The sequence below is a fragment of the Miniopterus schreibersii genome (genome assembly GCF_964146895.1).
Source record: "Miniopterus schreibersii genome assembly, chromosome: 6".
In the NCBI taxonomy this organism is placed as follows: Eukaryota; Metazoa; Chordata; class Mammalia; order Chiroptera; family Miniopteridae; genus Miniopterus; species Miniopterus schreibersii.
In genome coordinates this window covers 42,192,551-42,252,503 of record NC_138107.1, presented here as the reverse complement: position 1 = coordinate 42,252,503, position 59,953 = coordinate 42,192,551, and the positions used below count along the sequence as shown (strand labels likewise).

General features: G+C 41.8%; 2 protein-coding genes across 2 annotated transcripts; both read left to right on the top strand.

The window, feature by feature from the left end:
* Positions 1 to 10,535: 10,535 nt before the first annotated feature.
* On the top strand, positions 10,536 to 33,757 carry UBE2J1 (ubiquitin conjugating enzyme E2 J1). The gene is made up of 8 exons (XM_081141093.1): positions 10,536 to 10,884; positions 18,141 to 18,214; positions 19,710 to 19,841; positions 22,315 to 22,399; positions 22,682 to 22,787; positions 24,987 to 25,116; positions 26,530 to 26,649; positions 30,474 to 33,757. The coding sequence occupies exons 1-8, from the start codon at positions 10,854 to 10,856 to the stop codon at positions 30,750 to 30,752; spliced, it is 957 nt and encodes a 318-aa protein (XP_080997219.1). The 5' UTR covers positions 10,536 to 10,853; the 3' UTR covers positions 30,753 to 33,757.
* A 2,767-nt stretch (positions 33,758 to 36,524) lies between these two features.
* Positions 36,525 to 59,504, top strand: GABRR2 (gamma-aminobutyric acid type A receptor subunit rho2). Its single transcript, XM_081140639.1, has 9 exons — positions 36,525 to 36,711; positions 38,854 to 38,960; positions 44,258 to 44,325; positions 44,759 to 44,982; positions 45,743 to 45,825; positions 46,031 to 46,171; positions 50,517 to 50,669; positions 52,525 to 52,721; positions 55,929 to 59,504. Exons 1-9 carry the CDS (start codon positions 36,599 to 36,601, stop codon positions 56,238 to 56,240), a joined length of 1,398 nt encoding a protein of 465 aa, XP_080996765.1. The 5' UTR covers positions 36,525 to 36,598; the 3' UTR covers positions 56,241 to 59,504.
* Positions 59,505 to 59,953: the final 449 nt, after the last annotated feature.

Here is a 59,953-nt window from a genome sequence, read left to right as displayed (position 1 = left end):
GCTAGAAACTTTTCAGTTCTGCCTTCCAAACCTCCATGGAATCTCTCTTCACCATTTCTTCTGCCACTATCCTGGTTTAGACCACCATCTCCTCTTATTTGGGTCTCGATAGCCCCCTAACAGTGTCTCTCTCTGTCTCATCCATCCATCCATCCATCCATCCATCCATCCATCCATCCATCCATCCATCCATCCATCCATTTTCTACACAAGATGCAGAATGACTTCCTAAACCACCACAATTCTGACCATATCAGTTGCTTGCTTAACACCCTTCTTAGTTCCCCATTACAGCTATCAGTCAAAGTCCTTAGAGTTTACAAGACTGTCTCCCCGGTCCTTACCTCCCTCTCCAGCCTTGGTTCACCCTCCCTTGACAGAGCTGGACTAGCATGCCCACACAGTGTGTGGTAAGTAAAAAGAACTGAGAATTTTGGTTCCTTTGTCAGTCATTTTCTGAGGGAAACTATAATTTTCTTTCATTCAACAGTTATTGGTAGAACAGCTATTATATGCCAGACATTGTGCTTAGTAAAATAGCTAAAAGACAGATACTGGAGATGGAAGGATTTTAATATCTAAAAATAAGAGAAAATAAATTACTCTAATTTTAGATAGGCCCTTATAGGCGTCAGTTTTCACAACAGTTCTATAGGACTTTACCTCTCCAGCGAAGACCATGGATAGTCATAAATAGCGTCTAAGAAGTTAAGTTGTTCAACCAGTAGCAGATCAATAGCTATATTATTAATTTACACTAAGTATACTATAAGAAGTAGGTTGAGAAAGTCTAATTGTTTATTGTAGTGCCTTCCCTTATCATTAAGAAAAGAGGTGAATTATGTTAAAAGTGTGAGTTTAAAAAAAATGTATACAGATAGCACATGGTGCCCATTTTATTTGCAGATATTATAGTACTTCAACTCAAGTTCACAAGTTACACCTTTTACCACAGCCTTGTCTAGAAAGTGTGAGTTTAAAATGTTAGTTATTTTAATGTTTATACTTTTTTAACTTAATACATATCATTTCTAGAATTAGATTTAATAAAAAGTATATTTTACTATTACACCTCTTTGTTTTTTAATATGTTTTTATTCACTTCAGAGAGAGGAAGGGAGAGGGAGATAGAAACATCAATGATGAAAGTCATTGATCAGCTGCCTCCTGCACGCCCCCTACTGGGGATCGAACACACAACCCGGGCATGTGCCCTGACCGGGAATCCAACTGTGACCTCCTGGTTCATGGGTGGATGCTCAAACACTGAGCCATGCTGGCTACTGTTACTCCTCTTTTCAATCTTGTTTTGTCCCAGACAAGTATGAATGCTGCTTAAGGTAGATATTTATGTTCTCTTAATATGTTGACATGAGGCATAGCAGAAGATGTGAGAAGAATCAGATTTAATTACCTTTCATAGCTATTTGGTTTTCTAAGAATATAGAATATAGGGTTAATGCAGAGCTTCTTTTTAGGTCATTTAGGCTTTTGAAAAGTTGAATGATATTTTAAAATGTACCAAACTTGGCCTAGAACATCCTCAGGAATATCTACTTTTATCATAAATTCAAGTAAAGTTCAGGCAGTGATCTTATTTCAGTATCTGCAGTGTTTTGTTTTTTTAATAATAGTCATGATAAAGTGAAAATAAGGCTTTAATGGTCCCTATCAGAATTTTAAAGATACTTCAGATTGTGTCATGTTATTCCAACAATTCAATTCCATAAGTACAAATTTAAATTATATTTAATATTAATAAGATTATTAAAAATAAGTAAGTAAATAAAAACAAAATCCAGCCCTGGCTGGTATGGCTTAGTTAGTTGAGCGTTGTCCCCAAGCACTGAAAGGTTGCAGGTTCAATTCCCCATCAGGGCACATGGCCAGGTTGCAGGTTCAGTCCCTGGTTGTGATGCATACAGGAAGCAACCGATCAATGTTTCTCTCTCACATCGATGTTTCTCTCTCTCTCCCTCTCCCTTCCTCTGTAAAAAAAAAAAAAAAAAAATCGATAAGGACATATTAAAAACAAAACCTTGTTAAAAAATTTTCAAAATAAGACCTTTAATACTAGCCCAGTAAATACCCATCAGTGGTCTTTTCTTTGTAGAATATTATGGGTTTTTTTAATTTCAGTGAGTGATTTAGCAGTTAAAGCTAAGCTGGAGTCTGGTCTTCAGTATTTAATCTTGAAAACATAAATTATCTTAAAAAACAGAATGACTGTGTGAACTTATACTCAAAGCAATGTTTGAATAGTATGAGTGTAACTGCCCTGGGACAGAACTGTAGGAGCTAACCCTTTATGAAGTACATTTTAAACTTTTTGTTGATGTGAGCCACAATAACTACAATAACTGCAAACTATCATACACTCATATTTGCAAATATTATTTTTTAAAAACCTCTACATGCAATGCATTCTAGTATTTGTCTCTCATTTCTTTTTTAAATCTCATGATTCACTAATGGGTCGTGACCTGCTATTTGTAAAGCACTGCTAGAGTGAACCCATTGGCTAAATCAGAGATACCTGTGGATTTTCTTTCTAGCCTAAAATATTTTCCTTCTCTCTCTTAATTTTAAGGTCTTAAGAAACACAGGGGAATTTCTGACCAAGTTCTTGAATTTTTCTTTCATTCAGTAAGGGCTTTCTGTTGTGTTTACTGGGACAGCTTTACTTTCCATTGCCATCCCTTGGATGTTTTTGTATGCTGGGTTGTATTAAAAGTGGGGTGCATCCAGGGGGCTGCAGTCCTGAAAGGATCATCTATTGCTATAGACTCTATCCTTGAATATAATAATTGGCTTTACTTGGAATTTAGTGACTCATGAGTCCATATCTAACTTCTCTGAGTAGGTCCTTTGTTAATACAGATGGTACTGGTCTTATCCAGTACCAAGAATCATAAGTTTGCCGGTGCATGCTATTCTGACACTCCCACTAACCAGCTGGCCAGGCCGCTTACCCAGGAAAGGGAGCTGATCTGGCCTCTAAACTCAGGGTGGAGCGAGGTGCCTCCTAGCGTCTCGCTGCCTCAGGTCTTGACCACCCTGCTTCCTCAGTCTGTACTAATAAGCTGCTGAGGTGAGGGGGATTTTTCTAGTCCTCCAAAATGGAAAGTCAAAAAACTAAGGCCCTTCCTGGGATGGCCAACTACAGTAGAGCAATTTCAAGGGTGCTTAAAAACGCAAATTTTTATCTCTACCCCAGTCTTCTTGAATCAGAATCTGTGGGCAGAAGAAGTCTGGGAATCTGGATTTAAATAAGCACCCTCGGCAATTCTTATAATTTGGGAGACAATGTTCAGCCTGCAGTTGTTAAAAGCTACGGGTGAGGACAGATGGTGTAGGACTAGGATTGGAGGCACCTGGGGGAACTTCCTCCATAAACACAACACACACCCTCAAGTGTTAGTGTCCTTTTCCAACTTGATTATGCAGCTTCTAAAATCGACAGTATTTATTCTACAAGTTTATGGATGTAAAGTAAATAATTACAAAGTCTATTTAAACCACTTATTAATTTAGATATTTACTTATTCACATTTAATATCACAAATTATACAAAATGGTATTAACTTAGAAAAATTGCTTTTTCCTCAAGTCATTCAGATTCTTCTCAGGCATCTTCTGTAGCGGGATCTTTATCATCACTGGAACAACATTGTGAATCATCTAACAGTTCCTTTCTAGTTATTTAAGAGAGAATATGTTTTAAATTGAGTAGGATGCTGTCAGTGGAGATTTCACTGAGTCTCAAGATCCGCTTGTTAAACATTAGGACAGGTGCCCCCCCCCCCGCATATTCATAATCTCCACAAATAAGTACTTCCTGCATTCCTCTTTTCAGTGACTTTTTTAAAAAGCCAACTAATAATAATCTCCAATGCTTTTTCTCCAAGGTCATACCCTTTGGGATAATTAATAAATAGTTCTTCACCATTCCCCCTGATTTTGTTATGTGACCCTTATAAGACAGAAAGCTTCCATTGCTTGAGGTCCCTTCAAGACATTGTCTTCTTGGGAAGTATTTTGTTCAAACAGCTCAAAATAAAGACAAAAATATAAGGCAACCCTTTTTTTCCTGAAGAATGATATATTTGGGAAAAGTTTGCTCTCTATTCTGGCATATAAGGTATATATTTCCATTTAATAACATCTACACCGAAACCCAACTTCAACTTCCGGGGAAGTCAGATTGCCTCAGGTATTTTTCTCACAAATGCTAGAAGGCAAATGGAGTGTGGTGTATCTCCACCTCTTGGTTATTTTGTGCTAAAAGAATACATTGGAGGGAAGTTCAAGACTGCTTTCTAGAAGTTGATGAGTTGGTTATTTTAACTCTCACCTGAGGATATGTTTGTACTGGTTTTAGAGAGAGAGGAAGGGAGAGGGAGAGAGAAACATTGGTGTGAGAGAGAAACATTCATCTGTTGTCTCCTATGGGCACCCGGACTGGGGATTGAACCCACAGCCTGGGTATGTGCCCTAACCTGGAATCGAACCCTTCGTGCCCGGGACAACGCTTCAACCAACGAGCCACACTGGCCAAAGCAATGCATTGGTTATTATTCAAAGTTTGCCTGAATTGTAAAGTGAATTTTAAGGGGAAGCAGCAGTAGGGCTGTCTGTTCTAAAGACATTAATAATAGTATTGCCGAAATGTCCTGTGGCTGCAGAATTACTCTAAGAAGTTCTATAATTTATGTGTGCACAGAGCATTCTCTGTACACTGAAGAATGTTTCACATATCTATGAACTATTGGGTTTTTTTGTAAGTCTGTGGATGCTATAGTGGTAAATAAAATCCAAATTTGTTTAAAAGTATTGAATTCATAGAAGTTTTTTGTCATTTTGCATTTTCCTTCCCAATGAATAGAAGCTGAAACTGCTTTGAAGGTAGGGAACAGCTCTAAGCTATCCAGGATAGGTTGTAGGTGACCAAGTTTCATCCATCAACAAGTAGACTAAAAGGATCCAGAGAATGACAAATTGGGGTGACAGGATATGGAGACACGAAAAAGGCATAAACAGAGTGACAGAGGCACAGTGCCCAGAAGAGCTATTAGGAGAGTACTCAGAAGGAGAGAGACAGAAGATACAGCTGTGCCCCAGCTGCCTGCTGGCACATCATGAAGAACCTGTTCTTTCACTGATGAGCAACCCAGTTACATCTGAGTTGCAGGTGTTTCCTTTAGGGCTAAATTTAGAAATTGAAATATCTCTTGCCAAACTCATCAGTTCATCCGAACTAAGGAGTAAGAAATATGAGTTGTAAATTTTGTTGCTAATTTTAAAACACATTTAATATGGGGGGGAAAACACACCAAAGAAATGTGATCCATGCAAATAAAGCAAAAACACAATACAAAGTAGGTTTTTGTTCTTTATCCTTAATACCAACAGCTGTAATTCTGGGGGAAATGTCAGGTAATTCAAAGCTACGGTAGCAAATTGGGCTACAAGACAAGACACAATTTTTAAGAAACCACAGTAAAAATGATTTTAATAATGTTACAAACAACCATTTACAACTGCACTTAGAAAATGCTTCTTTGCTTATTAATGGGGGAAAAACTTTTAAAATGAGGTACAAGTCATCTGGTGCAAGACACCTACTAAACTAGTATTGTAAGCACTTCACTGGGTTTCAAATATACTCACTTGATATATCTCAATAATATTTTATTCTGGATTACAGTTTTAGAAAAGTGTTAACACAGAATGAGCAGGTAAGACATATCTTGAACATCAAAACTGAGAAGGAAAAAATGAAGTCATTTTCTCTACCTGCTCTCTCAGCCGGCCACTGGATGGTAGGCAAAAGCATAGCTGTTAGACCTGCAATGCTGCAAGGTGGGGCACACCAAACAAAAATCTCCTTCTTGTCTGATATTTTTGTTAAGGTAACCAGAGTTAAAACTTGTGTTGCTGATAATGACCAACATGTCTTGACATTAATACCAGCTACATCCCCATGGGAAAAATCAGTCCCGTTTTTCTTAACCCATCAAAGGAGAAATCCTGGGGGGGGAAATAGAAAAAAGCTATGGCTGGTAGGTGGGGGTTTTTTTGTTTTGTTTTGTTTTTTTTTAAATGAAAAATAGAAAAGGCTCTATTATAAATACTCAAAGGAATTAATAAATGTTTATGATAAAGTCCACCTATGGCTTTCCAGGCTGTTTTTGGTTTTTAATTATACACTAGGAAGACATTGGTGTAAAATTAGTTACTTCACGCTATCAGTCTAAGTGGTAATAACACTGCTACTTGCAGAACAAGTCCTCCAGTGTGAACAGAGATTGCCAAGGCGGAGTCACTGACGTCAGGGGAAATTAATGGCGCCAGAGGCCTTGAAGAAGTTTGTTTTACGCACGTTCCACCCACCATGTTTCTCCATAAACTTTCCTCCCCACTTTTATTTACTTTTCAACATTTATATCCTTATAACACGGATACGGCATTACACGGATTTTGTGTCTAATGGCCTTAGCAGGAAGGTCGCTTCAGAATTTGGCATAAGCCAGGCCACTGTTCCTATGAGCATGAGTTACCTTTCCCAGATGGCTCTGGTTTTGTTTGGTTTGCCACCAGGAGTCACTGTGTTCTTTGCTTTGTACACATAAACACATCTCTTGCCTAGATGGAATTCTGTTTCATCTGGAGCATAAGCACTTTCAGTTAGAAAGAAGAGCTGTGTGCTCCCTCTGGTTCCAGAGACTCGCTTGTAGCCAGAAAAATGGTCTTGGACCACAGCCTTCCACACATACATGTCCTTATATGAATCCTGTCCCCAGCAGGCTTCTACAGGCTCTAAGACGGCAAAAAGAGCTCTCCTTAAACTTTTAAACTCAGCCGTGCCTGGACTTTATCTCTTATTCACCATCACAAACAGATCATCTATGTTCTTCACTTTGAAAAGAGCCAACTATCTTGCCAACCAGTATCCTTTGTTTGCATGTTAAAGTCAACCAATCCCAATTAGCCTAACCATAATCCTTCACTTACATAAAGAGGGCCAGATTCAGAAGGAGGCCATAAGCCCAGCCTTCCTTTTCTTTTAGCTTAAGCCTCTTTCTTGGTTTACACCAGTTTGCTGATGGCAGATATTTTTAGTATAAAAAAGTATATGCAATGGAATTTTAACTCTGTTAAAATACTTATGCTTTATAAATAAAGGCTCAAGGTGAATATACTAAAATGTTCATCATGGCCATTTCTGAGTAGGAGGATTATGGGAGATTTGCATTTTGTTCATATTCCAAATATTGAACAATAATCATATTACTTTTGTGATCAAGGAAAAAAATTTGAAAAATAGAAAAGTTTTAAATAATGAAGAATAAATATCTTAAAGCTTGTGGTCCAAGAATAGCTCTAAGGTTCTAAAAAACATATCCCTGTTTTCAAATAGTCGTTTTAAAAAAAGGCCTTGCATGACACAGACAGCCTGATTCCTTTTTAGCATAGTGAAGACAATTCAGATTTCAGAGTTAGAAGACCTGGACTTCTTCCACTTTCTAGGTAAGCAGGCTTGAACAAGTCAATGAAACTTTAAGAATTTCTGTAAAATAAATTTCAAAGTATTACAATTAAATCAAGACATAAGTGAGAATCTAGACAATGTTCCTTTCATCAATATGATAAAATAATATGCCCGAAGGATAAGAACTTGTAGTTGAAAAAACTGAGATTTAAGTAAGTTACTTGATTTTTCTGAGAAGTCAATTGTCTTCATCTGTCAAATGGGTATAATTAATGAAGACTTACAAGAACTTTAATATCATAACCTATGGCCCAACATTTGGATTTTCGAAGCTTGAATTCTGAAGCTGCGTATGAGGCATAACTTTGCCCTTTTGGGCTCTGAAACTGCCTGCAGAGCAAGCAGCCCCCTGTGCTGATTCCACTATTTGATAATTGTACCCCCTGTGTGGTTGATAAGCAACACCCCCTGTACTGAAACTGCTTGATCAAAAGCCTTTGTTTTGGGAGCCAGAACTAAAAGTAGGACATTGATAAATGCTTAATCATGTGATACCCATTGTTTTCATCATCGAAAGTTCAGTTGCCCCCACCAATCAGAAAATGAATGATGTAAGTTTATAACCTTGTTTTCCTAGCAACCCTCTCCTTTAAAAAACCCTGTTCTCCCCCAGACCCCAACTCTGAACGAATCTTTGGTTCATACCAAGGGCTCCGTTCTCTGATTTGCATATCATATATGAATAAAACTAACCACTGAGCCAAACCAGCCAGGGCCATATCATCTAATTTCATTTTAGCTGTCCTCTACTCCCTGCCCCTGCCTCCAATTTAACTCTTACAAAGGGTTGCTGGTACAATTCAGATACCAAAAACTCAATTCACTTTAGATTTAGGTTAATTTTTTTAAAATTTATCTTTATTGTTGAAAGTAATACAGATGTCCCCTCCCCCCCCTTAACTCCCTCCATCCCACTCCCACCCTCTCCCCAGGCCTTTCCCCAATTACTATCTGTCCATGGTGAGTTCTTAATTTTAACAATAGAAAATGTAGGGGAGAAAAAATTATCCCCCTACCTTTCTGAGTTCTTGGCTGAAGAGAAAAAAACGAACAGAAGTCTATTAACATGTATATATGAGAGATACCCAGGGAAACTGAGTAATTCCCTGGGATGGCCCAAACCACCACCTTAAATATAGTATTATTTTCAGCTAAAGACAAAAAAAAAAAAAAAAAGATGAGGATGGGGACTACCCACTTATGGGAGGTTATAGGAAAAGTGACTAAGGAAGGGTACAGTTTGTTAATGCTTTCCCCATTAAGATTCCCTTGTTGCCCTAGCTGGCTTGGCTCCGTGGTTAGTGTCAGCCTGCAGACACTCTAGGATCCCAGGTTCCATTCCAGCCAAGGACTCTTACCTCAGTTGCAGGCTCAGTCCCCACCCAGAGAGGGCATGTGGGAGGCAACCAATCAATGTGTCTCTCTCATATTGATGTTTCTCCCACTTCCTCTGAAAAAGTAATGGAAAAACATATCCTTAGGTAAGGATTAAAAAAAAAAAAAGGTTGCCTTGTGACTGTAGAATATAAAGACAAATATCAGTCCAGCCTAATAGGGGACTGTCCTTTGGCCCCATTATTGTAGCTTGCTAATGGAGTCTATCTCCAACAGAATTCAACTCCTTGTGGCAGTAATTGTGTATTTAAAGACCCAGTTGCTCTTCTGAAGCTTGTATGTTCAAGAATGATTACTCTGTGAAATAAACTGATTACCACAGTCATTTAAAAAATAAAATAAATTAAAAAAAGACTGCTGAGAGGCGTGGCTCAGTCCGATTCCACTCGGGGCACGGGGTACACGCCGGGGTTGCAGCTCCACCCCCGGCAGGGGGCGTGAGGAGGTCGCTGATCACTGACTCATCATTGCTGTTTCTCTTTCTCTTTCCCTCTCCCTCTCTGAAATAAATAAAAACATATGTATATATATAAAGACTAGTGATTGAGAGTCAACTTTCTCTTCCAGGGACACAGAGGGAGACAGACAAATAGAGATTTCCTTTACAAATGTGAATTTCCCTTACAAAAGGGTAACTTCTGTTTTCAGAGATTCTCCTGTGCTTGTTTCTCAAAATAATCCTTAGGCCAAAAACGCATATGTTGGTGTGTTTGCTGTTACCCTTCACAAACAGTGTTTTCTGTCTTTGTACAATAAGACTTGCCAGCTGGATTACCCTCTTCATCCCGCCTAGAGCCCCCCGCCCCGCATCCTCTCCTCCCCAGTCCCCCTCCTTTTCTGAATGCTGGCTCCTTTTTCTCCACCCCACTTTCCACAGTGAACCATGAAGTGTGTCCTTTGAGGCTGAGCCTTTCAGATTTGTATGCATTCCCCCAAATTCAATGTAATTCCCTTAGTTTTATTTTTTGGCAGGTTTTAATTTTTTCTAAAATGTATCTTTATTGTTGAGAGTCCCCCTCCCCCCCCCCATTTACCCACTCCCGCCTCCCTCCCCTTTTTAAAAATCCCCAACAATGCTTAAAAATGTTTGGCACGAAAGCACATTATCTGAAAATAAATTGTTCTAAAAATTCTACCCAATTCCCTCATCACTGGAATTCCCTAATTCACGGTTTCGACCCCAAACAGCGACTGGATCTAAAAGCACTTGGCAGACACCGCGGGGCAGCGCGCGGGCCGCGGCTGCGGGAACTCTGCAGCCCGAGCCCGGGCCACCCTCTGGCCTCCGGAGGGCCCGGGTCCGGGTCCGGGACCCCGCGCGCCGTGGGTACGGCCGGGGCCGCTTCCGGCCGCGCGGTTCCTCGCTAAAGCCCGCGAGCGCCTGGGGTCCCCGGATGGGCCCGGCGGAAAGTCGGCCTCCGGGGAGCAGAGGCGACAGGAAGACGAGGGCGCCACCTGCCCTTGCAGATCCCGGAGCGGCCTTCGGGGAGCCGGCGGCAGCAGCAGAGTGACCGACGGCTGCGCTGACCCGCCGCCACGAAGCGACTGCCACGTCAGGGCAACTTCACAAAACCCGGAGAGGGCGGGTGACGCAGCCGGGCAGCCCGGCGGGGTCGGGCCCGCCGCCAATCCCGGGCGCTGACCTCCAGCCCGGCGCCCGCTTCAGCGACGCCTCGGCCGGCGCCGGCGCCCGCCCGGCCCACGGGGAGGCGGGGGAACCGCGGAGAAGGCGGCGCCATCGCGGAGCCCGCGCCTCGCCCGCACCCTCACCACCCCGCCTGCAGTCCCGCCGGGCGCTGGGCCGTGTCTGCGGAATCCCTGGGGCTGGCCCGAGCGGCCCGAGCCGCGCAGAGACCCGGGCACCAGCGGCGCGGAGAGGAGGCCGCAGCCGGGCCGGCGGCTCGCCATGGAGACCCGCTACAACCTGAAGAGCCCGGGTGAGCAGGGCGGGGCGGTGGGCAGCGCTGGCAGGGGGGACCGGAGTGACCCCGGACTCCGGGGTCGGCACTGCGGCCCCCTCGCGTCCGCCGCCACTCGCGGCTCCACTCCCGGTGTCGCGCTGTACGCGAGACCGCCGCCCGCCGCGCCGGTGCAGGCCGCAGGGCAGGGAGGCCGGCGGGCACCGGCTGCCCAGCCTGGGGACTGGCCGGCGCCCCCGGCACCCGGACTCTCCCTGCCCTCACTCCTGTCGCGGGGAGCCGGGTTATAAACTCATCCCTAAGAACAGGTGTAAGCGTGATGTCCGTGGGTAATAGTTAACAGCCCCTTGCCAGGCTGCTTCCTCTACACCGTCGTCGTCCCTCCTCCGTCGCTGCTGTTTGACTCACTCACATTTGAGAATTTAGTTTAAATATACTATTTGCAGCATTTGGAGTGCATAGAATTACAGACATTGAAGCAAATGTTCTGTTCTAAACCGGTTAGCCAAAGAGCTAAGAAAACTAGTTGAGTCGCGTACTTTAGAGCTAACTATGGTTTTTTGCCAAACTAACATATATGTGTGTGTGTGTGTGTATATATATATTCAGTCATAAAGACTTCCTTTTCCTCTACAGAAGGATCCCAAACAATCCTAGCTTCAAATTCTTTTCTGGTGCATTATAAAGATGCAAGAAAAGTAATCAGCTCTCTCAGATTAAGGCAGACTTGAAACGAGTCACACTGTAAATGGTATTTATTCTGTTTGTACCGTGATACATTTGTCAGGAGGGAGAAACTCCACAATTCAGCTCTAAATGATAATCCTAAAATATCAGTAATGATTGGACCAATTCTTAATGCTTCTTACTCTTTTTCTTTCAAAAAAGTAGCTTCTCAGTAGGAATCAGCAATATAAGCATTCTTATGAAAAGAGTTGACATTTTCAATCTTTGATTTATTTTTTTTTAATTCTTAGAATATGAAAGAGTAGAAAAGTGTGAGGATATTGATTGAACAGAGCTTTGGTAACTTGAGTGCTGTTAAGCTAAGAAATGTTCTTAGGTGACCAAATATGTAGAATGGGTCATAACATTTGGGGGTGGGCATAGACTCCTTTAAAAATCTGGTGAGGGCTGTGGTCTCTCCAAGAAATAATTTATACAGTTCAGTTTCAGTGGGTTCACAAGTTCCTTCCTCCAACCCATCTCTTAAGAATGTCAGTTGGGGGTGGGGGGTGGGGGAGATCAAAGAGAAAGAGGGAAAGAAAGCTTAATTTTAAGGTTAGATGGTTAAATTATTTAGATTGTGATAGACATATAAAATGGGGTAAAAACGTATAGTGACTCCTTGGTCATATGGTACCAAATTCCTTTCACTAAGCACCTGAGGTACTTAGTGAAATGTCCAGAGATAATGCAAATGTAACAGTACAACTTGGAATGGAGATTGTTGTCAGAAGACATTGCTCAATTTTATAGGTAATCATATCTGAGATTATAATAAGCATTTAATATTCTCCAGAATTTTGTACTACATTTCCAGATTTTGTACCTATTGCCAGCAGACTGAGCTTCCGCCAACAGGCTTCTAGCTGTGTAATAAATTGCTTCCTCTTTTCTGTTTCATTTCCTCAAAGGTGATGTTACCGTTCTAAACAGAATTTTTTTTTTAAATCTTTTATTGTATGGATCATTTCGATTTCATGGAGAAGGTGAAATGAATGAGATACTGGACTTATGGAGGCTTAATGAAAGTGCTTCCTTCCTTTGTTTTATTCTCAGTCCTGTGATATTTTTAGAGTCATGTATACGTGAAAGGAAGTTGTTAAAAACACTGAACTATGTAAGAGATATAATCCTTTTTCTCATCTCATGTGGAGTTAGTTGTTTTAGAAGTATGGATAAGACAATACAAATAACTGGTTAAGGGCGGGTGTGCTAGCATGTGGATAGTAAATTTGTTCATTTTATAGGTGGGAAAACTTACTTCTTTATGAATGGACTTGTGGTTGTGGGCAGAGCTCTGTGTGGGGCCACCTCATAAGCCTTCTGACTAGCCTATCAGCAGTTGCCTCTGGATCAAGCTCCCTGATTCTTTTTTGGGGTCTGCTCTGGCCAATGTAATAGGGTGTCAAAGTAGGGAGACCTATGTACAAAGAACCTCTTGCAGCAGCTTTCCTCAGAAGGGGCTGATGGGCAAGTTAGCGAGTGATTGGTGCATGTATAAGAGACTGGTGCAAAGGCACACACTGTCTCTGTCAGAAACCTAGGAGTTATCCTGTGCATGTCCTTGGTGTCAACTGCATCTTCACGCTAATCATTCTCAAGCTTTAATGTACAATTCAGATCCTTCTCCTAGGCTGTGTGCATGTAGAACTTAATGGTGATTTAACATCTTCACCCAGATTTCCCACAGACCAGAAAAATAGCTACAAGGTATAAACACCAAACTTACCAGTTTTCTCTCCTTCTCCAAACCTGCACCTTGCCTTAATATTCCTCATCCCAGGGATTGACAGCTTTACTCTACTCCCTACCCTAAAACTCTCTTTCACATACACAGGCATTTGAGCATGGGTGCCAATACATGCAGACACACATATATCTAAGCAGTCACTATTGCCACCAGATCAATGAAAACAAAACAAAATAAAACCTGATTAGATCACTTCTCATATTGAAAAGTTTTCAGTAGCTTTCTGATAGCCGTGGATACAGTTCAAAGTAAATTGTTTTGCTTGGCTTACAGGGCTGCCCATGATTTGATCTTAGCTTTTCTCATCTACCACTCCTATGCTCCTTTGCTTTTTCACCATCTATCCTTTGCCTGAGTGTCCCCAGATGGAACGGTTCTTCTCACTTATATACCTTGTTTCCTGTTGGAACCTCTGCTTGGAATGCCTTCCCTTTAATCTGTGTGAAATTCCTATTAATTCTTCAGGCTTCTTTAAGGTTCAGTCTTGTCAAACTCCTGTAGGCAGACTAAGGTAGCCCCTATATTTGTACATATTTGGTCAGTGTTTGTGTTGTAATTGTTTTCATGTCTTTCTCACTGTGAACTTTTTGAAGGAAAGAAGGTCTTGGTCATTCTTCTATTTTCATTGCTCAGACATTCTTTAAATATTTGTTGAATGGATACCTTTATAGGGCCTTTCTGGGAAGAAACATTAGTCCTTAAATATTTGCTTAAGTGCCTTCATATGAGAACAGGGAAGAGGCAGTTGGGGAGCATGACATTAAGTTCACGTCCTCAATTCGCCTGCCTCTTTTGCATTTTACCCATGCTTTGAAGATTGATGATATCAAGATACTTGCTTTCTAAAAAAAATAGGTGCATGAGAGACAATGACCTGTAAAAGATCCCCTTAGCTGGAGGTTTGTCTCCAAACTACAAAATAAGCCCAGTGAGCTAGCGTGGGCATGTGCAGAATGCTAATGCCTAGGCCTGTGGAGCCTAGAGCTTGATCCAGAGTGATCATGTGGCCTCCATGAAAAGAAGGAACAAGAGTAGGCATGCAGGTGCTCCCCACCCCTCTTCTCTGTCCTGGAACATTTTATCTCACCATGATAGGAGAATTCCATTGAATGAGCTTGCAAAAAAGATAAGAGAGTTGCTGATGGGGGAAAAGTTTTCTCTGTAGCCATGAGGTAGCAAGAGATGGAGTATCAGGAGTGGCAGACTATGCTCTAGCAGTAGTTGCCAGTCAGTACTTTGAATCTCGACTATTCCATAGCAGTGATATTTCTCTTTGGGAGCCAGGGAGCCATGCTATGTGGCCAACTACATATGCTCAAGGCCTGATTTTGAAACAGAATTATTGAGAAGGCCTTATATCCCATTTATTTCTGACCTTAATAACTTGTGATCTGGGGAAGAGGGATGGGTGAGAAGGAAAGGAGAATTATGTGAAGAAATTGTTGACTCCCATTTGACAGATGTAAACATTGAAGCAGAATAGGATTAAGTGTCTTGTTCAAGGATTTAGGCCCAAGGAATCAGAGCCAGTATTTTAATGCAGTTCTAATCCCAGAGTCCATGTCCTTTTTCACTAAGGCATTCATAGTATATGTTATTTCAGAAAAAATAGGTTGTGAAAACACTAGACTAACCTCACTTTCTATTTGACTATGTAGCTTTAGCTCTCATATGGTATGTGCCTATGTGGCCTAAGAACTAATAAAAGCAACCTGTTTAGTTGTTAAGCAAACGATTGTTCCTTTAAATGCATTCTTGTAGCATTTCTGATCCTTTCATATATCTCTCATAAGGTTGAGGTACTATTTGGTATTTATTTTCTTCTCTCCAACTGAAGTGACATAAAACCTGACTGACCTCGTCAGCTTAATCATTATTCAGCTAGCTGATGAGGAATGAAGGAAAAACAATCTCCTTGGCATCTTTGATTGCTTACAGCAGCCAACTGAACTAACTTGATAACAGCTTCTATGATTTTACTTATATCTAATAATATTAATTGAAAACAAAGGGGTTTTCAATCCTTGATCCATGAGCTCCTTAGATAGAATAGGTGGAGGGATGGTAAATAGCTTGAAGTCCCTTCCATATTGTTAGCAACCAAAACAGCTGTTACCTGTTTTACATATTGAGGTTCTCATTAAGTTTTTCTTCGAACAAAGGATTTTATCTTATTGTTAAATAATTTTGAAACCATTGCTTTTAATCAGATCCTTGGAAAGAGATTTTTTAGGGAAAGATAGTAAAAGTTAATTCAACTAATATTTGAGTGCTTACTATGTGCTAAGTCCTGAGGAGACTGCAATGAAGTAGATTGTTTAGCAGGAAAGACAGGTATTAAATAATTACAAGTGAGACGAACTTTATAAAAAATAAGAGACAGAATGTTATGAAGGCTTATAGTAAGGGCACTCAACCTAGTGTCTAGGGCAGTGGCTTCCAAAGCATTAGAGCATTAGAATAACCTGGAGAGCATTTCTGGTCTCCACTCCCCTCCCAGAACTCCTCGGGGTTTTTTATCTGTCCAGATGGGAATCTTGAGTCACTCCTCTGAAGGTGGACAAGGGAGGGTGTTAAGGACACCTTCCTGAGTAAGTTACTTAAAGGTTTGGTGGGAACCAGTCTAGATGATGAGGTGGGGAGTAGAGGTGGGAGCAGCATTGCAAACTGAGGAGCTAGAATATGGGAAGGTCTGGAGTAGAGAGAAGCGGAGTGTCTAGAAATTGCAGGAAGAGTGTTTCAATGTATACGTTTCTAATATAGCATTTATCGTGCTGTTTTGTATTTACCCACCCCACCCCAAGACTGTAAACTCCTTGATAACTGAAACTTTCATTTTGGTTGTAGATATAGCATTTAGTATGAATTCAGTAATTTGATGATCAAGTGAACAAAGTCTCTGCCTACAGGGGCCTAGTTCGGAGTAGGAAGTGGAAAAGAATATTAATAGTTATTGAATAGGATAGTGACTTAAGAACTTTTTTTTTAACCTTAGGAACCCTTGATTAAAATGAATTTTTTAAAATTTTAAATCCTCACCCAAGGATATGTTTTTATTAGTTTTAGAGGGAGAAGAAAGGGGAGGGAGGGAAGGAGGGAGGGAGAGAGGGAGGGAGGCAGGGAGGGAGGAACATGGATGTGAGAGAAACATCGATCATTTACCTCCCGTACACACCCCAACCAGGGATTGAACCGGTAACCTGGGTATGTGACCTGACCGGGAATCAAACCCAGGATCCTTCAGTGTACCCGGTGATGCTCTAGTCAACTGAGCCACACTGGCCAGGGCTAAAATGAAACTTTATGCAAAAGACCTGATACATACTGAATTATGATATTATGTGGGAGTTGCTTCTTAGTTAATCTCTCCTGATAACTTTCCATGCTGTGCCCCTACACATTTTACTTTTATTGTTTCCTCTGCCTATTCATACCCACCTGCGTGAATCCTACTTTCTTTCAGATGTCAGTACCTGATCTCTTTTCTCTAATGTCTGCTGTCAGATTAGGTGCCCATCTTGGTGCATACCTCTCTTATAACACCAACATCAGTTGGTTTCAAGCAGAGTTTCCTGGAGTCTTAGGCTACATGTCTTTTTTTATGGCTTTGCTATCCTACACCAGTATCCTGACATTTTTTTAGCACCTGAAGCTTGAGGTGGAAGGGGCTGGGATCAAAGGATTGACTTTTGAGAGCCCATAGGAATGGGAAAAGGGTACAGATACAGGTAGGATTGTTGATTGTGGTAGGCTGCTAATGGACATTTATCACAGAAGTAAAAGGCTGTGCCATTAACTGAAAGAAGTGAAACAGAAGAGAGATGAGAATTGAGTAAATAGGTATGAAATAGTGTTAGGGTGCTAGTCGGAGAGAGTGGGCCAGTGGGCTTACTAGTGAAATATAGGAACATTGGGTAGCATTGTGTCACAATGGAAGTTGTTGATAATAACAACTGTAACTATAATGGCAACAATGTGCCTGCCTCTGTGACTTTTTTACCCCCTTCAGTAATGCTCAGCTGTTTGGGTATAGACACTAAATAAGAAGATGCTTGGGTTGGGTCAGCTAGAATTGAATTTTATTAGGGGAGTATGAAAGAGGAAGCACTAAGGCCAAGAGTGTTGATAAAGGGAAGCGAATATAGGGGATAGGTGGGTGGGGTAAAGAAAGTTGTGGGGTCAGTGGATTGGAGGTTTTAATTAAGGTGAAGAATCATTTCAAAAGAAATCAGTTAGGGCTATGGCATTCAGTGACTTCTGGAGACAGTCCCATTAAGTTAATGCAAGATATTGAGTGGAAAGTCCCAAGAGGTTAAAAATATGGTGGGGTTTAGTGTTCATGAGCATGAGTTCTGAGTGTATGTTTTTGTTAATATAGACATTTGAACATGGTAGAGTTGTATTGCCTGTGTTGGAACTCCAGCTCTGTCATTTACTAGTTGTGTGACCGTGGACAAGTTTCTTTGTTTGGAAAATGGGAATATTCTATCTCATAGTGTTGTTTTGAGGATTGTATGAGTTAATGTAAGTACTTATTAAGTAAAAATAGTGCCTTTATGAGACTTATCTATATATTTAATTTAATACATAACTCTTCTAATGCCTAGTTACTGTTTCCTCTCCCCCTCCAATGATTACTATTATCCCGTAATTAAACCTTTACCATATATTCAGTTGAACCAGTCCTCTCTAAACTTGTTTTGTTAAAATAGAAACTTTTTCATTAGGTTTGTAAATCTGTGTTAATCACTTGGTAAAGTATATTTTAAATGTCTCTATCTTATGAATTTTATTTTAGCTGTTAAACGTTTAATGAAAGAAGCGGCAGAATTGAAAGATCCAACAGATCATTATCATGCACAACCTTTAGAGGTTAGTTTCTGTCTCCATCTTCTACATATGGATTTTAATATTTTAAACAAATTCCTTAAAATTGTTTTTTCATTGTATTGAATCATTGAAGATGTGTGTGATGTGGTTTATTAATATATTTTACTCCCAATATTTCCTGAGTATTTCATTAGCCATTCAGAATCAGACACTTAAGAAGAAGCAGATTTCCAATCTCTATAAAATGGGTCTCAGATGCTAAATTCCTTTTAGGTCTTGAATATGAGAGAAAGAGGGGAAGTGGAAAGAACTCAGTACTTTTTATAATTTGGAAGACCTAGCCCCTTGAGGAATCTCTGTAGCTAGTCTGGGCTTTTTGTACAAACATCTCTACCTCTCTTCAGTCTTCTTATCTGTAAAAGGAGGGTATTCAAATGTGTTCAGTCTGGTTTCCATGGTAATAGTGAGAATAAAGTGTGATAATGTATGCACAAATATTTTCCAAACTGTAAAGTACTTGGTAAGATGATGTTGATAGCATATGTATTAATATTACTAACCACTTATAAATAAGCTCTTAGGTATCTTTGAGGGATAATTTTAAAAGATTGTTAACATCCAAATTTTTATTAATTATTTGATTATACAGTTGACCCTTGAACAACGCAGGAGTCAGTGCCCCAAGCCCTACACAGTTGAAAATCAGTATATAACTTGACTCCCCAAAAACTGAACTACTAATATAGCCTACTGTTGACCTGCAGCCTTACTGATAACATCAACAGTCAATTAACACATATTTTGTATCTTATATGTATTATATACTGTATTCTTACAATAAAGTAAGCTAGGAAAAAGAAAATGTTATTAAGAAAGTCATAAGGACCCTGGTCAGGCATGGCTCAGAGGTTGAGCATTGGCCTCGGATCTAGGAGATCGCAGTTCGATTCTTGGTCAGGGCACATGTCTGGGTTGTGGACTCAATCCCCAGTCAGGGGCATGCAGGAGGCAGCCAATCAATGACAATTCTCTCATCATTGATGTTTCAACTCTCTCTCTCCCTCTCCCTCCTCTCTCTGAAATCAATAAAGATATATTAAAAAAAAAAAAGTCATAAGGAAGAGAAAATACATTTACAGTACTTATATGTATTTATTGGAAAAAAAATTGAGTACAAGTGGACCTGCACAATTCAAACCCATGTTATTCAAGAATCAACTGTATAATAATTATCACCAATTAGTATTCAAGGACTAATTTATAGTTTAATTAAATATACAATCTTATTTATGAGTATATAACAATGCTCAGACATTTTAAAATGCATTTGTTTAAAAAAGATCTAGCTCTTATGGGACATGAAAACTAGATTAAATAGCTTTATTTGTAATTTTTCAGACATTTTGTGTATTAGAAACTGTTATAGCAGTAATATAAAACACTTTTTCTCACCCAATAATATTTCTAATAGTCATTAATAAAAACAGTCAAATTTTTTAATATTACTGATTACTTATTGGTTATTGTTTTTGTTCAGGATAATCTTTTTGAATGGCACTTCACAGTTAGAGGGCCCCCAGATTCTGATTTTGATGGAGGAGTTTATCATGGACGAATTGTACTGCCACCAGAGTATCCCATGAAACCACCAAGCATTATTCTTCTAACGGTAAGAATTCTTGCCTTTTTGGAATGCTTGTGGTTTAAGTCTTCTTGGTGGCTGCAAAATATGGTCAACATACTCATTTACATTAAGAAATAAAGGAGGCCCTGGCTGGTGTGGCTCAGTTAGTCGGCCATCGTCCTGTGCACTGAAAGGTTGCCAGTTTGATTCCCAGTTAGAGCACTTGCCCGGGTTGTGGGCTCCATCCCCGGTAGGCGGAGTGTAGGACACAGCTGATCAATGTTTCACTCTCGCATCGATGTTTCTCTCTCTCTCTCTCCCCCTCTCTCTTTTCCTCTCTCTAAAAAGGTTATTTTTTTTTAAAAGTTTTAAAAAAAGAAAGTGGGACATTATAACTTTGCTTTTGGGAGCCACGCCTTGCGATTATAATCCTTTTCCCCAAAAAATAATTTATAGGAATTATTGAAGCTAATGAATATATAATTACCATATTGTGGTTGTTAGGATTCAATGAATTAATGTATGCAAAGGGCTAGGCACAGTATCTGGCACATGGTAGGTACCCAGTAAAGTATTGTTAATGCTATTGCACCTCTTAATCACATCGTCTTTAACTTCTCACTTTTCACGCTTAGCTATTAGAATAAGAAGTGACACAGAGTCCTCAATAAATGTTTGCTGTATTAGTACTATTAATATCTTAGAATTTCTCTCTATGTTCACATATTTTATCTCCATGTGAAGGAAAATTATTAATCTAATTTATTTCTTCTCTCCTCTGGGACGTAGTTCATCAATAAGTTCCTGTCTTAATTGTTTAGCTTTCCTCCCCTCATTTCCTTTTATTTACAAGTGTGTTTAATTATCCCCAACCTTGAAAAAAGCCAAAATACAACATAAACACCTTTCTTTATCTCTGCTTACCATTTATGTTGTTGTCCTGTTTTTTAATTTGATAGCCTTCAAGGCATCTTTGTTCTAGTTTAGCCTGCTGCAATCTGGTTTCCATACATGCTCACAGCACTAATCTCAAAAACCAGTTTGAGAAATCCCACTGCCTCTTCTCAGTCTTTATCCTGTTCCATCTAAGTTAAACTTCTGACACTCATGGGGTAGCAGATAGTGAAACAAAAGGTATTCATTAATAAATACCGAATTAATGCTGCTTTTTATCTGTATTTGGTGTAGTAGAAAGAGCATTAGTTTTAGAGCCAACAGACCTGGATTCTGACCAGTGCTATGTCTGTTACACCACAGGCAGGTTACATAATCTCTTTGAAATTTAGTTTTATCATCTGTCAACAGGGTTGTATGTGGTAAGTATAATCATGCTTTATAAAGTTCCTCACATATAGAAGCAGCTTAACAAATATTAGGTGATATTTAGAATCAGTAATGCTAGCGGTAGGGCTGGAGCAGGATCTTGGAGGGGCCCTATTGTGTTAGGAGTCACTTTTATTTGCTAGATCATGGGGAGAGCCAAGTAGTCTAGGGGGAGGGGCTGGTGCATGGGGAAACCTGGCTGGGTGGGGGTAGTTGGAGCAGCAGTTGTTCACCAACAGGTATAGAAATATTTCAGGAGTTAACCAACGGTATGGTAATGTTTAGCCCAGAGGCTGAGAATCAGCCCTGCCCTCCTGATTTAAAATATTTGCTTTTTCTGGTTCACTTTCCCTCGTTTGAAAATTTTCCTTTCTTTCCCGACCCTTATTCAACAAATATTCATGAAACACGTGTCAGTCACTCTGAGGGTGCAGCAGAGAGTAAGTCACATTCTCTGACTATATGAAACATATATTCTGATTTCATGGCTCTTCTCCTTTCCCCTTCCCCTTCCCCTTCCCCTAAGTATGGGCATTCTACAAGTTCACACTTCAACTGTTTTTTCTTATTTCTATGAAATGGCTTCAGTGATCACCTCTGTGACATCAATTACCAAAGATGTGTATCTTCTGATATCACCAAGTCTGTATTTTTAGCTACCTGCTGGACATTATCAATAGCTCTCCTACCAAGAAAATAGATTCATGTCCAAAACTGAAATCATTATCTCTGATCTTCCTCCTTTGTGTTCCTATCTTACGAAAGTATCATCCTTCTGAAAATTACTCCCACTTTAGAGCCTTCCTCACTAATATCTAGTTAGACGATACTAAATCCTTAGGTTTTATTCTAGTATCTGTATGTCTTTTTCCTAGATTCTTCACAGAGCCTAGCACCATACTAGGCACAGAGGAGGACATCAGGGGATCTTTATGTATCAATTGTTTAGATTTCAGTTGTATAATTCAATTTCAAAAAAGTGCTACAACTTTGAAAAACAGTTTGTATTATTCATTCAAAGTCCAACAAATATTTGTGGAGTGTCTATAAGAGGACAAAAATCTGTATCCCCTTAGAGATTACATTCTTTTAAAATTATCTTTAAAAATTATTTATATGTAAAATATATTTATACTTATAAAGTATAAAACATTAAACACATCTATAATTTTTAAATGCCTTATTTATTCCTAAGGCTAATGGACGATTTGAAGTAGGCAAGAAAATCTGTTTGAGCATCTCAGGACATCATCCTGAAACTTGGCAGCCTTCATGGAGTAGTGAGTACTAATTTAAAGTGAATATATCTTATATAAATTTAGTCAATTCATAATTATAAAGTATAATACCTTCTTGAGATTGAAGCTGTTTTTGATAAATAATTTGACATTATTGAATAAATAATAAAAATGCTTTTCCTTGTCTAGATTTTGGCCATCATTTTACTACAACCCTCCTACCTGTACATCTTCAGTGAAAGCCTGAATCTTTTTTTCTCTTCCCAGAATAAACCCAGTTCCTTTTACAAAGCAATTTAGATTGATGTTTACTTTTTATTTCAGTAAGAACAGCATTATTAGCCATCATTGGGTTTATGCCAACAAAAGGAGAGGGAGCCATAGGTTCTCTAGATTACACACCTGAAGAAAGAAGAGCACTTGCCAAAAAGTAAGTTTTGCATTTCATTCTTTGTTAAGACCCAAATATTGTTCTGGAAAATGGCTATTAGGAGATAGGCTCTGTCTCTTACTTTGTGAATTACCTTTGCTACAGGTTCTAGCCTTAGTTTTGCTATTTTAGAAACTCAGTTGTACCAGTTTACTCAGGGTTCACCAGAGTCTAAAGAATTGGTTATAGAAAGTAGTTGTTACTGTCAATCTACAGTGGGAGATATCTTCTCCTAGAAAACAGTACAGGTCCTTTGTCTCCACTTGGGCAGTAATACAGATGGAAAAGAACTAGAGCCCTTGTTAGTATGCAGCTTTCCACAAGATTAAAAACTCCTTGAGGGGTGGGAGGGAATGCACTTACCCATCTTTTCATAGCACCTGGCTCATAGCAAGTGCTCAATGAATGATCTGGAATAAGAAAAGGAGATTTTATTAAGTGGTCGTTTCCCATTGGTATTGTTTTCTGTTTTTTTCCAGGTACAGTCTGTCATAACCCAGATTAGTCATTAGATTTAAAGTATTCTCTCCTTTGAGTAGAGCTAAGACTAATTTTTGATTTTGGTCATTTTCTTGTTCTGGACTCTGCTGCCTACCACTGTTCGAACATATTTTATGAATTAAATTATATAGGGGTAGACAAAAGTAGACTTATGTTGTGAGTATGCAAACACAGAGTTCTTGTATTATTATTTATTATTGTATTATTTTTCATATGAACAACTATAACCCTACTTTTGCCCACCCCTATAGTAAATTTTACCCTAGTACAGCCCACACTGGGCCCTCTGCACATGTTTGTTAAATCAGAGGGATTTTAGCGTTTGGAAGGTTTGGTAGACTTCTTGGTTTCTTTTTAAATCTTATTCCCAAGTTCTGGGAATATACCTTACTTGTAGCTATTATTCACAAATTATAATATGTCCTTCAAATATATAACATTTGTTTTATTTGATTTTCTGTGCTGGCTTTCTATCTTGATACTTTCATGTACAAGTTAAAATAAAAAGAATTTGTTTTTTGGTTCTAGACTTGTCAGTATATATATTCTAGGTTCTTAGTCTGTATTAGAGGCTTTTTAAAAACCAGATTTTGCATTTAGCCATAGTAAATTACTGTTTTTGTTGATAGACTAATATATTAAAAATAAACATTCTCCTTTACATTTCTCCTGACTTCTCAGTTAAAAGTGGACACATTTTAAGGCAGTATACAACTGATTCTCAAAAGGGTATGGATAGCAGTGCTGATTCTGGTGAAACAAAAAAGATACTCATCAATAAATACTAAATTAATATTACTTTGACATATATTTTGTTTACATAAAGCTATTTAATAAATTTAAGTAGCATGTTCTTCAAGACCTAAGGATTTTATTATGTTGAACTAGGTGTACTGTAAAACACTTTTTAAAAGGAAGTTCAGCAATGTAACAATATATATTTAACAATATATATTTTTATATAATATACATATTTACCTCTAATCATACAAATCCTCAGCACTCTTGTGAACTTTAGGGCACTTTTTGGCTATATCTGGAACACAGAGGAGAAAATAAAAACATAGAAAAACAAATAAATCTTAGGAAATTCTAGTTCACAGATTGAGTGTTTACTTAATATAATCAGTGATAAATTTCAGAGTCTGGATTTTCCATGAGTTTTTTTGTCTTTCAAGTGGTACTGCTATTTAGATTAATAGGATTTGTGAAGTGGTGGTGTTTTTTCCTGGAAATACCTGTAAATTCTATTTTTAATGGCTTCTTTATTGTTTTATGTATGTTTCTGCTAAAAATAATTTGAGCTTTATAATGGACTTTTTCATAGGCTTACCATAGGCTTGTTATGTATGATCTTGAGGACAGTATTGTTAGACAGTTTATATCTTTTGTCATATAAATCTAAAGCTTATTTTTCTTTAGATAGTATATTAGGAAAATGATGAAATCTAAGCCCGGGCTTTAATGTTAGATTTTAAAAATATTGAGATATAATTGACATGAAATTTTATACAAACCTAACTTGAGTATATGTCTCAGAACTATAATTATTGCCATAATTGTCTAATTTACATTTAGATAAATGTGATTTGGAATTATCCAGTGTTATTTTCTTTTAAATTTAATCATTCATTGTTTGAGTGTCCTGACTTAATTTAACATTTGATTTGTACTTATCAAAAAATTATTTCCTACCAGATCACAAGATTTCTGTTGTGAGGGATGTGGCTGCACCATGAAGGATGTCCTTTTGCCTTTAAAATCTGGAAGCAATTCAAGCAAGGCTGACCAAGAAGCCAAGGAACTGGCTAGACAAATCAGTTTTAAGGTACTCTAAATTGATAAATAAGTTCAAATTATGTAGCCCTTTTATTTACTTTCAGAAGTAAAGTAATATAGTCCTATTGCAATAAGGTTTTTACAAATAATTTTTTTATCACAAAACTAATACATTCACAAAGGCATTATAAAGTATAGTGGTTAAAAGCTTGGACTCTGCTATATAATGCCAGGGTTCAAGTCCCAGCTTTGCTGCTTATTAGTAGTAGGACATCAGACATATTGCTTAACCACTTTGTGCCTTTTTCTCACCTGTAAATAGTAACAGTACTTACTTGTGGGATTCTTATGAAGATTAAGTGAGCATTGACCTAGGATCTAGGCAATCGAGGTTTGATTCCTGGTCAGGGCACATGCCCCGGTTGCGGGCTTGATCCGCAATCGGGGGCGTGCAGGAGGCAGCCGATCAGTGACTCTCATCATTGATGTTTCCATCTCTCTCTCCCTTCCCCTCTCTTTTCCTCTCTCTGAAATCAATAAAGATATTAAAAAAAATACTTTAATGTATTGCGTTTAAAACTGTCCCTGATGCTCAGTAAGTTTTAGCTATTTTAGAAAATATAGATAAGCAATAAGAAAATAAAATCATATAATCCCAGCCCCAAGAAATAAATGCTCTTATTATTTTGGTAAATTTCCCTTATATCCTTTTTTTCTGCATATATTTTACCCAAACATATAAATACTTCTATAATTTAATTAGCTTCATAAAAAATGTCAGCCTGCATTAAGCAACATGTTACCTTGTCCCTCTTCTCTACCTCTTTACATCCTGTCTGTCCTTCCAAGGTCCAGCTCTTGGGAGAAATTTTCCTTCTATTTTATTGTGCCTGAAAGAGGAGGTACTTAATAAATGTTGGTTATTTTTTTCTTCTGAAGATTCTTATTGTATATAAAATGGCTTCTCTGAAAATCTTAGGGCCAGATGTGTTTTGTACTTAAGAATTTCAGATTTTAGAAAATATCAAACATATAGCATATATTAACACTCATGTGAGATTTGGGACAGTACCCCATAATCAAATTCATTAATATTTTATCAGCAAACCTGGGAATATCTACACTACTGTGGAATAAAGACTGTTAATAGCCTCACATCTCAGGCTTGCCTAAAAATTATAAAACACTTTAGATTTTAGAGATTTTTGGAATTGTGGTTTATGAACCATGGGTGTTAGTTTTGTCTCTCACCAAGTAACATCTCCTTGAACAGGGATTGTCTATGGGTCTTCCTATAATACCTAGCATAGTGTTGGACACACAAGTGTTCAACACTTAACTGATTGATGTTGATATTAAAGTACCAATTAAAATAAATTAAAGAAAGGGAATTTAGTAGGTTGTAGGTTATCCTGTACATCTCCTCTTGTAACACTGTTCTTGGATGTTATCTTTTTTATAGGCAGAAGTCAATTCATCTGGAAAGACTATTGCTGAGTCGGACTTAAACCACCCCTTTTCACTAAATGATTTACAGGACAATATACCTACAACATTCCAGGGTGCTACGGCCAGTACATCGGTATGGTTCTTGTCTTTTACATATATACTTATTATAATTTATTTTATAATTATTTCCTATCTCACTTCCCAGAATGTAAGTTCCTCGAGGATCAGGGCTGTGTCCCCAGTCCCTGGCATAGTGCCTTGTATATAGTAGGTGGTCAATATATATTTGTTGATTGAGTAAATGAATTTTAGGATTAGCACTTTTAAATTAATTAATTAATTTTATTTATTTTAAATCCTCACCTGAGGATATTTTTTCCATTGCTTTTCAGAGAACAGTAGAAGGGAGGTGAGACAGAGAGAGAGAAACATTGATGTGAGAGAGACACATCAGTTGGTTGCCTCCTGCACTCGGGGTGGGGATCAAGCCTGCAACCGAGGTAAATGCCCTTGGCCAGAATTGAACCCGGGACCCTTCAGTCCACAGGCTGATGCTCTAACCCCTGAGCCACACTGGCTAGGGCAGGATTAGCACTTTTTTTAAAAAACTAGGAGTATAGGTAAAGAAATCAAGAAGTTTAAGTAAATTAGATAGCATAAACAATGTTATCATAACAGTAGTATTTTTAATTTTGATTTTAAAGTACATAAAACTTAGAATTATTTCATAGATACCAGTTCTGGTTAATATGTCAACAAGCAATAAGTTGTCTACAATTGTGAATTAAGCTTTAATTACGTTTACATACAAATCTCAGAGTGTGATTATATAATTTGATCACTATGGAGGTAACTGAAACCTGGTTGTGACTAAGGGTGCTTTACATGCAAGTATAATGTAAATTCACTGAGATATTATACATCAAATCCCAGATAAGCTGTTTTCTTAGCCTTGAGGGGGCGAGAGATTGCTGAAAGTCTAAATACAGCAGATAACTTTAGACCATCTGTTGCTTGTTGATGCAGATTTTTTAGCTATGTAGAAATGGGAAAAATACTGATGGTAGTTTTATGATTTTCCAATGTGTCAGATTCTTTCCTTTTTCCAAGGATTGAGGTTCTGAGTAAGCCATTCCATTTTGTATTAAAAAGTGAACACAAAACCTTTGAGCTGGTGATTATTCCAGGTTATTTTAGAAACATTTATGTGACGTATCTGTGACTGTGATTTTTAAAAAATATTTAAATTAAATAAAATATCACATTCATCCACCAAGAAATCAAGAAGTTTAAGTAAATTAGATAGCATAAACAATGTTATCATAACAGTAGTATTTTTAATTTTGATTTTAAAGTACATAAAACTTAGAATTATTTCATAGATACCAGTTCTGGTTAATATGTCAACAAGCAGAAATGGCTACTTCATCTTATTTAAGAGAATGGAAACTATTATAACTTAAATCTTTATTCTGTGATATGTGTTTTAACAAGTTTAGGCAAACAGCAAAGATTTAAAAGTCCTACCACCAATCCTAAAGCATTTTGAAAATGCTAAAGCCAACTTGATTCTCTATCTGGCAGTTCAATATGAACTGCCAAAATTTAGTTCAATTAGTCCTTCAACTCTAAATAAACTGGGTTTCTCAGGATCTATAACCTTGGGTTGTTACAGTTTCCCCTTGATGTGATTATTTTAAATAGGAGAAATTTTAGAATTTTATACTACTGCAGCACTAGGTTTTAGTAATGTATTATCCAAAAGGCATCAGAAATATAGAACCTAATTAAAGCAGTATATCTATATAAATATTTCCATTAAGTGTATGTACTAAAATATCATTTAAAGTCAATGTTTTAAGGGATTGTTGTTCTAACTATATTAATCATACTGATAAAGGTCCAAATAATTCTCCTAAGTAAAGTCATGACTTTTTTTTTAACCTAAATCTGGTGCCCCCCAAAGGAATATATTAATAGTAATTTTAATAATAACTAGCATTTAACAAGCAATTGTGTATCCTAAGCACTTTATATCATTATTTTGTTTAATTCTCACAACTGCTAAGTTGTATATTAGCCTCATTGTACATATGTGGGGCCTGAGTCAGATTAAATGACTTATTTAGGGTCATGTGTTTACAAAGTGGAAAGCCAGCCTGACAATGACAAGGCTCCCTGTGTTAGTCAGGCATACCGGCAGAGTAATGTTCTCCCTCCAACTAATGGGAGAATAACATACATAAAATAAAGCTTCAAGGTGAGTCAGTTTCTTGTGCTAGTTTCTGGATTCATAGACCACATGTTTTTTTGTTTCTTAAGAACCCATCTTCCTTTAAGCCTTGAGTACTTTTGCTCTATCAGATATTTTTATCTTGGCTGAACAATTGAAAGAAGGGGAGATTTCAAATGGAATGTTTTATTGGCTACTGTGACTCAGTTCAACTCAATGAGTATTAAGTCACAATATGACACCTGCAACAATGTAAGACCTCACAAAATGCTGCAGCATTGTGTACCTGCTCTCCTCAGTGAGCAGATTGCTCCTGGGAGACCTGGAGTATGGAAGTCCAAGTTCATGCAGTATATAATTCAGTATCAGCACTAACATTTTAAACTCAAAGTCAGTAGTTCTTTTCTAGCTGTCTTATGGGTCACAACATTAGAGTGCTTCCAAAGGATAGTTTTAAGAAATAAAGATTATTTAAGCTTTTTAATGCTGAGATGAATGTCAGATTTAAATGTAATTTCTTCTGCAGGTATCTGAGAAGAGCAATTTTTTCCTTAATGTTTATAGCTATTGCCAGCACAAAGCTCATCCTCTCACCTTTAAAAAAAAGTATTTGAATTATATTATTTGATTATTTTTTCTTCTAAATATTAAATTTTTCTCTAATGGAAAGTATTTAAAATATTTTATATTGCTCAGTTTTTAAAGTTTTTCTGAAAAAAAATGCATTCTTTTTTATTTGAAAGAATGTGTATTGGCACTAATATAATTAGTATAAACTTGTTTTCAATAAAAGAATTAAAGGCACTGGGTTATTACAGGTAGAGTTAACGTATCTATATAAATAAAATGGAATTCATATTAAAGAGCTTTCTTGTTTATAAACTTTAATTAAGATTTGACTCACTTGGTACCACATTGTGGTTATGCTTTGATGGAGCAGTCACTAAAGGATAGAAAGCATTTGACATCCAGTGCTTTATGGGGGGCAACTAGTGTGCCAAAGTAGAGGGTACATTGAGTCTCCCACAACTACCTCCAAATTTTTCTCAGTACATACCTAAGGAACTCTTGATATCACATAAAGTAACACAATTCAAATATACAGTAAAGGGTTCTTGTAGACTTGTGTTCATTTGACAAGAATTGTGAGAAAGGATAAGCCTGGTTGGAAAACTACATCTAATTTTTACAACAATATTACTGTGAAAAATATATGGTTTCAAATTATTTTCTATGCTCTCTGGTTGTTGGTGGAAGCATGTTGACATAGTAAGATAATATTGAAAGAAACGTTCGTGAGAGGTACACTGTTGAGAGTTGCCTTTTTTGCCATTTAGAATGGCAAATTTTCAAGCAGAAAGTGGAAATCAAATTGCTTCTCTCTGTGACTCTCCTAAAAAAGGGAAGTGCCCAGATGCGTAGCAGATTTCTGTTGGAGTTGCAGCTGAGGGAACGTAGAAAGCCATCTATGGAGAATGTGGGTAAATTCTATCCTTATTTGTTTCTGGTAAATTCCTCCTCAGTCTGGTGAAAATCTGGAATAAGTTGTGTTGCTGGCTTACTCTGAAGGGTGAATTAATAGTCTCAACAGTTAGGTAATTCTTGGTAGTTTCGCCTTCAGTCATGTTTAGTGCTCTGAGATTCTTTGTACTCTTGAATAGATAACAGGTATATGTATAAGTTTTCTTTGCCAATTTCAAAAAAAATTTCTTAAAATTTCCTAGTATGCTGTGCAGAACCCCTCAGGACCACCCCTTCAACAGCCTGTCCAACCTGTAGCTAAGAACACCTCCATGAGTCCTCGACAGCGCAGGGCCCAGCAGCAGAGTCAAAGACGGTCGTCTGCCTCACCAGAAGTGATCCAGGGCCAGCAGCCAAGAGACAACCACACTGATCATGGCGGATCTGCTGTACTCATCGTCATCTTGACTTTGGCACTGGCAGCGCTAATATTCCGACGAATATATCTGGCCAATGAGTACATATTTGACTTTGAGTTATAATGCTATTTGGTGTCTTAAGAGCTGTGACTCAACTGCTTCATTAAACATTCTTCATTGGGTATAATCTAAGAATTGTTTACAAAAAATTTATTTTGTATTTACCCTTCATTCCTTTTTTGATCCTTATAAATTCAGTATAAATATAGCTAGACATTCAGACTGTGTCCTGCTTAGTTTAAGGGACTAGAAGTCAAGTCCCTTGTCTCACTGTATTACCTGCTTTACAGGGAAATAATTTATTATTTCTCATGCCTCAGTTTCTTTTTATGTAAATTTGTGATAGTTTTCTGTATAACTCTTAAGTTTTTGGATAAAAGATGATGTTTTAAGTTCCAATGAGTATTAGTAGTTACTCAATATCATTTATTGAGTACTCTGTTTCTACTTATGTAGAATGATATAGGGATAAGAGTTGAAGAGGCAAAGTAAAAACCCTCCAATAACTTACTTAAAATGCCATTCATGGGGAACATGTTGGGATTACCCATTCTGTGACATGCTTTATGTCCTAAACATTTTCAGTGAAACTTACTATTTGTCAAACATTTATGAAGAAATAAGGTTACATCTTGGTTACTCGATGTTACTTGAAGAGGGAATATGCCTTGTAACCGCTTTGATATGCTATTAACCATTCTCTGCAAAGAGCACATGAGATTTAAAAAGAAAAAGAGGAAACAGTCCTCCATAGATCTTTGTTTTAAGGAAGGAAGGGTTCAAGCCAGGAAATCACTTCATTTTATTCCAGAAGTTAAGTGGGAATATCTTAAGATTTGAATGTTTAGTCTGCTTTGAATTGTATATCTTTTGAGATGTATATATGCCTTGCTTTGTAATCACTATAAATTTAATTATTCTGGAATATGCATAATGTTGAACTATTTCTTGTACCATATTAATAGAAAAGCTCAGGGCCCAAGAGATAGTAATAGAAATTAGAAAAACCTTTACATGGAATTGTCCACCTAACCAAAGCCCAAGAAATAATTTTCAGTGCAAAATCAATATATAACATAGTGCTAGCTAGCTCCACAGACTCTAGTAGATAAATCCACCATCATAATACCTAGTGAGAACATATAATCATAGAGAAACTTTGCCTTCAGTATGTTCAGTAGCAACATTGAAGGCACTCTTGAGAGTATTATTAGTAAAGACTTAATTTTTAAATTCAGGCAGCCCCCAGCTTTCAAATAGGTTACACTCTAAAGGTGCATTTGTAAACTAGTTTTTTTTACAACTCAATGTTGTAAATGGTGTTTAAGTTCTAGACCAGTCCACAAAAGTTAGTCCATAATGTATCTTGAATATTTGGGGGGATGGTATCCATAAAGTCCTTACGCGGTTTTAACTAACTGAAATTATGGGCAAGATAGAAACAATTTGTGAAATGATTTTAAAGGCAAATTTAATTTTTACTCCTGCTATGGGACTTTAGTTCGTTTAACTGTCACACAATTTCTGTGTCTCTCTCATAGCCAGTTTTCCTTTATGTCTGCATTTAAAATAAGAGTATATTGTATACTATGATATAATGCACAGTTGTCTTAAACTTTAATAAATGAGCATTGTAAAAGTGTTTACAGATTGTTTCTGTAATATCTGCAGCTGAAGGTGGTAAAGTCTATAAAGCCCAAGGACTTTATGAAGACCTCGTATGTTAGGAAAATTATAGGTTACCATTTTATGACTTTATTACCATAAGAAAATGCATTTCTGAAGTCTTGGTTTAGAACATAAGATATTAGAAATATTGGTTCAGTCATCAGTGGTCCCTGACCCTGGAAGGTGCTGGAGAAGAAATCCCTGTGCTCTCAGGCTATGCAGAGATTAATCTTGTGCTAGGAACAGTCTTCCCTCGTTTCCTCTCAGCCACACCTGAGCCAGCCTCTGGAGCTATGTGATCTTGTTGCATGTTTCCACGGGATGTGCCTATACTTTCAAATTGATTAAGCCAAGAAGATTTTACATTGTACAGATCCTTTTCTATCTGCTTAGCCTCTCTTCCCTCACCTGTCAACTGACAGACCACCTTCTTTGTTTGTGTTGGGATTAATTTTTAGCACCTGATGTTCATATCTGAAATTGGCATCTTTTATGCTCCTTCCCTTTCAGCTCAAGTAAGTTACTTAAAAATCCTTAAGTTGTCAGTCTGGTCCCCATTGTGGAGTTCATGAGCAAAATCAATCTTTGGGGCCATTCTTACTCATATCCCCACTAAATGGGCCTCTTCAGAAAATTTATTTTAAAACCCCACTTTAACCCTTTATGTACAGCATAAGGTCAAAACCAGATGTATGACCTGGCAGGTAAAGGCTTAGGACTCATTCTTTCCCCAGTCATCCGATTTAGGTAACTCTGTGACTTTTTCTTTGGCCAAACATAGCACATGCCTACATACCAAGGTAGTTAAAATAGCATGCTTGAAAAGATATATAATGTCTGTTTCACCTGTAACTGTTTAAGCAAATGAAACCTTTCAAATTGTATGTATTGTGGGGCTTTTATGTAGCACTTTACATTTTCATGCTGCTTATTGTTTTTATTCTACTGAAATAAATGAATTTCATCAAAATTCTCAACTAATTTTTTTTAAAAACCTTAAAAATTGTTTATTATTTTGACTATGGAAATATAAAATTTCTATTTCAGGAGAATAAGAAATCTTTTTGTTATTTTTAGCTATGAAAACTTCCTGGTATTTTGAGACCTCCCATTTTTATAGACCAGAATCAGTAAACAAGCTAACCTCACACATTTGGACTTCCTCGAGCAGAAACCTAGGCTAAAGTACTGAAAAGCCTATATTGTTTTATTATTTGCAAGTAAGTATATGAAAGGTGAATGCATTTAGTGAACTCCACTTTTCACAAAGAATAATATGTACATTAATGTGTACTACTAGCCGTTGTGGGAGGCTGCACGTTGCTCAAAAGCTGTGTGGAACTCTAACAGTTGCCTGCAGAACTAGCTTGAGCTGCTCAATAAAACCAGTGACTACTCATACCTTGTGTGGACTAAAGGCTGTATTCTTTATGTCATCCAGTGTTCTCTCCGTATTCTACATCCTCGAACGTTCTCGCATCTTTTCGCTTCTCTTCGTGCTCACTGCTCACTGCCACCTCCCTAATCGGCCATCATCTCCTCTGAATTAGTGCTGTAGCTTCCAACAGGTCTCCAGTCCTGCCCCATTCCCAACGCTGCAGCCAGTGCACAGATCTGACCCCGCCCCGTCTCTCCATTGCTCCTACAGGCTCAAACCCTTTATGTGTAGGACACAAGGCTGTGTGTGACCAGAGGTCCACCCAGCTCTCTGGCCTAATCTGACCTCTCAGCAAATGCTGCTGGGACCTTTCCACAGCTCTGAGCCTGAGCCACTGGGGCCAGTCCTCTGTCCCGAGAGAAATGAGCAAATGTTAAAGCAATACATCCACTGCCTGACACCACATACAAGAACCAAAATGGATCTGAGACTTTAATGTAAGACCAAAAAACTAGAAGAAAATAGAGAAAAGAGTGTATCCTTGTGACCATAGGTTAAGCAGTGTTTTCTTAGATATGAGATCAGAAGCACATACAACCAAAGGAAAAGAGAAAATATATTTTATCAAAATAGAAGTTTTCTGTTTTAAAAATCACAATTTATAAAATGAAAAGACAAGACGGAGTGGGAGAAAATATTTGCAGATTATCCAATAAAGGACTTGTATCCAGAATATCTAAAGAACTCTTATAACTCAGTCTGATTTAAAAGTTGCACAAGATTTGAATAGACATTTGTACAAAGAAGATGCACAAATGACTAAAACCACAAGAAGAGATGCTCATTAGTCATTAGGGAAATGCACATCAAAACCACAGTGAGCTAGCACTTCACACCCACTGTGATGACTAGGAAAAAAAAAAGGTGCAGGTGGAACGCTCATCCTTTGGTAGAAATGTTAAATGGTGCAGCCACTTTAAAAAGCTGTTTGATAATTCCTCAAAAGGTTAAACGTAGAGTTACCATTTAACACAGCAGTTCTACTCCCAGATAATATACAAGAGAAATGAAAACTTGTTCATACAAACTTGTACGTTAATATTCATAGGAGCATTATTGTTAATAGCCCCAAACTTGGAAACTCAAATGCCCATCAGCTGATGAGTGGGTAGACAGTGTGTTATACCTGTACAATGGAATAGACCTTTCTCTTCAGCTACAAGCTCATACTCCAGCTGCCTCCTGGGCATCCGGAGGTCTCATGGCACCTCCAACTCCACATGTCAAAATTTATCTCATCTCCCCATCCAACTTGCCCACCTCTAGTGGATATCAACTAATGGCTGTACCATCACCATCACCAGACCTCCCTCCGAACCAGAACTTAGATATCATTCCTTTTTTTAAAAATATATTTTTATTGATTTCAGAGAGAGGAAGGGAGAGGGAGAGAGAGAGAGAAAGAGACATCAATGATGAGAGGCTTTGATCGGCTGCCTCCTGCACGCCCCTGACTGGGAATCGAACCTCGATCTCCTGGATCCTAGGTCAACGCTCAACCACTGAGCCACGCCAGCCGGGCTAGATACCATTCTTGACTTTTCTTACCTCCTACCCTCTTCAGTCACCAAATGTATTCTACTTCAATAATCACTTGATTATGTCATAGTCAAGTTCTGTCTTCTTTTTCTCTCTTCCCTTCTTCTAGGGCAGGACCTCATCTCCTTTTATTATTATAACTTCCCTGGTTCAGCTGATTCTAGTTAGAAATTTTTGAAAAAATAAAGCGAAGCATGTCATTCCACTTTGCTAGGAATCAAAAGAGCTCCTTTTTATTCTTTCTCTCTCACATAAAAAAAGCCCAATTTGGTTTCCCTCCTGGCTATTGCTCCTCCTGACCTCCCTCTTCATCCCAGTGAGTATCGACCACGCTAAAGTTCTCTCCATTCCCCGGAGGCAACAGGCAAGCAAGAAGTAGTTTGAAAATATTTTATTCTATTGGTAGGTTAAACATAACCACATGTACCTTTACACGTCTGATGTTCATAATTCCATATCTTAGGCTAGGCATCAAGCCTAATTTATGATGTTTGACTTTATACATTTTAGGATTAAAGACCAAAGCTAATCTAATGCTCTTGATAGGGAGAACAGCTTACATAATCCTGAATTCCTTGGTTTATGCTTTCCTTCAAAGTAAAAATGTGTTTTATAGGATGTTTTATAAGATGTGTTTCCATTGAAGAAATTGATGTGTATATGGGGGAAAAGCAGGCCTCTTTGGTCATAGGCAAAGCATAGTCTCTTAGATCAAGAAATAAAGCAACCCTGTGAAAACAGGTCATGTATGTTTGCTCGGCGTTTCCTGAGCACCTTCATTCACTCGTCTCCATGTCCACAAAGCCTTCCCTGCAAAGCCACTCAGAATCCAAGCTGACTCCCCGGTGAATGTGACAGACTGGTTTTATGTAGCCAGAGAGACGGATTAATGATTTCAGCAAAAAGCTAGCAGGTTCAAGAGATTTAACTTTTTATATAACAGTTTTAGCCAAAGCTGTCCTAGAGCTCAGTGGAAGTGGAGTTTCACAGGAAGGCAAACTCGTTGACTAATGACCAGTCACTAAGCAGCAGGGAGGGCAAAGCCTTGGTGCTTGTGTCACGTCCTGGGGAGTGGAGGGTGGGGTGGAACGAGCATCAGTATCAAATATTAATTTGGGAAAATCAGCCTGGCCAGCTATGCCTGAGCAGCCCCTCCAAGCAGCGCTGTCACAAGAGAGCAAACCCTATCAATGGTTAAGCCTGAGGGATTTGCTCCGCTGCAGGTCACTGGAAAGCAGCTTGTGGCACCGTAGACATTCACAAAATGCCTTATTTTACAAAACTCATTTTGTTCTTGTTTTGCCTGATGGTTCTTGTGGACAGCAGAAAGCCCAAGAGGAGGAGAGGGACAGGGCAGCTGGAAATGCGCAAGCCAAGGTAAAGTGGTGGGTGAGGGGCGGGAGGGCAGTGAGAGAGCAAAGCCAGGCTGGGCCGAGCCTCCATTCTGATGTCTGTGCTCGGCCCAAGCATTTTGATTTGAGGCAGGCAGTTGAAAACTTAGTAGGTAAAACATCTTTGAATTTCTCTGATTGTGCTGCTTTGTATCTCAGGGTTATATCCTGTAGGGAACATAAATGGCCTGCCAAGTAATTATACTCAATATTTTGGGGAGAACTGTGTATAGGAATTTAGCCTGATCTATTAAGAAAAAATATACCTGGCAGTTATCTTTAAATTATTTGATTGGAAATAACTTTATAATGATATTAGGATTCATTTTACTGTTTTGAATCTTATAAAAGGTGTTTGAAATTTGTTAGATTATCAGAAATATATGTCTGGATAACAATGAATGCCATTTCAGGATGTAATGGAAACATATCCAAGAGATACTGCTTAGGCCCAGAATTTGCATTCAAAATCATTACACTACTAATCAAAGTTCCTTAATAACTTTGGTTTGAACTGATGTACAAAGCATGGTACTCCAGGCCTGATGCAGACGTAAGAACTGTTCAGCATGAAGAAAAGAGCAAGTAGCTAACATATAAACCGGGCCAGGTAGCTCTAAGAGTAGGGCTATAAGGTGGGAAGCCCTGGTTTAGAGGGGACTCTGCTTCTTAGGAAGGAAGGGCATGGGAAGGGGGTGGGGGTGGAGCAGGCCAACCTCTAGACCAGTGCTGAATAATAAAACTTTTTGCAATTGTGGAAATGGTATATATCTGCACTGTCAAATATAGCAGCACCAGCCACATGTGGTTATTGAGCCCATAAGCATGGCTAGTGCAACCGAGAAACTGAATGTTAATTTAATTTTAATTAACTTAGCCACATGTGGCTAATAGCTACTTTATTGATCGGCACAGTTTTAGACTTCCATCAAATGATACCATCTGGGCAGAGCTGGCAGAGAAGGAAAGCTAGGAAGGATTTCACAGGAAGGTGACTCAGAGAACAGGACCTCAGGAGAGGACACGTCACTTCCCTCTCATAGAGGTTAGACAGGAAATATGCTTCTTTCCCTAAAAACATGAATGAAACGTGATAAGAACACTCAGTAAACTAGAGGTATATATAAATGATCAGCAAACACTCAAAACTGAATCTCTTCATTTGCTTCGAGAAACCTTGAATAGCCAAAGAAACAAACATTAAAGCAACACTGACTTCTTATAAAGTTGCTTATTTTCTTCTGTCAAGAATTAGATCTCGCATCTTGTCAAATGTACAAATGACCTTCCCCTCCCTCCCTCCCTCCCTCCCTCCCTCCCTCCCTCCCTCCCTCCCTCCCCCCCTCCCTTCTCCTTTCCTCCATCTTTTTCTCTCTCCCCTCCTTTTACTTTTCCTGGTTTAGTGATAATCCTGTCAGTAGGGATATTGCTTTAGAACATTTTGGACTTTCCTGCTTTAGGATTATGCATGGTGGTGGTGAGAGGAAAAAAAATCTGGAAAGAGTGAGTGTGAATGAGAGAGAAGAGAGAATGACTCCTTTGTCACCCGGGTCCTCCAGCTCCAGCTTCCACCTGGGTGGCTGGAGGGAGTCTGTTTCCAGCGTGGCCTTGACCCCTGCTGGCTGTGGACTGAGGTGTTGAGGCTCTGCCCGAGTGGATTCCACAGACACTGCCAGCTGGACTGATGTCAGCATCAGGCCTGATTAGGATAAAACCAATATTTTAAAACTTTAGTTATATTTGTCTCAAAATTTTATTTATCACAAAACCAATATTATAACAAATAAGAGAAATGTTGAAAAAGAATAAAAACCCACATTTTAATTCCTCTACCATTCAACCCAACTACTGTCCTCTAATCATAACTTTTGACAATTAAGAGCTTGTCAGGGTAGAATGGTGCCCTGCGGGGAGGTGTTTACTTAGAAAGGTTCTGGAAGGGTCTGTTCCTCAGCCTGCTGTGAGGGCCTGGGGCAGAGACGGGGTGGGGTGGGAGGGGTGGGAAGGTGTGTGTGTTTTTGAGCCTGATGGAGAAACGGTGCCTAAGGGTAGTTCTTACAAGAAGTAATCTCCCCAGTTGCACTCAGAGCCTGGGCCATGGAAAAGTGTCTCTCGCTTGTCTCTGCAGCCACCTTTATAAGAAGAACCTGGACGTAACCAAAATCCGGAAAGGAAAACCTCAGCAGCTGCTCAGAGTGGAGGACCACGATTTCACCATGAGGCCTGCCTTTGGAGGTAGGACTGTGTCCTTCCCTTGGCCTGGTGCGGCCTTGTCCCCAAGGTTACCTGCTTGCTCTGTCCCCTTCTGTCAGGCACTCGCCTTCCCCAGGGTAGTTTCCCACTCACAGTCACATCGGCCCTGGGCGGCTTCCAGAGTCAATAATTTTCCAGGGAGGAAAGAGCTGGAAGGGAAGGAGTGGAGAGGGCCATTGACTGCAGAGGAGCCCGTGTGACTAAACTGTTTATGTTCAGAAAGGACAGGCCCTGCTGCTGCCAACTTTCCTAAAAAAACAAGAGCCGGTGGGAGAGTCTGGACACAAAATGGCTCCCTGGCTCAGGCACCCCATGCTCAGCTGGAAATTTGAGGTTTTGAGGGGGCCACCTGCTTTTCAGTACAGCAACAACAATTTAGCATAAGTGTCATGACAAAGTCCCTCTGCAAACTTGTCCCCAAGGAGCTTTCCTGCTTTGGGGGTCAGGGAGGAGTGGCATGGCCAGTGGCTGTCCCTTTCAGGAACTGGGGAAATGCCACAGGAGGGCCGGGAGGGGTGGGGAGCACATCAGCAGATATGAGATATGGGGCCAACGCCCTGCCTTGTGCATGTGGGGAAACTGAGGCCTGGAGCATTTCAGCTGATGGGCCCTGGCCAAGGCAGACCCAGGCAGGCTGGCTTCCATGTCCCTTGATCTTCTCTTAGGTCCCAGCATTCTCCTGGGGCAGCAGGAAAGAGGAGGGGTGACCTGCGGGCAAGTCAGCGGCCCTCTCTGAGCCTCTGTTTGCTGGTTTGTAAAATGGGGACAGTGACCCCTACATCTGGGGTTGTTGTCAGGATTAAAGGAGATAATGCATGTAAAGCCCCTAGCACATCCCCTTTCACGTCCTCTTGGAAAAACCCAGCTGTCAGGCTTTCCTCTTGTGTGCCTGTTAAGAGATTAAGACATTCATTTATCCCAGAGGCCTCTGCATTTTAAAAGGCCTCAAAGCCTCCCCCTCATCCTCTGAGCTCTGACACCTGCCGAGCAAAAGGAGAAAAGTGGGCAGATTACAGCCTGTGCCTCTTCCTGCCCGTGAGCATTGCTCACCACCGGCTGGTTGGGGTCAGGAGGCCGCATCTCTCTGGGAGTTGTGGTTCTCTGGGAGTCTGCCATGAGTAATACTGCTGAGGAATTTTATAAAAATTAAGTTTTGCTGAATAAGCAGTTCTAAAATAGCTGTATCTGTTCCAGGAGGTTCAAGCAAGATGTCCCTGTAAGCAGAAAACTCCAACTTGCCTTTTTTTTTTTTTAAGACAAATTAAAAAAAAAGTTTTTTTCCTTTTTCTTGATTTTTAGAGAGAGGAAGGGGGAGAGAGAGAAACGTTGATGTGAGAGAGAAACATGGACCAGTTGCCTCCCTCACGTGTCCCAACCTGGGGATCGAACCCCCCACCTTTTGTTGTAAAGGATGACGCCCCAACCAACTGAGCCACACCAGCCACGGCTCCACCTTTCCTTTCTTGTCATGCCAGTTAAGGTGCAGAGGATTAGCTAAGTGGCTAGAACAATAATAAACAATAGTATTAATGAGAATGAACACTTTTTTAGTGATTCCTCTGTGCCAGGTACCACTTGAATCAAGGTGCTTACACACACGATCTTGTTTTAGGCCTCACAACTACTGTGTGAAGTAGATACTGTTATTATCCCTAGATGGGGAAACTGAGGCACAGAGCGGTTAGGTGACTGACCCAGGCCACACTGCTGCTCAGGTTAGACCCTCCTTCCTAGCCTGGCCTCTTTCTTGTCCTCTCTACCAGTCTGCCCCTCGATGCAGGGCTCACATATCCACTAGGCAGAATAGCCATAGCACTTGAAGGCTCACAGACGAAACTCTTGGGGCCCCTGAAAATATTTTATTTTAATTTATTTTAAAATCAGAAGAAAAAGAGAAATTTTAGGTAGAAGAAAATGTTTTTATATGTATTCCTTTTTGGTACTGATATAGTTGTAAAACATGATTTTTAATATTTTTTATGGAAGAAGAGGCCCATGAAGGCGAAAATGCCTAGAGGCCCTAAATAGTCCTGACATGGCCCTGACTTAATGCACAATTTTGTGGGGCAGGTGTGTGTGTTGGGGCGTGGGTGATATTCTGAACAATGTTGCTTTCTTTTGGATTTATTATTTTTGCTTATTTATATTTTGGCTTTCCTATTTTAGTTTTAAAAATGCATATTCTTACTATTTTTTGGTGGTTCCCCAGGAAACACCGTGAATCCTTGGCTTATCATACCAGTGTGTTAATTATCGACTTTTACTATTCTCTGAACAATGCAAAGACCTCAGAACACTTTTACTTCATTTATACCCCTCCCTACTTAAATATTGTTTTTATTTTTTCAATCCCACAATACATTATTAGTATTGTTCTGTGCAGTCCATGCTCACTTAGAATTCTGCATATATTTACCATTTTTGTTGTTCTTTATTTGTTCTTGCATATCCAGCTTTCATTCTGGGATCATGGTCCTTCTGCATAAAAACACCTTAATTTAGGGCAGGATGCTTGTTGGCAAATTCTCTCAAATTTATTTGTCTGAAAATTCTATCTCACATTCATTCTTGAAGTGTCAGTGGGAAAGAAATGACATATGTCTTAATTTCAAAAATGGATAAATTCCTGATAAGGTTTCCAGGACCATGTGAGGAGACTAATGGCAGAAAAGTTAGGAACCAAGCAAAGCCCTTGGCTGAGCATGTATTTCCCTTAGGCTGCCTTGAACCTGTCACCTCACTGGCCATACTGCCAGCAATCCCACCAGTGACTTCTATCGGCTCACCAGCTCCCTCTCCTACAGCAGAAACCCCACAGCTATGTTAAGCACCTAAGACATGAAGGCCTTGTTAGTTTAACTAGACCATTTCCTTGCTAACACCTGCTAGGGCTCAGTTCCACTCAAGACATAAAATTGTTCACCAAAGGAGGAGATATATCAATAATTTGGAAGTATTTCTCCCGAAACCAGGTTGGGAAGGGCCACATAATGGAGAGTTATGGAGAGCTGGGAGAGTAAACCTCCAGCTTGGGGCAGGTCAAAGGCAAGGTCAACTCCATTGTGCTCAGGCCAAGGAGGGCAGGACTGTAGGTTCTGTTCAAGCTGGAGGTATGAGTCCCCCAGAATGCAGCTCTGGAGCCTCCTATACACACAGTTTGTTTACTTCCAACAACTCAGGTTCCCTGCAAACTTTACCTGCACCCCCAGGTATCTCCAGGGCACTGACACCACCCTCCAAGGCTTTATCAAATTTCTCTTAGAAGGAGGCCTGAGCTGTGGAGGGCAAGGCAGGCCCCGAGAACAGAGAGGCACAGTAACGCGTATCAAGCAAGCTGATATATTTTATCTGTAAAACGTCCTTTGCCAAAACCAGCTCCTGGTTAAACACTGTGCACTTTATCTGAAAACCAGGCCATCGAGAAGTGAGTCCAAAGAGGGTGATGGCTATATTGTTTCTTCCCTTTGGGATGTTGCAGGTCACATGGCGAGTGGGTCAAGCAGAGCACACCTTCCACGAGAAGCAGCACCACCAGGGGCTAAAAGCTCAAATATCAGGCCCACAAAGGGTCCAGAGGATGAGAAATTTACCTGCCTACTTCCTTGATGGCCATGTTGGGAGAACACAGCCCTGTGCAAGGGTGTAGTGGTCTGGATACTGGGAGAGGGCCCTGCCAAGTTGCTGGCAGACTCTGCCTCGTGCTGCAAGGCCCTCAGGAGAAAATCAGCCCTGAGAAGGGGTCCCCCTCCCCACACCTAATATTCCACTTCTGGCGCCTTCAAAGCACCCTGGAGACTGGAATAAAAAGAGAATATGGCTGTCAGAGCAGGGATTTCTCCTGGGCCCTGACCTAAGTCATCAGTTGAGGATCCCAGGAAAATAAAAATATCTGAGAGGGAAAAAATAAAAATAAAAAGATAAAGTATTGTATTCATGTGCTTTTGTGTTAAGACCACAGAAAATATCCACAAAATCCCACCAGCCAAAATCCCAAATCTTTAATGGTGGGAATACAAGTATTAGCAAGCCTACGGGTGAAGTTTGGGGAGCATCAGTGAGCCCATCCAATGCCCTGGCCCACCTCCACGAGGACCTCCTGCCCCTGCATTTGTGCTGAATCAGGATTGAGCCTTCTAGTTCCTACTCTGTCAGGATCTCTGGTCCTCCTCTGCTCATAGCCAAAGTCTTGGTCTCTCCAGTCCCTCTCATTCCCTAGGAACCAGATTCCCCCTGCCACCCCAAGTTCTCCCCACTCAGATGACCGTGGGTCAGGATGTTCTGGTCCTGCACTCCTTGGCCAGGGCTCAGGGACCCAGGACAGCGGGGCTGGCCTCTGGACAATGCCCTCTCCCCAGGAGGCCCAGTCCAGCTGCCACCTCACTCTCAAACACATTTTTCTCCTGTGAGTGTAGCAGCATTCATTAATATGCTTAAAAGACACAGGTTTTTGGTTTTCTCCATTCTAGGTTTTTTTTAAATCTAAGAAAATTTTATGGAAGCATAATATATGTACAAAAAAGTGCACAGATTATAACTGTACAAGCCTACTAAGTTATTGCAAAGCGAACCTACCAATGTAACCATCACCCAGACCAAGAAATAGAACAGGAACCCGCAGATAAACACGGCTTTAGAATTCCTGTCACAGGCCCCATGAAACTGAGTGCCGAGCTTCGGTGCTGTGTGTTTTCGTGCTTCTCATCAGAAGTGTCCTGAAAGGATTTCAAAACCTGGCCCAGTATCATCTTCCACTGCGATCTAACTGCACAGAGATCTCATTTCCCACAGTGTCGCAGCTTCTTCAGGGCAGGACCCCCGGCTGGTAGGTGCTCTGTCAGCAGAGTGAATCCAGCCCTGGGCACGCAGGTGTCCCAACCCTGCATCAGAGGCTTTTGGGCCTCATTCTTAGGCCTCATTCTGTCCTTTTTAGGTGTCACAGGAGTTCCAATGACCAGGGTCTCCACTCAAGCACTAGAGCAACATTAGTAGCACTGCCCTACAGATAGTCCTGGGATTAGAAGGTCCTATTCCAGCTCTGTGACTCATGCAACAAGCATGGGTTAAACATCTACCTTGGCCCAGGAAAGGCACGTAAGGCAGACACAGTCCCTGCCCTCGTGGAGAAAACTCAGGCACCCAACACGTCGGGAAGTAGCAAGAAAACCCTCATGGAATTTGAACCACTGCCTCAAGCTCCCCTGGGAAGGGTGTTGGGGCTGTCTCCCAGCCCGGTGGTGGAGAGAAATGTGCCTTAACCAGCTATGTTTGCTCTTCTGCAGGCCCTGCCATCCCGGTGGGTGTAGATGTGCAGGTAGAGAGCCTGGACAGCATCTCGGAGGTGGACATGGTACGCAGTGCCCTTGGTGGGGTGGCCTGGAGTGTGGGGTCTACAGGCTGAAGTTCTGTGAGAGCCTGTGGCTGGCTGGGCTGCGCTGGTGCAGGCTGTGCTCAGGTGAGCCAAGCCAGAGCTGGCAGGAATAAAGCTGGGACTTGGAAGTAGGCCCAGGTACAGTAAAATCTAGAGCTGAGACTCTCAAGCTTCATGCATAAAAGTAACTTAGGGACTTGGTTCAGTGCAGACCCCTGGGGCCCACCCTATGCTTTGATTCAGGCTCTGGGAGTGAGGCCCAGGGCTTTACACTTGGAACATGCTCAAGTGATGCGAGTGGTCAGATGAACCGCACTTGGAGGAGAATGGGATGTGACAGTTTCAGACTGAAATTCTGTAAGGAAGGAAGCTAAGCTATTTCTGTCTGGCCTCGCCCCCCCCCCCCCCCCAGGACTTCACTATGACCCTGTATCTGCGGCATTACTGGAAGGACGAGAGGCTGTCCTTCAGCAGCACCAGCAACAAGAGCATGACCTTTGATGGCCGGCTGGTAAAGAAGATCTGGGTCCCCGATGTCTTCTTTGTTCACTCCAAAAGGTCATTCATCCATGACACCACCACCGATAACATCATGCTGCGGGTGTTCCCGGATGGGCACGTGCTATACAGCATGAGGTGACTGCCCGTGGGGTCATGGTTTCTTTGTCCAGTGCCATTCTAATATGTGTGGTCAGTCTATTTGGCCCTGAAGAGTTTGTCACTGTGGTTGGGTCTGTGGGCCACATGGGATGATGTAGCCTTCTGATGCCGATAGAACTCTCTAAGATGAAATGGCCATCCTCGTAGCTGGTGACTGCCCTGCCATTGGGGACCTTAAGTCTGGGTTAATAGACTAGATGGGCCTGAATGAGTTGAGGGAGACAATGAACTTCTATGTACCTTCCACTCCTGAGAGCTTATAAATGCTAGTCTATTGGTAATAAAGATTTAAAAACATTACTATTTATTGAATGCTGTTGCAGTTTGGCTTCTGGGCTAACTTGAGTGATTGCACAGCCTTATTTATAGCTTCCTGGCTTGCTTGTACAGTTCACCAGAATTAGATGCTAATACCTTTGGGTGGGGGATGGGGAGGGGACATAATCTCCCAGGTATCTCTGGGGGAAGCTAGTTGAGGGCAATGACAAGAGAAGGGTGCAGATGTGAGCCATCAGCAGCCAACACCCTCAGTAGTTAGGATCCAGGCAGAGAGCCAATAACATCTACAGAAAGACAAAAGTTGAGGTTCTGTACTTAGATACCTGGGTTTCCAAACTTCTGAAATAGACATGAGGAGGCAGCTGCTCTTGGTCGGGTCCACGTTCTCTTTACTCTGAGCAGGTGCATGAGCCAATAACTCACTGCACGAGGCAACATGCGTGTTTGGGTTGTCTAGGATTACGGTCACTGCCATGTGCAACATGGACTTCAGCCACTTTCCCCTGGACTCCCAGACCTGTTCTTTGGAGCTGGAAAGCTGTAAGTATCAATATGCTTAATGACAAATTTTTGCCTCCCTCCTCTCCAATATTTGTACCATTTTAGTAACCATGAGACCTAGTGCTGCCTCCCAGTGTTAAGCACTAAGGACTCTTTTACTCTTAGGCTGGTGTAGGGTTTCCCTGTGGCTTCGCCTTGCATCCGAAGGAAAGGAGTCAAACTGACTTATTTCCTCTCCCCCAAGATGCATATACAGATGAAGATCTGATGCTGTATTGGAAGAATGGGGACGAATCCCTGAAAACAGACGAGAAGATCTCCCTGTCTCAGTTTCTAATTCAGAAATTTCACACCACTTCCAGACTGGCCTTCTATAGCAGCACTGGTAGCTAACTTCTTCTTTTTTTTTTTTGGTGTTTCTTTTTTAAAAAAATGAATTAATTACTCTTATTTTTTTAATTACACACTACATCCAATATTATTCTATATCAGTGTCAGGTGTATAGGATAGTGGTTAGATGATCATGCACTTCACAAAGTGGTCTGGTAGCTACTTTTTGCATGGTCTGACTCAAATGTGAAAGAAAACACAGTAGAATTCTTCTTCAGCCTTAACCTTTCCCCTCCTAAAGAAAATACATTCTTCTTGTTAAAATAATTCATAGCCTCCAAAACATAAATAGCACTTAAAAACAGAGAGTAGCCTGACCGGCGTGGCTTAGTGGTTAAGCATCAACCCATGAACCAGGAGATCACGGTTCGATTCCTGGTCAGGACACATGCCTGGGTTGGGGGCTCAACCCTCAGTAGGGGGCGCGCAGGAAGCAGCCAATCAATGACTCTCATCATTGATGTTTCTATCTCTCTCTCCCTCTTCCTTCCTCTCTCTGAAATCAATAAAAACATATTAAAACAAAACAAAACAAAAACAACACACAGAGAATGAAAAAGTTGCTGCCCTCAGAAATTCCATGGCCAGAGGTAAGCATTCCTGACAAGTTAGCAAACACCCTTGCAGACATCTTGCTTTAATTATACAATTTCACAAAAGTGGGGTTATATTTTATATGTTAATCTGTAACCTGATTCATTCAACTTAATGATAGGCACTGAGGCAATGTTTTTATACCTATATTTAGATCTATAGATTCATTTTTAACGCTTGTATAACCTCTTCTTGGACTCTGGGCCATGTTTGAAGTTTTGAGGGGATCCATTTGTCAGCTATTCTCTAATCTCACCATTAGTTCTTGTATTAATGTCTTCGGACTGTCATAACTAATTACCACGAACTGGGCGCTTGTTCCTGCTGAAGGCTCTCGGGAGGACTCCTTGTCTCTCACTAGCTTTTGGTGGTTGCTGCTTCACTTCAGTCTCTGCTTCTGTGGTCACATGGCATTCTCCCTGTCTCTGTGTCTTCACATGATGTTGTCTCTGTATATCTGTCCAAATTTCCCTCTTCTTTAAGGACATTGGTCATTGGATTACAGCCCACCCTAATTCAAGAGGACCTCATCTTACCTTGATTACATGTGCAAAGACCCTATTTCAAAATCAGGTCCTAGTCACAGGTATTGAGAGTTAGGACTTCAACATATCTTTTTAGGGGCATAATTCAGCCTACAGCAGCTCTGCAGTGGCTATGAGACCCAAGAGGACTTCTCACGTCATTGGCCATCATCCCAGTGCTGAGAAGCCCAGGCCCTTCCATGAGAAGATTTGGTGCTATTTTCTTTTCTCATCTATTCTTGGCAAGTTCAAATCAACTTTCTTTCTAAAACCATTAAGAGTTTCTTATATAGCTTTTATAACGTGCCACTGTTCTGAGTACTTAATATGAATTAAGCAATTTCTACCCAACAAACCTATGGTATAAATGTTATTACCCTCAGTTTACAGATGAGAAAACTAAGACTTGGAGGAATTAAGGTTAATTGAAGTGACACAGCTGGTAAGTGGCCAGGCTGCCTTATTCACTGTGTGTACTTCTCTGAGATGTCTTCTATGTTGGAATAGTATGCTTGCTTGTTGGTTTTGTCCCCGGTCTGAGCCCTTCTGGAGTCCAGATTAAAATGCATCTTCTTTCTGCTTCTATTATTTACTATGTGCCAACAAGCAGGTTTATCATCCCATCCCACAGGGGCTGTGATCTCACCCAAGAGTGCTCTGTTTGGAACATGGAGTGTACATTTTCAAAGCTTCTGGCCCACTCCTCATGTTTCCAAGGCAACTCTCCCTGGTTTTCTTAGAATAAAAGGGTAATGGAACAGTCCTTCATGGAATAAAAGCAGCTCTCAGCCCTTCCAGAAAGACCCTGTGCAAACCTAGAAAAAAATGTGATTTGCCTCATGGACTCCAGTTTAAGCTGATGAGACTGGACAAAGGCTGTGGGATGAATAAATGATTAGTAGTTTCTGTCACATTTGAAGGTCACTTTCTGTTTATCAACTGCACTGCCTCTTTCAAACCCCCAAACCTACACAGTAATCACATGTCAAATTTGTCTAGATCCTCACTATTGTTCTAGCTTTTTTCTGTTGACCCAGGCCTTCCCTTACTTGACTCAGCACTACCTTCCCAATCCAGCCAGATGGCTTTTGTCACCTCAGGTGCAGCCTGAGGTCTACCTGCATCCAAACCACCAGGGGAGTGTGTGCGACAAGCAGATTTCTGGGCACCACTGCAGTTATTAAGTCAGAATCTCAGGTGGTGGAGCCCAGGAATTGGCATGTTTAACATGTGATTCTTATGTACATCCAAGTTCAAAGACCATTTTTTTTAACCAATGTGGTTCTCAGACTGGTGCTCAGACCAGCAGCATCAGGATTACCTGGAAACAGGGGAGGTGGAGCCCAGCAATCTGTTTTAACAAGTCCTCCAGAGATGACATTTACAGATTGCCAGGCCCCGCCCCCACCATTTCTCATCAGTAGATCCTGTGTGGGCTCCAAGAATTTGCATTTCTAACTGGTTCCCAGTGATGCTCTTGCTGCTGGTCCAGGAACACCACTTTGAGAACTGTCGCTCTAAGTCAATGTTTCTCAACTTTGGCTGCATATTAGAATTACCTGGGGAATCTTTCTGTTGTTGTTAGCCGGTACTGTTTTTATTGTGGTAAAATACATATAACATAAAATTTACCGTTTTAGTCATTTTTAACTGTGCCGTTTACTGGCATTAAGTACGTCCACAATGTTGTGCAACCATCATCATCATCATCCATCTCCAGAACTTATTCATCATCCCAAACAGAAACTCTGTACTGATTAAATAGTACTCTCCACTCCTCACCCCCATCCCCTGGGAACCTCTATTCTATTTCTGTCTCTACGAATCTGACTATTTCTAGGTACCTCATAAAAGTGAAATCATGTATTTGTCCTTTAGGACTGCCTGTTTCACTTACTGTAATGGTTTCAAGGTTCATCCATGTCGAAGCATGTGTACAAACTCCATGCTCTTCTAAGGCTGAATACTATTGCACTGTATGGCTTACATTTAACCATCCATCCACTGATGGACATTCAGTTGTTCCTGCCTTCCGGCCATTGGGAACAGTATCTGCTATGAACCCGGGGAACTTTTAAAACATGCCTATGCCTAGGTCCCCATCCCTGATCAATTAAATCAGAATCTCCCTGGGATAGAAGAGGGCTTTGGAGAGTAGGAAAGCCTCACATGCAGCCAGGCTGAGTCACTGTCCTCAGCCTGCATCGCTCACTCCCATCTCTGAGCCTCTCCTCTTCCAACATCCACTTGTCCAGCTTACACTCATCTCCTCCATGAGATCTTTCTTGATCATTCCAGCCAATGATATTGAAGTCTCTCTTTTCTAAAACTCACTGCTTCCACAGATGGACAATTTAGCACTTAGATATATGCTGTTCTAGATCTTGAGCACTTCCAGATCTCTCTTTATCCCCTTCAGGCCCTAGCACAGCGCTCACAACTGAAAGCCCTTGGTGGCCACTGCTGAATTGAAGGGCTGAGATGGGGGCGTGGTGGGGTGTGCACACAGCTTCAGTTCACTTGACACATTTACACTTCCTTAATACCAACTTTGGTCCCAGTGGTTGGGTAATGATATTGTAGATCTTTTTTACAACCATTAATCAGTGATTCTCAAATTGCCATAATGAAATAGGTAATAGCTATACCCTCATTTTCTCCTGAGAAATTAGCAAAAGGTAAATGACTTGCAAAAGACGAAAGGGGTGACTTCCGCACGGTGGGCGGAGTGTCATAAGTAGAACTGATGTCAGGCTTCAGAGCCATGTGAGCGACCTATTTCTTCTTGTGATGAATGTGGAGACTGACTGGGCTGCCCAATCTCACAGTGACAAGAGCCCAGCCCTGCTGGCTCCTGCCTCGGTGGCATTGGCTTCAACAAAATAGAACTAGTCACTGAGGAAAGGTCTTTGTGGTTTGCAAAAATGAACGACTTAACCTAGACCTCTATTTATTTCTACCTTTCCCCCAAAATGCTTCGAAGAGAAGTTAGATAATACTGAGTAAACCAGGGACTGTGCTAGACGCTGGCAAGATATTTATTCATAGGAGAGAGGGCTTAGGTTTTGGAAAGGCAATGCGTTACATGAAGCCAGTTGGTCATTCATGTTTAACTTCCTGCTGAAGATTTGAGCTATGTCGGGGAAAGAAGGGCTCATGGAGAACGGGGCTGTCTTTGCTGCTCAGCTTGAACTTCACTGGCTTCTTCCTGTGTCCCCCAGGCTGGTACAACCGTCTGTACATTAACTTCACGCTACGTCGCCACATCTTCTTCTTCCTGCTCCAAACCTATTTCCCTGCCACCCTGATGGTCATGCTGTCCTGGGTGTCCTTCTGGATCGACCGCAGAGCTGTGCCTGCCAGAGTGTCACTGGGTAAAAGCATTGGATAAGGTGTGGTAGGGTGGTTATTTACTTTTCTTTATTATTATTATTTTTTAATCCTCACCGGAGGATATTTTCCCATTGCTTTTCAGAGAGAGTGGAAGGGGGCGATAGAGGGAGAGAAGGAGAAAGAGGGAGAGAGAGGGAGAGACATGGACTGGTTGCCTCCTGCGCGCCCGCTGGCCAGGGCCAGGGCCGGAGCCTGCAGGAGGTCCCTGCCCTTGGCTGGACTCGAACCTGGGGCGCTTCAGTCCTGGGCCCGCCGCTCTAACTACTGAGCCAACCCGCCAGGGCGACCTATGTACTTTTCAACTGATCGCCATGTAAAGAAAAAGTAAAACCATTGCCCAAAGTTCTTAAGCGATGCGCTGCCAGAGTCAAAGGAGCAGACGCGGCTCCTGTTTCTGGCCTTCGCTCCCAGCCGCCCTCCGTTTCCTGGAAACACTATGAAAACGTTAGGGGAGCGAAAGCGGCACCCACCCCGCCCGAGTCATTTCAGAGACGGCGCCTCCTCGGGGTGTGGGGTGTGGACCCCACCGCGGCAGCATTAGCGCTCGGCGCACTGACAGGAGAAAACCCCACAGGTGCCGGGGCTTACTCTGCGGACACACAGCCGCGGTTGGGGGGTTCGGGGGCCGGGCCCCGGCGGTTCCGGGAGGGAGGGAGGGGTGCGGCGGGCGCCCCGCGCCTCAGGCGCCGCGGCCCGAGCTCCAGGGCGAGCGCTCCCCCGGCCGGGCCGGGCCCCGAGAAGCGGGGGGCTCCACCAGCAAGGCGGTGCGGAGAGGGCCGGGTGGGACCGACTCCCAGTGCTTTCCGCGGTGCCCCCGGACTTAACCGCGGCTTCGGTGACCGAGAGGCGCCCCCTCCGGAGGCCGGGGAAGTTCCGCCAGCTGGCGCCTCAGTCGCCGCTTTAGCTCCCGCGCCCGCGCCGGCCCTGCCTCAACCCCCGGGGACCCGGCGTCCAAGGGGCTTGAGGCGGAAGGGGCTGGGCCGCGAGGGGGGCTGGGCCGCGGGCGGGGCTGGGCCGCGAGGGGGGCTGGGCCGCGGGCGGGGCTGGGCCGCGGGCGGGGCTGGGCCGCGAGGGGGGCTGGGCCGCGGGCGGGGCTGGGCCGCGAGGGGGGCTGGGCCGCGGGCGGGGCTGGGCCGCGAGGGGGGCTGGGCCGCGGGCGGGGCTGGGCCGCGAGGGGGGCTGGGCCGCGAGGGGGGCTGGGCCGCGGGCGGGGCTGGGCCGCGAGGGGGGGTGGGCCGCGGGCGGGGCTGGGCCGCGAGGGGGGCTGGGCCGCGGGCGGGGCTGGGCCGCGAGGGGGGCTGGGCCGCGGGCGGGGCTGGGCCGCGGGCGGGGCTGGGCCGCGAGGGGGGCTGGGCCGCGAGGGGGGCTGGGCCGCGGGCGGGGCTGGGCCGCGAGGGGGGGTGGGCCGCGGGCGGGGCTGGGCCGCGAGGGGGGCTGGGCCGCGGGCGGGGCTGGGCCGCGAGGGGGGCTGGGCCGCGAGGGGGGCTGGGCCGCGGGCGGGGCTGGGCCGCGAGGGGGGCTGGGCCGCGGGCGGGGCTGGGCCGCGAGGGGGGCTGGGCCGCGAGGGGGGCTGGGCCGCGGGCGGGGCTGGGCCGCGAGGGGGGCTGGGCCGCGGGCGGGGCTGGGCCGCGAGGGGGGCTGGGCCGCAGGCGGGGCTGGGCCGCGGGCGGGGCTGGGCCGCGAGGGGGGCTGGGCCGCGGGCGGGGCTGGGCCGCGAGCGGGCCCGGGAGCAGCCGGGCTTGAGCCTGCGTCCCGGGAACTTCTCGTTGGACTTAGTGACACGCGGGGGGCGCTCTGCACCCTGGCGGCGGCTGAACTAACCGCTGCCCGTTGCAGGAATCACCACGGTGCTGACCATGTCCACCATCATCACGGGCGTGAACGCCTCCATGCCGCGCGTCTCCTACGTCAAGGCCGTGGACGTCTACCTCTGGGTGAGCTTCGTGTTCGTGTTCCTGTCGGTGCTGGAGTACGCGGCCGTCAACTACCTGACCACGGTGCAGGAGCGGCAGGAGCGGAAGCTGCGGGAGAAGGCGAGAGCCCGCCCCTTCCTCCCTCTCCCAGCCCGGGCTAGGGGGTGGCGCAGGAAAGGGCGGCCCTCAGGCGAGAGGAGGATGGCCCCTTGTAGGACAGGTTCTCACGTCTGCCCGAAGGATCCCAGAACGCAGAGGGCCTTTGGACAAAGACTAGGATATAGGGAGACTTGGGTTCTGAGGCCTGACTCTGCCGCTTACGCTGGGCCTCAGTTTTCTCATCTGTAAAAGGGTATAACAGAATCCTCTCCCCACCTTCCTTTCAGGGTTATTGTAAGGGTCACATAAAGTAATGTATGGGACAGTTGTCTTGAAACTGTAGGGTTCTAGACACATGTAAGTATTACTATTATTATTGAACATGCCTAGAGAAAATGCCTTCATATCCTTTGGCCAGATAAGGCAAGAATTCTAGAATAAAAAGCTCCTTGATTTATCAGTGCTCTGGCTCAGTCACATAGAACCTTAGTCTTTAGAATCATTGGAAATACTATAGTATCTATACTGCACTGCACTATACTATACTAAACTACGCTGTACTGAGAGCATGCAAATGGGGAATCGAAGGCAACATGTATGGGCCTTTGACACAGGGAGGGAAAGTCTATTTCATTCATATGCAGACTCTAATTAATCACAGCAAAAAATAAAATGCCAACTTGTTACCAGATCATTGCTTGTCATTGCACTAGTCAAAATGAGTGTTCACCTAAAAGGCATAGAGATCAGGGGACATGAAAATCCCACATTTATTCCCACCTAGGTGGCTGTTAGCTCCTTAGCACAGGGAACTTTAAATTTTAGGAGAAGAGGATCTGTTGCCTTTTCAAAAGGTCCTTCTGTGCCCACGTTATACCTGTTAAAAATTTTCACATTCTCTCTAGGTATTCTAGATTGTTAAAAAATGTATATTTAAAATTCTATTCAAACCTTTTTAACTTCAGCATTTGAATAGCTATTCAAATTAATAATCTGTACACTGATTATTATCAAATGACTTTGGGTTATGTGTAAACACTTTTGACTTATAATCTGTTAGACTTTCCTGCACAGAACTGCTCAGAAAATAACAGCCTTCATCTGACAAATATGGGCTCATGAATCATTAACCGCAAATAACTTATAGTTGGGCAGTTCATCAACCTGTAACCATACGTTGGGGCTTGGTCTTTGCCAGTGATGATCCGATACTGTCTAAAAAGAAACAAGGAAGTCACATGGGGAAAGACTATTGGGCCCCAAGTCTAGCTCTCTGTCAGTGTGAGAACAGACACCTGGGGGTAGAGCTTGTACTCCACTGTTGTGACATGTGCCATTTAAAGGCTGAAAAGGTACAGTCACAGGAGGATAGACAATGGTGGGAAGACACAAAATCTCTCTCCTGCTGCCCCACAGAGAAACCACTGTTCACAACTGTGAAAATGGCCTTTAATGGAGTTGAGGTTCCCAAAAAGGGAGCCAAGGAACACCTGGCCTGGAGTCACCTTCTGAGCCTGTTAAAAACGAGGATTCTGAGGCCACACCCCAGACCTACTGAGGGATGGCATCCTGGAGTTTACATTGCTAATAAGCTCCCAGGTGATTCTGTTATTCCCTGAAGTTCAACCTCTACTCCACGAAAGGCAAAGCTGACTGGAGCCTGCTAGGCTCACCCTGCTTCAAATGGGGACCCACACTGCTTTGGGTTGAAGGGCATCTGCCTCCCTTGCACACACTCGAATGCTTGGGCTGATTATCCAGAGCTGTTCAACATGCCAGGAGCTGCTTAATTTTTCTTATAAACAAGATGCTGTGGAAAGTTATCATAATCTTTGACATTTCCTGATTCTAACTCAAAATCTTAGGAAAAAAGTCTGGTTTTTTTAGCAGAAGGAATTTCAGTTTAGTACAAGGAAAAGAAGTAAAGACCTGTGCCTTTAACAACAACAACAACAAAAGGCTCTAGTGACAATATCTCACAATTTTGTCTAAGTCTGGGTGTGATCATATTTAAATGCAAAGAACTGATTAGGTGATCTCTTACTGACCTTTCATTCCTAAAGTCTATGAGTTAGTCTATTCTAGGAATGTCTTAATGTGCTACCTAATTATTGTGGCCGATGGGACGAGACATAGAAAAAAAATAATGAAACAATCATGCCTAATTAAAAAAAATAGCCACAAAAGATTTCTTCAAGTGTAAGAATACTTCAAGTAACTCTAATTTTCCATAAAGTCATCCATCTGTTTTTGAATTCTTTCATGGTATCCATTTAAATATTTCAAGATTCATAACAATGGGAGGCAGGTTGAGAAATGTCATTATTTCACTTTCCCAGGTGGAAAAATAGAGGCATTGCAGGGCTGAGGGCCAGGTTAGAACCATATTAACATCAACAGGTTGGGAAGAATAAACCCATGTCCAGTTGGCTGTATCAGGCAGGCCTCGTGCCTTTGGCCAACACCAACCAGTGTAACACCAGCTGGAAGCCCTGTCTTTGCTGACTCAGATTGTGGGAGAAGTTAAGCAAAACCATTTCCTTCCCTCCAACTTGTAATTTATAGACATTTTCATATTTGCAGAAACACGTTAACAAAATAGGATAATATACATCCATATGCCCGCACTTACATCCAACATTGTTTACATTTTGCCATCTTTGTGTGAGCTCTTTCTCTATATAAACATAGTTTTGTTTGTGTAATGGAACCATTTAAAAATACATTGCAGGCATCATGACCCTTAATCCTTACATGTAACTCTCTAGAGTAAAGACGCTCTCCTAGCTAATCATTTTTTGATCCATGCACCAAGGTGGGGAGGCCCACAACTGGAATAAGAATGTATGGGTTTAAAGTCCTGACTCTGATACTTGCTGTGTGATCTCAGGAGAGTTGTATAGCCTCTCTGGGTCTTAGTTTTTGCCTCTGCAATTGAGGGCATTTGGACTAAATGAGTGGTTCTAGACCCTGGCTACATAGTAAATTAGAGTGGATCTAAATTAGAGTGGATTGTGCATGTGGCCATTTTAAGAGCTTCCCAGGTGACTAATATGGACCCACGATGGAGGATCCTTGGGCTAAGTGATCTCTGGGGATCCTTCTAGTTGTGCCTTTCTGTGGTTCTGAGTAGCTATGGGGCTTTGTTCTAGGCCTGGGCCACCTCCTCTGCTCCTCTCACAAGGCCTAACCAAGCCTGACACCTTCCCTTGTGTTTGCTGCCCGCAGTTCCCGTGTATGTGTGGAATGCTTCCCTCAAGAACCATGATGCTGGATGGAAGCTACAGTGAGTCTGAGGCCAACAGCTTGGCTGGATACCCGAGAAGCCATATTCTGACAGAAGAAGAGAGACAAGACAAAATAGTGGTCCACCTGGCCCTGAGCAATGAATCCAATTCCTCCAGGAAGAAGGGGCTTCTGAAGGGCCAGGTGGGTCTTCGCATCTTCCAGAACACCCACGCCATTGACAAATACTCCAGGTTGATATTCCCTGCCTCCTACATATTTTTCAACCTAGTTTATTGGTCAGTGTTTTCCTAGGGGCTCCAAGGCTGTGCCTGGCAAAGGGCCTACATGTCTATGGGGCCTGGCCAGCCATCCGCACATGGACCTGCTGACCATGCTCCTCTCAGCAAACAGAACAGCAGCCCCTTGACTCCTGTGAGCAGTGTCCCCTCCTGGAGGAGCTCTACTGCCTTTTCCCCACCTCATGGGTTTGCCCCTCATTCCTGCTGTGCTATGTCCCACTTTATGTCTCTCTGGGATTGTCTTCTGTTCTTGTGTGTGAACAGGTTATGGAGCCTCCTTCTATAAAAAAAAAAAAAAAGGCTCAAATGCCTTCCAGATGTTCTGAGACCCCTAAGAAGCCTAGGATTTTGTTATGGAGGCAAAAGGGGAAATGAAGGGCAAGCTCAGGGGCATTCTGGACAGGAGATGGGAAATTGGGATTCAAAATAGGAATAAAACATCTGTAAACCCATTCAACTGGATTAAGTGCTTACTAAGAAGGAAAAGCCTCAGATCCTAGAGAGGAAATAATTTGATCTGTGTGAGTCTGGCAACTGGCATTAGTCTGCAATGTTAAGGGACATTATTCATTCATCCATCCATTCAACCATTTATTAAATATTCATTGCCAGGTGCTGTGGAAATGAATAACTAGAAGGTCTCTTTTCACAGAAAACTCGTCTAAGCCTGTGCTCATTCTACATCTGGCAGAAAGTACTTCTGCTTTTCTCCCGCCCTCTGCCTCCAGTTTCCCCACAGACCCATTCTGTTGCTGGTGCTTTTCCTGCTTGGTCTGTCTAGAAAAGCATTTCCTGTCTCTTAGGAGGCCCTCATGAAGCCAGCTCAATGCTTTTCTCCCAGAACCTCCATGCAGGAGAAGCCTAGTGCTGGGGAGAGGGACAGGGACTGGAGAATTTGTGACTGCAGAACTTGATCTGGGGGCAGAAGGAGACATGGGTCTGCTGCAGAAATTTATTTCAGATGCCATCTTACCTCCCTCTCTATGCTTCTACAGTAGGTGTGCTCAGTAATCCCTGTGTCCAAGCCCTGCTCCCACCCTGGGGATCCCCCCTTTACCTGTGCCTACCAGAGTGCCCCACACTCTAGAATAATTTCTCCCCTACTCCCACAGCGAGTGACTCTTTCCTCAAATGCCGCTAAGCTCAGATTAGGAAAACAGTCTGATTTGTTGAATCTTCAGTAAATTGTGAACGACCATTTCCCTAGTTAATCTCTAGTAGAATCTCTAATTAGTAGACGATGTAATCTTGAGAAGGGGCCTTTTTCTTTAAATCACAGTACTTGGAATTAGAAGGCAGTTCTGGGGGAAAGAGCCTTGTAAATCAGTAAGATTTCTTAATTACTGAAGGAAGTTGTTCTGCTCTTTTCCCCATTGCCCCTACCACCTTTCTGTTCAGTGTCTGGGTGTCTGGTGCTCTGGTCAAGAATAGACAAATGGTACAAATAAAGAGAGAGCATAACCCTGCCTTAAGTCAAGTAAGCATTGGCCTGTGGAATCTGCTCCACAGCTCATGATTCCCAGGGGCAAGATCTTAGTTCCTGAGGATTAGGGCACATAGATACCAGGGCTTCCAGAAGTTTCAAGCCAGAGGCCGGTAGCTACCTGATCACACTCCCTCAGCACGACTGACCGCACAGTTGCTCTCTGCATCCCAGCTTCTCTCCTCCTTCCCCTGCGTCAGGTCCCCACCCATTCCTCTGTTCCCATATACACTCCTTGTGTGACCTTCGTCCCAGACACTTGCTTTACCACTCCATTGCTCATGTTGAGGAGCAAACTCCCATCTCTGGCCACCAGCCCTCATTTGAACTGTGGCCTCTAGCCCACTGGTCCAGAGGCTGTGAGATTCAAGAAGTTTAACTCTCAGTGTGACTGGCTCCAGACACCAATGTTAATTAAATTACTTTGGGCAACTACAAGTTCAAGAGATCCCCAAGACCGCTCTCAGGTTTAGTAATTCTCTAGAAGTTTAAGAATTTGGAGAAGAAATGTACATGCTAAATAGGCTTGTAGAAAAGGACACTCTAGATCTATGCTGTCCAATATAGTAGCCACTAGCCATGTATCTATTTAAATTTAAATTAAAGTTAAATAAAATTAAAAGTCCAGTCTCTCAGTTGCATTGGCCACATTTCAAGTGCTCTGCTCAATAGCCATAGTTAGCTAGCAGCTACTGTATTGCACAGTGCAGATATATAGAACATTCCCACACTCGTAGAAAGTAACTATTAGTGCCTCTGTAGATGAAGGGATCAGCCTGAGCGAAGGCATGGGAGAGGCAGGGAAGTTTGGGATTGCAGAGTATAGGGTTTATGGGGCAAGTCATTTGTTTTGGCTGGATCCTAGCTATGGAAAGAGGAAGCGAGAGACCCCCTTTTTCTACAACACTAGGGGTCATGGCAGGTGCCCATGTCAGTGCTAGTGAGGACAGTGTCCCCTCGATGGAATTGCCTGGCCCAAGACCACTGGATTTCCTAGCCTCGTAGACAAATGAGGAATGAAAGTGTATAAATAAGGAGAGTTGGATGGGACAGGGCACCTGGACTTGTGGAGAAACCTTTATTCTAGAGACTCTCCTAGGTCACCATGCTGCTCAAAGAATGATAATTATATTGTCATTAAATATATCATATTACTTTGATTGTCTTATTTAATTCCAACACTACTCTGTTTCTGACTAGGTTGTCTTCATAAACTGAAGCTCATATAACAAGGTAGCCTGTTCACACTTTTAAAAAGTAAAGATGTATTTTAACTAGCTTTTATATTTAACTGGAGTCAATTTTATGGTAAAATATATTTAACTAGAGTTAATTCTGTAGCAAACATATGGGATCCTAAGCAGCATTTTATCATGTGGGAATGGGATACTATGGCACCATTGTACTTAACATTGCCTTATTGCAGTGTAGCAGTGGCTCTGCTTGAGAACAGTGGAAAACTAAAGGAGGTAAACAGGAGACTAAGTAGGAGTAGAAAATAGGAACTAAGGAAATGTTGAGAACATAAAATGATTCACCTTAGAGGCAGGAGGACAGGGGAATAAACAGTTGTTTTCAGGGATGCTTGAATGATACTTCAGTTCACTGAATCTAAGGCACCATCAAATGTAAGAAAGATGCACCCATATTTTATGTATCACTTATTTTTTCTTAAAGAAAGAAAAATTTCTAATTAAATTATAACATGCCAATGATTATAAGATGAACCCTGATTTCACCAGTATTGAATTGTAAAAAATATGCATGTTAGAATAAAAGAAATACGTATTATACAAAAACTGGTGATGGAACATGCTTCTTTGACACCAAGGAGTCAACATTACACACTTGTCTTCAAAGTTTTGTGCCCAAGTTGGGGAATGGGGATGGTGGCAGACAAAGAAATGAATGGAAAACACTTTCAGTCATTAAGAAGCTTACACTGTAGTGGGCATGGTTCAAAGGGGGTAGAGATCACAGAATTTGCGGAGTAGATGCTGATTGTGTTAGAGATTTGAGCAATGGATAGATGAAATTACAACTAGTAGAAAAGGAGGAAAGGGGACAATGGCATGGCAGAAGGAGAGCTTGGGTGTGTTCAGGGGACAGTGACAGATACCCAATCAAATGTATAAAAGTCTTGGGTTCTCATCTTTCCGGTTCCATGGCCCTGGTGTCAAGGGTTCTTCTAGGTTCATTCCACTTAGATTAAACCTGGGGAAGAAATTTGACTGGACTGGCCT

Bases quoted from the DNA above. Each gene is read 5' to 3' on its own strand.
- UBE2J1 (XM_081141093.1), top strand. From the start codon at position 10,854: ATGGAGACCCGCTACAACCTGAAGAGCCCGG. The intron at 10,885-18,140 runs GTGAGCAGGGCG...ATTTTATTTTAG, and splicing joins CTACAACCTGAAGAGCCCGG to CTGTTAAACGTTTAATGAAA. The intron at 19,842-22,314 runs GTAAGAATTCTT...TTTATTCCTAAG, and splicing joins CAAGCATTATTCTTCTAACG to GCTAATGGACGATTTGAAGT.
- GABRR2 (XM_081140639.1), top strand. From the start codon at position 36,599: ATGCCTTATTTTACAAAACTCATTTTGTTCTTGTTTTGCCTGATGGTT. The intron at 38,961-44,257 runs GTAGGACTGTGT...GCTCTTCTGCAG, and splicing joins CATGAGGCCTGCCTTTGGAG to GCCCTGCCATCCCGGTGGGT. The intron at 46,172-50,516 runs GTAGCTAACTTC...TGTGTCCCCCAG, and splicing joins GGCCTTCTATAGCAGCACTG to GCTGGTACAACCGTCTGTAC.